The sequence below is a fragment of the Arachis stenosperma genome, chromosome 9 (genome assembly GCF_014773155.1).
Source record: "Arachis stenosperma cultivar V10309 chromosome 9, arast.V10309.gnm1.PFL2, whole genome shotgun sequence".
Taxonomy (NCBI): Eukaryota; Viridiplantae; Streptophyta; class Magnoliopsida; order Fabales; family Fabaceae; genus Arachis; species Arachis stenosperma.
The window spans coordinates 162,212,730-162,284,473 of record NC_080385.1 but is presented as its reverse complement, the minus strand read 5'-3'; the positions used below and the strand labels follow the sequence as shown (position 1 = coordinate 162,284,473).

The window sequence follows — 71,744 nt, the reverse complement described above, 5'->3', positions numbered from 1 at the left end:
ACTATTTCTATTTGTTTTTCATGAAGCAAACCCCACCACACCCCCCTCCCTTATCAAAATCATGAGTTTTGCAGTGTTATGTATTTGTAGGGTCCATTATTAACCCCCCATTTCACCTTCCAATACATTCTTTTCTGCGGCTGCTTTCCTTACAATCTATTTGGTTATCCACTCCCCCCTTACTCAGCTTCATTCAAACATACTACCTAAGATTACTCCAATTTTTGTTAATTGGATTTGGATCTGGTCATTCATATATTGATTATTTATGTTTTTTTTATATAGTTTATGTTTTTTGAACACGTGTAATAAATGAACAATTTTTTAAGTTTTTTATATTGTTTAAATTGTTTTTTTGAACAACTTTTGTTAATATTTTGATTGTATTTTAAGCACAAAAATGACTATTGGAATATATGAAAAAACATATTAAATAAATATAAATGTTATAAAATTTAACTATTTTTAGAAGAAAAGTACAGGTAAATAATAAAAATATTAAACAATTTGAACAATAGATATATCGGATATTTAATTCACTAGGTGTGCGGATGGTTATCCTAATACTAAGATTTAGGTGGGTAATTTGGAGATGTAGTGTATTTTTACTTTATTGGACTAATTTTAGAGCCTACTGTTCATATTGCTCATAAAAAACATTATCTACCTAGCAAAGTCCTCTTAAAAAAAATAATTCACAACATGTGCTAGTTGTTCAACATGGAAAAAACAAAAAATCTAAGAGATTTCAAATTAATTAAGATTTTTTCTTTAGAAAATAAATGTGCGTTTCTCACTAGCTAGTATTGTGAAGCAAAAATAATAATAATAATAATAATAATAATAATAATAATAATAATAATAAAATAAAAGATGGTAAGGAGAAAGGTTTGCCTTGTTCAATTGTAAAATAAAGGACATGACAAAAAGTATTAGCTGTTTTATTTGTGTTTGTCTTTTACTGACTGAGCTTGAAGTTTGTTTTGTAAACTAGCATGTTGTTCCTATTTGTTGTAAGGGGGTCACACACAATAATACAACAACATATATAAGTGGTTCATATTATTTCAATCATACAAAAGTTGACAAGAAACTATAACGTAGGCACACTTGATGTTCAGAAGAAGCTATAATAATTAATATATATATGACATTATATTCATTTTGCTAATAGATTGCTAACCCCATATTATCTATAATCATACCAAGCATCATTGCCATGATATTTTGACCCCAACTCCCCAAGTAAGCAACATTATATATTTAACATTAACATTGGATAATAAAGTCAATTTTGAGTTAAAGGTAAAGGTTAATTTGGTGTTGCAATGTTCCTATTGATACCCACTATGGTGGAATATCACTGGACATTGGTGCCGTCCGTTACCCATTGACACAACTTGGTTACCGGCCATGATTGTGACACCATTTTTAGTGAACATTCAAATGTAATCTTCTCTCTGCTTAAGAATTTTGACTCAAATTTCTTTTCTTTGCCATCTCAAGTTGACTAATTAGTTAATAATGAATTTAATTTGTATGTACTGTTAAAATAGTTTTATACAAAAATAATTAATTACGTATTGTTGTATCAGTAAAAATAATAAATTTTTAAATTAATCGTTAAAATGCATAAATCTAATTAGGAGTCACTTAGAAAAAGACGTTAAAAACGTTTTTTAAAAGATATCTTTTATTAATTAAAATTTAACACATATAATTGATTAAATCATGTTATTTTTGTTAAAATTAGGCTAGACAAATTAATTTAATCGAAAAAATAGTGAATTAAATCTTGAATCGGTTTAACATAATATTAATTTAGACCGATTCAAGATTTGATTCACTATTTTTTCGGTTAAATTGATTTGTCTAACCTAATTTTGACAAAAATACTACGACTTAATCAATTATATATGTTAAATTTTAATTAATAAAAAATATCTTTAAAAAAAATGTTTTAGACGTTTTTATCTGAATAACTCCGGATCTAATTTGATGATCATATAAAACTCTTAATCAATTATTACTATTCACTTAAAATGGCGGGTTTCCACTATATTTCCACTGTTTTGATTTGATGCGGATTAATTGACATTCATGCTTATATATATTAAGGTAAAATTTTAAATCTTCTTATTGCATGTCTAAGATACTTTAATAATTTAATTTGGTATATGGCTTAAGTGGAACAATTAGTGAGTGCTCTTAATTAATTAGCATGCCATTCAAAGTGGTGGTGTGAATAGCAGCTATTTTTTTTTTTTTTGGTTAATAGTATGTATAATTTAATTTTAATGTATTGAGAGAATCCATATGCCTAAGAAAAAAATAGAGGAAAAGAAAAGACAAGAAAAGAAATAAATAAAAATGGAGAAAAATGTGAGACCCTTTTTTTGGTTGTTACATAGAGAGTATATATATTTTTGAATAAAATGAGGGAACAGGATATATATATCACAATGATTAATCCTTTCTTTCTTCCTTATGTTGCATGCTAAAATAATAATGGGCCTTTCCCCTTTCAGCCAATGAATTTTGCATCTTGTTCACACACACAAGTTTTGGTGATTGCACTGAAATCTAGATTCCTGAAAATTTTTATTTGGTTCCTTTTTCCCTTTCTCCTAACTGTTAATTATAGCAATACTCATTCACAGAAAATATCTAGCAGTGGTCCTAGTGGTAGGACTACACCTTTAGGTTATATATTTTGTTAATATTAATTTTTTTTTTTGCAAAAATAGCCCTACATATACTATATACAATCATGACAAAGAAGAGTGAATAATTTCATAAGCATATCATCAAATGGTAAGGCATTATATTATACTTTTAATTGTTTATGAGAGAATTTTCATTTTTCACTATATATATAGAGAGAGAGAGAATGAAATAATGTCTTAAATTAGGATTATTGTTAAGTGTATGTCTCAAAATAAATTAAAAAAAAATAAGAACCAAATTAAAAGTAAGATAGAAAAAATTGTGTTTCTATTCTAATTTTATTGTGTCTATGTTTTATATTCATCTGATTTTTCAAAAAATTTTTTACCTCTCAATATCTCTAAAATTATGTTATGATATAAGATACCAAACAAGACTTTAATCTCTATGTATGAATAATATCATGAAAAAGTTTTATACAAATATCAAATTATTTTATATTAGGAAAAATAACCATACATATATATACTTAAAATTCCGCTATGGAGTAAATAGAATATTTGTACAATAGGCTATTTATTTGTCCTAATATGAGTTAAAAAATGAATCAAAGGTAAAATACTACTAATTTCTCAAACATAATACACCCATACATCAGGAATAATAAATATCTGATATCCTACTGAATCGAACATCTCTATACCCTATTGTACATATTGTACAAATACTCTATTGGCTCCCGATACTTTCTCGTATACTTATTTAAATAGTCATATAAAAGAATACATTTATTTACAGATTAGTTATTATCTATTTGTATATAAATATATATTATTTTATTTATTTATAATGTATATTTTAAACAAATGACTTTTTTTTTTTGCATATATAATATAGTTGAAAACTTTATGTTATAAATAAATAAAAATTAATATATATAGATAGATATTTTTACAGGCATGTAGTGGCTGAGAAAAACATAATAGAAGTGCACATGCAGTGGCTTTCATAATAGTATATGTTGAGGAAGGTTTCTCTAAGAAGCTAAGATTCAATTCATGTGGAAGTTGAAATGTTTACACTTTACAGAGAGAGTAATGCTTGTCCCACCCCAAATTTTTACACACTCTGATGAGTGCTTCAACCAATTTATTTTTGTGTATGTATATCACAAATTATTAAAGTAACTTTCAATTTCTTCTATCAATAGGGTCACTCTCAGACAGTTTGAGTTCAACAGCAGTATCTAACATAAGATCCTAAGATCTTATGTTTATGTTATGTTACTTCCACACGCGCCCATAATAATAATTACACCTTCTTTTGTTTTTGTTTTATTATGTTCTTCCTAATTAATTATTATAATTGTTTTGTGCTAAGTACTTATAATTATAATTGACTCGAGCTAAACTTTATTTGTTGTTAATTAATTAATTAATTAATTAAGCATTTTGTTAATAAAAAAAATCAAATATTATTGATAGTGAGAGGTTTAGGCCAATCAGGAATGGAAAATATATTCTTAGCCAATAATTACAGCATTAAAATATAAATTGAAAAGGTGAAAGTCGGTAGATCATATCAGATTGTGATGATTTTCTCAGATTGGGATCATGATTTTCTTTGATCTATAAGAATTTGAAATGGGACCCATCATTTTTTATTTGATTTCCTTTCTATTTTATCAATTTTTTTCATGATGGAATTAAATTTGAAAATTAATTAATATTAAAAGAAGCTAGTGTATGTAAATGTTTCATTGTCATGGTTAACTAGAGTAGAAGATTGATAAGGTCATAAAAGGTTTTATTTTTTCTTTTGCGTTGAAAATTCAACCGACTACCGAAGAAGATGTTGATATGTTAATGTGAAAGATTTAAAAAAAAAAAAAAGACAATCTCATTTTGAAGATACTGAACTTCTATTTTGATTGGTAATTAAGTCATTCTCATATAATTAATTAAGATGGTGTGTATGTTTAATTACGTCATGTTTAATTAGCAAATGAACACTTCCTTGTCAAGTGAATGGAGAACAGTGAATGAATAATGGTTCCTAAGACTATGGAAATATTAATGAGTAACACACAAAAACACACTTTATGCCTAAAGTATTATTGGTGCATATTATTGTATAACTAACTAGTTATTTAGGACACCAACAAATCCATATGGGTGTTTTCAAAATATATAATACATTAATTTGTAATTATTTTTTTAACCTACAAGATATAACAATTTATATTTTTTTATTTGTTTGAATTTTTAGGAGAAGTAATTTTTTATTGTAGCATTAAACTTTCTATAACCTAAAATCTTAAAGTTTAATCATTGTTGACAAAAAAATTTAGTATAAGACAAATAAAAAAAAAATTATATAAAAAATTTCACTCAAAATTAAAAAAAGACTTTTACGTACAAAATATGTTAAAAATATATCTATTTATATTTTTTTATCAATTTAAATTTTTTTAAAAAAATAATTTTATACACTACATATTTAAAATATTGACAGAAATTCTAGATATGAATAATTTTTAATATGCAATAAATTAAATGAGCCTTAACTATTCACTACATTTTATTATCTTATAAGCTTTCTCATTATTTTTCATCATTTTTTATCTCGTACAAAATTATAGAAGTTACAAGAGAACACTATAAAGATTGGTAACGACACACACTTCAAGGACAGATAAATGAGTTTATGGAATGGGTAAAAGACCTCTCATCATATCAACAATTAAAGTAGTAGAAGTTAAATGATATTTAAAAACAAAAATGATAAGCCATGAAAAAACCTTAAGAAAAATTTGTGGGAACAAAACCCCTCAACTAAACCTTTTCTTTTGTCACTGTTTGTTTCTTCTTCATCCTTTGATAATTGGTTGGAAAGTGGGGTCCAAAATAGAAACTTTTTAACCCCTAAGTGGGTCCTTAAAGTGCACAAGCGTGGGACCTAACACAATCATAATCAAAACTTCATGTATTCTTTTAATTAATTCATATTGTGTCCCTCTCATTCATTATTCTTATTATTTTTATAATTTGTTTAATTTTGATAATTTCGTAATATAGAAAATTTTATACAGTTATTTAGTTAAATTTGTAGATTTAGATAAGTTTTTAGATAATAAATTAAAAATAGTTATTTTTATTAATACGATAAAATGCGGTCAAATAATTATATAAATTCTTTTACAGTATTAATATATAAAAATTAGATTTTTATATAAATTTTGTCAAAAATTTAAACTAATAACTAGGTAAAGATACATGAATCTATTATATGTAATATATATTTTCACACACGAGTTTTTTTATGAATTTTTTATACATGAATTTTTTGCATAAGTAGTTTTTTTCTTTAACTTCATGCTGAAATTATTTTTTGGAGATAATAAGAATCGAACTTTTTATAAAGTATAAAAATTTTAATATTATTGTTTTCAGGTTATCTAAAAGTGGGTTATTTTTTAGTTTGGTTGTGAGCAGACACTTTTTGAGGCAAGGTCAAAAAGTAATACCTCTAACGGTTTAAGCAGATTTTTAGTAGATTGATTCTTAATATACTTAGAGTGTTAATGTATTTATATTAGAATAGATAACCAATTTTTAGAGTAATTTCACATTTGAGGGTGGATAACGTTCTTTTTTGTTGGAAAAGTTATTGAGATTTTTCTTCTAAAAAATAGAAGATATCTTAGGAGTCAGTTATTTATTTAGATAAGTTGGACCAAACTCATGTTGCTGTGTCTGACCTCATAGAGATCGGATAAGGGTAAATTAGAACGATGTCTATAAGTTGGACTTTATTTATTTTGAGTCTGGTTAAATTGTGGGCCAATACATCAACAATTATATATTCTAAAATTATTTATTTTAAAATTTAAATTAATAGACAAAAATACATAACTAATTATATATATAGTTGTAGAATGAAGCTAGCTATATCCGTACTACAACTACAACTGTTGTGTTTGATTCCAATGCTTTAAAGCTTTAGTTTGTGTCTTTGGGGTTGTTTGTAAGCTAATAAAACCGAATTCACAAAACTTTAGGGTTCATACCACAAGCAACCTGTTCCTCACCACATATGATAGAAATGAAAATAAACAAATACATACATGAGATGGATTTGGAAGCAATGAGAATGCTTTCCATATATTTTATATTAACAACATACAGGTTCTGGATTCCTTAGTGCTTTCTGTTATGTGCTTATATAATATATACTTTAGAAAATTAATTTATTAGCTTCAAACAGAAACTAAAACCTAAGCTTGCTTCATTCTACTATCTAAGAAGACATTAATTAAATAAGGTTTATAAGTGATGAACATAAAGAAAATTTTCATTTTTATTCACAAAATATAACATTTTTTTGGTTTAATTTGATCAGATTATTTTTAATTTGCAGGGTATTGCTTGATATTAACCAAATAAACTTGGTTCATTATCGCATGTGAATAATAATAATAATAATAATAATAATAATAATAATAATAATAATAATAATAATAAATACTAAATTTATGAATTTAATTTTAATTTACTCATAGACAAATATTTTTATATAGTCATTCAATTAACTTATATAGTTAGATAACATTTTAAGTAGTAAATTTAAAAATTAGTTATTTTCTTCCTTATGTGGCAATTCACAATGAGTTGTTTGTGTATTTTTTTTAACACTAACAACGAATGAAAATTAAATTATAGGTTTGTAATATAAATATTAGTACTTATTCTATACTAATACTTTTATTAAATTAAATCTCTATACTATTAAACTTTTTTATTGAATATACCAAAGTTGAATTTAGTATTGTAAGTCATCATTTCCATCTTGGTATACATAGTGCACTTCCTCCTCTTCCCTATACTGAAAGCTAGCTAGCAAATTAATCAAATAACAGTGAACGAAAGAATATGTTATTATTAGATATATAATTATTTATATATTTTACTTAATAACTGGACCCCAAAAGTAAAAGCAAAAATCTTACTTAATAACTTAAAATTTAAACGGCATTAGAAATTTTATATCTAAAAGAATTTAAAATTTGGTCTTCATTATTTATATTTTTCTAAATAAAATTAGAATTTTAGTATGATAGAAATAAATTTATTTACAAAATATATCAAATATATAAACATTTATATATATCTTAATAATTGCCATGATATAACTTTTTCTATAAATTTTAATTGATAAGAGATACATAAATGATTATATATCTAGCATATTTTTTAATATATTTTTTTAAATTTGTATGAATTTTTTGCCTAAATTTTTTTTCTCTTTTTATGTGTTTTGTGCTAAAATTCTTTCTTTTAAAATCACTAATGATCGAACTACTGTAGATTTTTAAGTGAAAAATTTTGATACTACTTTTTTAAAAATTTAATTGATAAAAAATATAAAAATAATTATATCTTTAATGTTTGTACAGCCACTCAAAATTTTTTAAGAAAATAATTTTTTACGACATAGTTCATCACATTAATTGTCATTTCCCAGGATATTTCTTGTAGTGGAACTAGTTAATTAGTTATAATAAGCATGCGTAAATTTTAACCTTTCTTTTCACACATTTGCTCCAGATTTCAATTTTCTCTTTCCTTAATTATTTGGTAAACCTATATTTAAATTTTTTAAATAACAACCGAGCCGCTGGTGTATCATGGTTCTAGCTAGGATAAAGTAAAATCACCAAATTAATTAATTTACATTAGCTTAGACACAATAATTTGGTCTATTAATATCATTATCTGGGTCTAGGTCAAAATTAAAAAGTACTATAGATCTATGATAATTACGACGTGAAACATCGATCGTATCTAACTCGAATTGAAGATTGAACATTACTATATATTTCGTTGGCTCCTGTAATCAAAATGTTATTTCTATTAATAGTAGGAAGTAAGAACATACACATATATATACCATCGGCATTATATATAATAATAATAATAATAATAATAATAATAATATATTTAAAAATAACCTTTTAAGATATTTTTCAAGTATATATATATATATATTGATCACCGAAAATGTTTGATAATAAAAAAAAATTAACAAAAAAATAGTCATAACTTATCTTATTATTTAGTATTTATTAATTGTTACGATAATTAATAAATACTAAATAAAATAAATTTTGGTTATTTTTTTGTTTCTCTAACATTGTCCTTAATTACCAAGACACACTTAATATTTTTATATTGATGTGAGTTTAATCTGGTCCCCTCATCAAGAAAACAAACCCTAAATATTGTGCTTAATGTAACTAATGATTGGTATTTCATTGTGGTTAATTATGATAATAATTAACCTGTCACTGTATAGAATAATTTGTAACCCTTCATTCTCTTAAGAAAATGGTAAGCATGATCACCTTAATATAAAAATATATGAGTTAATTAATTAAAACAAGAAATTGTCAGGCTTTTTTCTGTATCCTTTTGTTCATAGAAATTAATTAAATTTGATGAAGACACTGTCTCCCTAATTAACACCTGGATAGGAACATAAACCCTAACTTGTCCACGCCTGAGTTTCAATTTTAAATGACACTTTTTTTTCCTTTTAAATGGATAGATGAAATGAAAGCCTTTTCTTTTTCAAATCAAAAGTTTAAGTGGATTTGGTATTAATTCACTAAAAGCAACACATGTGCATGTTCTATGACATAATAAATCCTTAAAAAAAGTCACTATTATATTTTCAGAATAACAAATAAAAATTAAAATATATATTGTTATATATTATACATTCTAATCTTTATCAATTGTACTAATTTTTGTTGGCAACAACTGATCAAATAAAGCTAAGCTTTATAGTGATGAAATTAAATAAAAATTTTAAATATTATACATTAAAATTAATTTTTAAAATTAATTGTTAAATATTTGTGTATAAATATATATAATTTAATTTATTTTAATATAAATTTTATACTGATAATTAATTTTAGTGACGAGCCGATTCTAATTGGCTGTTTTTTATATGAAAATTTTTATTATGTTATTCTCAGTTATAGAAAAGTGATGTATTTTAATTTAGTATGGAAATAATCATAAATTAGAGGGTCAATTTGTACATTTAAAAATAATTTTAATACTAAAACACAAATCAAAAGGTATATTTTGTATTTTAAAAATTTTAAAAAATTAAAATTCACCAATCGAAGAGTCAAAAGTAAGTTTTTAAAAATAAAAAAGTTAAATTTTACGGATGAAAAAATAAGATTTCCATTATGATCTTCATATAAAAAAACGCACCAAATTTTACACTATTAAAAAAACTACTATAAACCCAACCCAATATCAAAATTAAAAAACTCATTCTAATTTTCATGGTTGATAAAAATATGTATATGTAAGCAAGTGTTGGAACAAAGTGACGTCAGTGTCAGCATTAAGGCATTACTTAATTTGTAGGCGATAAGTTGCTGGTTAAATACTGCTCTATCTTCTCTTCTGCCAAAAAGAGTGCCTATAATATTAATAATGCTGTATTTTTGCATTTAATAATAGCTTATATATGTAAACCGCACTCTCATGTATATAATAATAATAATAATACTGTATGTGGTTGGAGTACATATATAATAGTAAGCTTTCTACACAAGCTTTCGGCTTTTGATCAATGATCACTACTCCCTCACACTATAATTAATTAAATAAATTGGAGTTTTTGTACTAGATTTACACCTTACTTAATTTTATTTAATTAAATTAACGGGTCCACACTCTGAATAAGACAATAAACCCTTGAAAAGTACACATAGTTGGTAACCAAACTTATACATATATAAGCTTGATGTGCACATTAAAACTAGTTAACTTAATCCTTTTATCTATTAGCTATCTTTTTTTTTTTTTTTTATAAAACCTAACCCCCCTCATATATACAATACAATCCTAAAATGACCTTTTCGATTTGTTCATTATTTTTAACACAAAAAGAGTGCATTGTTCTCAAAGAAACCTATATTTATTTAGTATTACTTTACAAGGGGATAATATACAAAAATGTATTCTTTCACAATAATTAAGACATACATTAGCTGGAACAACTCTAAAAAAAAACTGAATTGAAGGCCATATATATGTAACTAGAAAGCTACTGCCAAATAATTATTGTTTCATATATATAAAGTGTGATTATTTACCGGACAGAAAGAAATCAAAATCAAAGAGCAATTTCAGATGTGCAACAAAATTAAGAAATGATATTTCAATCTAACAAGTGATGACTTAGTAATTAAAACTAATATAAAATTAGTGATTCCGGTTTAAATATGTGAAGATGTTAGATATAAAATAATATATATATATATATATATATATATATATATAAAATTGGTATTGAGCTAGTGAGTCTAAGTCACCTTAAAAATTGCTTCAAAGATTATAATGAAAAAATATTAGTTAGTTTCTTCATCTATTTAAACAAATTATTAAGGATTCAAATTTCGTTTTGTATAAATAATAATTTATTAATTAATAAAAAAAATTTAAATAAAATTTAAATTTATGACAAATAATTAATCATTAATTTATTGAGTTAGGAGATAATATAAAAAATAAAATAAAATAAACAGAAGAGAAGTGCTTTATTTTTATGTATATATAGATTCTCTAAATAAAAAATCTTATTCTTAAAAAATATGTAACTTATCTTACATCTTCTGAAATATAAGTATATGATTATCTGAAATATTAAACTTGATTGCAAAAATAATCGTAGGCAAAATAATCTAATGAGATTGAATCAAAGAGATTTTAATACTATATTATAATTAATATTGGACACTATTTAATTTATACTAATCCTTGTAACTAATTTTTGAAGTGAGATAGACTACTCACTTAATACCGATTAGTATATTTGATATGCAATTATGATATTAAAATTAAAGTGTATAACTAACTGATGAGAATGTAACAAAGACAAATGTAGATTAATGTATAGGGTACATAGGGGTGCAAGCGCACTAGTTAAGCTGCTAATAAGAGATTAAGAATAAAAGAGTAATTAATTAATAAATAAATATAGAAAACAAGTGGATAAGCATTACGACAGAGGGTGGTGGAGGTGTTGTGGGTGTTGCATAAGAGAAGAGGGAATGCAAATGATTAACGCACCCCCCTTGATGTAGACACCTCTTCAACAAGCTCTTCTCTCTTCTGCCACGTGTCATCCAATCAATGGTGCCAATTGTGGAGGGACGGCGCACCAACACACACACCATTTATCATCTGAAAACCTCAGTCTTTGTGTTTGTGTTTATGGGCAGTAGCAGTACCATGATGTGACATGCATATATATGTTCTTCTTTTGCTCTCAAATTTTCATTAGCCTTTACCTATTTATATATATAATGTAAATTAAAATATATATCGCTGCTTTTACTTCTTTATTTAGTATCACTACTGAAAAAAATTAGTTTTAGCGGTAATTTATTTTATTTTTAATAATAATAAAAATTATCATTAATATATTTATTAGCAATTAGACATTAATTATTTTATATAACTATTAATAAAAAAATTATAATAATCTCAAAAAATATATTATAACGGTGTTGGGGTGGAAAAGGGTTAATAACGGTGGAAGAAGGAAGAGAAGAAGGGGGTGGCGTGAAAACTTGTTGTCACGCCGTCCAAACAAGACTAACTTTTTGGCCCCCTCTTCCCTTAGCTTGCTTGCATCTGCCACCCTAACCACGCGCAATCAATACCCTTCCTTCTATAAATATAAATATAAATATAATATTCTCTTCTATCTGCTTCTTTTCTCTACATATATACCTTACAACAAACATTCCTTCCTACGCATAAATACACCCTCTTCTCTCTTTAAATAAACATTCACATCCCTCTCTCTCCCTCTATCTATTCTCCCATCCTCACTCTCTCTCTCTCTACCTTCAATTAACAAGATCCAAGATATGACACTAACACAAATTCCTGTGAGTACATACTATTATTTCATGCATCTCCTTTCTAATAAACACTACCATCATTATTATTATTATACAAATCCCATGATCTTTAATTAAACTCCACATTCTCATGTGTTGCCTAGCTAGCTTAGTTAGTACCTTCTCATACATTATTCTTTTTAGATTTTTTCTTTATATTCTATATATAGAAATAAAGGGTCCCAATCCAATGTCTAATATGTTTTGGATTTTGGCAAAAGTGTAATCAGATCAAGTTTATTTCAAAATTTCTTGTCATCATCATCAAAGAAAAAATTATTTCCCCAAATTTTTAATATATTTTTTTTTCTCAAAAGTTATTTAGTGTTAGGGTTAGATGTAGAATTGTGTCTAGCTAGCTAGGTTTATAAAGAATGTTATATATTATATCAAAATTGTGAGATGAATGGTGATGATGATAATGGTGGTGGTGAGAAGGTCTTTCTCCACCAGCAAAATGAATTAGGAGTAGTAGTATATGTGTTGAGAGTGCACTACACTCAAAGAAATGAAAGTCAAGCTTTTCGGCCACAACTTATTGCATATATTTGTGTCTCTTTTTCAATCAATATCATGCTATTGCTACTTATATATATAGGACTAATCATAATATATATATCTCATATTTTTGTTTCCATTTTAATGGTGGGGTTCCACACATGGTCTGCCAATTTTTCTCATCGCACATGCTTCACTAATATTATTCTTTGGGTCCAAAACCAATGTTACATCATCATCATTACTTATGTATATATGTCAGCCCTAGATACCTACATTATTTATATATCTCTCAAATCCAATAATTTTGGATAATATTTTTCGATCTCTATTCATTAATTAACAAAAGTAAAATAGAGATATTAGTGAAATGAGTTATTATTGGTTGTTTTTGATCAGGAGAGAGCAACAATGGATATGGAATCATGTGTGCCTCCAGGATTTAGATTTCACCCAACAGAAGAAGAACTTGTGGGGTATTACCTCAAGAGGAAAATTAACTCCCTCAAAATTGATCTAGATGTTATAGTTGAGATCGATCTCTACAAAATGGAACCATGGGACATACAAGGTACATATCACAATATAGAGATACAATGTAATTAAAATTAAAGTACTTATATTATTATAACTTCCTCAACTAATTTTTTCTTATTGGTTTTAAATTTTTAACCGAATTTATACACTCTTATATAATTTTTATTATTAAATGTGGCGTAAGATTCACATATAATAATGAGATTTACAGTATTTATTATTTAATAAAAAATTAGTCACTAAATTAATCATTATATATTTGTGTAAAATATATGTATATTTTATATTTTTAACATATATAAGTGTAAGTGTGGTACATAAGTTGAAATTCCCACATAATATGTAGATGAATTTGAATAATGTGCAGATAGATGCAAGCTAGGATATGAGGAACAAAATGAGTGGTACTTTTTCAGCCACAAAGACAAGAAGTATCCAACAGGAACAAGAACAAACAGAGCAACTGCTGCTGGATTCTGGAAAGCAACTGGGAGAGACAAGGCTGTTATGTCCAAGAACAGGATCATTGGTATGAGGAAGACTTTGGTCTTCTACAAAGGACGTGCCCCTAATGGCCGCAAAACTGATTGGATCATGCACGAATATCGCCATCAAACCTCTGAACATGGCCCTCCTCAGGCAAGTTCTTTCTCTACATTGTTTTAATTTTTAATTTGATAGAAATTTAGGTGTACTCGTCTTTATATAAAGTTGATAATTAAAAACAGTTAAATAAATGTAAAAATTTAGGTGCAGTCGATTTTACTTGAAGTTGATATTTGAGAGTCGACTCTCAGATATCAACTTCACATAAAGTCGACTTCACCTGAATTTTCACCTTAAATAAATTAATTATTAATAAAAAATAACAATTAATAATGCTACAGGACCACACAATTTATTATTTTCGACTAACAATTAACCAAAAAAAACATTCAAATACATCAACAGAATATAAAGTATTATTTAGTATAAATAATACTTACTTATTTTCGATTTTTTTTTCTTAAAATAATTTAGTATCTAGCTACATCTTAATGGCTAATTAATGCTAGCAATTAAATAAATAACAAAAGTATATCATTTAAAAAAATATTAGATAACTATCAAAATTTATTATTTATTATTATTATTTTTAATTATAGTAATTCAATTCTTTTAATATAATAATTCAATAATATAATTTGATATATATTTTTAGACATTAATCATTAATTGATGATCAAAATACTAAATTCTAATAATTCTTTAACATTATTTGTAATTTAATTAACATGAAAAAGATCTTATGCTTTTCAAAAGTCATAAGTGAAAAGAGAAGGCAAACATATATTTTTATAGTAAATAGGATGTCAAAAACCATTCTTATTATTCCACTTTTCTTCCTCTTTCACACTCCATCTTTATTTTCAAACATATATACAGTAGTCATCACTCTTTTTTCCAATTACACAATAATGCTTTCAACTTATCTTTTTCCCTTTCTCATACACTTAAACTTTTTATTCTTTTCAGAAATAATAATGTGGACCTAGCTATAGTGATTGTTAAATTATATCATCTTTATTTATTTATTAATTGTTTTGCTAAGTTCTATAAAAGAGCTTCTAGATTTCATCAATTTTTAACCAATATAACATTAAAGGCGTTCTTAGTTCTTACTAATGATGATCATTATTAGGGTGCAATTGAAAATCATTGAGTAATGTTCTTGCATGCATTGCGTTTATATTGAGCATTAATTAATTAGCTAAACACAAGAGTTATTCGTAAAATGTTTTGAACATTTTAAATTATTAAATTAAAGATGATATCCCTAAGAAATTTCATAACAAACATTGTTTTTTGAAGCATGAGGCAACCATATTTTGGCGTTATGATTGAGAATCGTTAATACGTAGTAATGTCAACCATGTAATGAAAACATATCGCACTTACTCATAAAAGTTACTTTGCTTTTCATAAAGCCCAAGAGCCAAATGCAAATCATAACACGCTTCTCCTACTTTCTCTATCTTATCTTACACAACTTCATAGTTCATACATAATATCCTTCTAAGCTTATAATTAATATATCTAATTTATTATCTCTACTTACTTTTATTTTATTTTACTTTTAGTCTTGCTTGCTCATACAAATTGATTATTTTAGTTGGTAAAAAAAAAATCATAAATAAAGAGTCATGTAAATAGTTATATCTCTAACACATTTCGTTTTTTTATTATTTGCTTTGTACTAAAAATTGTTTCTTTTAAGATCATCAACAATTAAATGGATTAATAGTCAAATTAGTCTCTGAAAGATGAGACGTTCTTTAAATTCATCTCTGGAAGATTTTTTCAATCAAATTGGTCCTTTAAAAATTGCGAATTAATCATATTTGTTCTCCAGTAACTCTATTAATAATTTTCTTCAAATATTAATGTTGTAAAATGTTAATTGATAACATATATAGTACCTGATATATCTAATTAGATATTGACAAAATATGTTTATAAAAAATTTATTAATTTAGTCATTTTTCCCAATTACAAAAATCTTATTTCTAATATGACCTAATGACTAAATTGATAGATTTTCGTAAACATATTTAGTCAACGTCTAATTCAACATGTTATGTGTCATGTATGCTATTAGTTAACATTTCACATCATCAATTGTTGACGAAAATTATGAAATTGATGACGAAAATTATGAATGGAGTAACTGAAGGATAGATATGATTAATTCGTAATTTTTGAATGACCAATTTGATTGAAAAAATATTTCAAGAACGAATTTAAAAAATGTCTTATCTTTCAAAAACTAATTTGACTATTAACCCAAAATTAAACTCCAGACTTTTAGTGTAACTGCATCATAAAATTATTTATCTTAAAAATTTACATTAATTTCTTGATAATCAAGCGTTGACTAATATAATTGAATATTACAGGAAGAAGGATGGGTTGTATGTAGAGCATTTCGGAAACCAAGTCCAAGTCATCAAAGGCAATTAGGGTTTGATCCATGGTGTAGTAATCATCATCATCAAGCACATTATTTCAGAGATCAAAGTAGCTATGGTGGAAGGCCCTTATCAATCACAGATCTTCTAACTTCAGAAACTCATCTTCTGAATCACCCTACTGAAGGTACAAATTTTAGTCATTCCTTCGGTTCAGATCATCATCATCATCATCAAGAACAAGAGTTTGTAATATCAAATAATCATCAACAACTCATTGAGCTTCCACAGCTAGATAGCCCAACAACAACAAGTTTTGCAGTCAAAGAATCATCATCCATTAATAATAACAATGAAGAGTATTGCAGTGATGACAGGAACAACAACAACAACAACAACAATATTGATTGGAAAAGCTTGGATAACTTGTTTGCTGATACTTCTAATTACTTCTCATCAAATCCAAACATGTCCCAATTCATGACCATCAATCATCATCTAGGTTGTTTCCCTGGTTCATAATTAATCATTAATTAACTTGTATGTGTGTCTATATATATATATATATATCCAAAAAATAATTGAAGTCTTTAACTAGAGAATGATGCATATGGTGGATATATATATATATATTATGTAATATTCATTATTACTATATCATATAAATAGGTTGTTTCCATATTTATCTTGTGACGCACGTGTTAATTTAGAAGTTGGAGATTGATGAAATGGAAGGTTAAAGATGGGTTAGGAGATAGTAGTGTATGTTATTATTATTTTTTTTCTATGGTGGTGGTGATAATGGAGATTCCTATGAAGAGTGAAGAATCTCCTCTACTTTAATTTGTTTAGAGGTTCAAAAGAGATGCTCGTGCATGAATTCTCTCTTTTTAACTTTGTTTTTTATTTTTTGGATGCTAAGTTTAACTTCTGTTACTATTCTTCATCACTATATATTTAAAAATGTACATCTCATCCTCTTTCTTATTGTGCCCTTTAATATCTTTATTGTTTTTTAATGCTAATGGTGGTTATATATTTTTTCTGACAATATTATATATTTTAATATTGATGACTGACATTATAAAATATGTTACTAATTTTTTTTTATATAATGTTATTTAATTAAATGCACATATAAAATTGTTATATATATATATATATATATATATATGAAATTGATAATTGAGAGTCGTTAGATAAAATTGAGTACTGCTAGGGAACCAATGGTCTAAGCGTATAATGTATACAATAAGCTAAATCTTTAGTCTATGAATAAAATGAACATCACCCATACCAGAAATAATAAAGCTTAATTTTGGAGTTTATCAAAGATCAAACTCTTAATCTTTCGGATCTAGAACTCTGATACCATGTTATGAACCCACTCATCCCAAAAGCGTAATCTGACAGGACAATGTAATACTAATGGTCATATTTCTAATACTTCCTAAACTTTTATTGTACACATTGTACGTTTAGGTCATTGGTTTCCTATACTTTTTCGATAAAATTATATAAGTTTGATTAAATTATTATTTAACGATTATTAACTATCAACTTTATATTAAATTAACTACAACTGAGTTTCTGCATTATATAATAATAACACATGTATTGTATTTTCCCTTACACGTCACAGTGGCTTAGTTATCATTGAGTCAGCTTCTTCTGAAATTAAAGCTTGAGATTATTGAGGACCACCTACATGCACTTTGGACCACCCGGGTCGATTAGTAAATAGTAACGCATTTTGAGAGTGAGAAACTATAAATCATTGATTCAATGGTATTGACTTCTTCATAGTCAACACAACCAAAGATCAATCTGTAATAATTCATGCTTAAAACTTAAATAGAGCTGCCTAATCAAATGAAGATTTAATAATTTTGGAGATATTCAAACCATAAAGAGCCCATATACACAATTGGGCAATTGGCTTCGTAACTTGGTCTAAAACCCAACAATTCTAAATTCTTGGTATTAAAACATTTTTCCTTGCTTAGGCTTTGGCCCATTTTCCTGTTCTCAGTTCCTGAGTAAACCAAAAACAAAAACATTTTTTCTTACTTTTAAAGTCATGATCTTTCAAGACCAAAAAAAAGAGGGCCATGATCTTTCAAAAATTAGACCCCAAATAGAACTTCCAAAATTTATTCGTCACTATTTATCAACTGATTTTAACAATATAATCCAAAAATAATAACTGTGAGAAAAACCAGTCCCGTTAATTCCGCTAGATATTATCCAGGAAAAAAATGATGTTATGAAAATGAAGTGGCTCCAAAATGGAGTGAGTACATATAAATACATAAAGAAATAAATGTTTTGGTGTAATAGTAAGAAAACGAAAAAAAGAAATTAAAATTCCAAAACATAGTTTTCTTCTTTTCGGTGACGCTGAGCTTCCTTCTTCCTTCTTCCTCACATCACAACACACCACCACACGCTTTCGCATTCGAATTCGAATTAAATTGAAATTGCAGCTCAAAGATCCTGTCTTTAGGGTTCCCAATTTCATTTTCAAGTAATCGCCCAAATTCCATTCCATAAACCCCCGAATGCCAGTGCCGTGATCGGATCCACCTTCTGCCGACGACGATGCCGGCGCCGCGGAGCGTCACGGCGGTCGATACCGGTAGGTTGCTCCTCAGGGACCTCGAGAACAATGGCGAGGACGACTCCCCCGCCGCCAAGAAGCCCAAATCGGAGAAGTTCCCTCTCAACACCTGCGAATTCGCCGCCGCCGTCGCCGTATTCTTCCTCTTTGCCACCGGCCTTTTCTACATCTACCTCACCATGCCCGCCTCCGAGTTCGGCCGCATCAAGCTCCCACGCACCCTCTCCGATCTTCGCCTCCTCAAGTAAATAAAGATCCCTCTTTTCATTGATTTATTTGAATCAAATTAGCATTAGATGAACATTAGTGATTTAGACCCCGGGGGGGGGGGGGGGGGGGGAGAAAGCCTCTTTTTTTGTGGAAAAAAAAAAAGAAAATTTTGGAATTTGTTGTGTTGTTTTGACTTTTGAGTGTAAGGGTGTGTTTGAATCTTTTTGTGTAGTTTATTGTGTTGTTTCTTTGTGTACAGAGAGAATCTTTCAGCATATGCGAGTAACCACCCTGCCCCGTTCATTCTTGGTTACTGCTCAACCTACATCTTCATGCAGACCTTCATGATTCCCGGGACCATCTTCATGTCTCTTTTGGCTGGGGCGCTCTTCGGCGTTGTTCGGGGAATCCTTCTTGTTGTTTTCAATGCCACTGCCGGTGCTTCCTCTTGCTTCTTCTTGTCTAAATTAATCGGACGCCCTTTGGTTTCTTGGTTGTGGCCTGAGAAGTTAAGGTTTTTCCAAGCTGAGGTTTGTGTTTCTTTTGTGTTCATGTGGGAATAAGATAGGTTGAACTTTGTGATGTTAACTTTGTTGTAACTTGGTTTTCTTTTGCTTTAATCAGATAGCAAAGCGTAGGGATAGGTTGCTGAATTACATGCTTTTTCTGAGGATAACACCAACTTTGCCAAATCTTTTCATCAATTTGGCATCTCCCATTGTTGATGTACCATTTCATATATTCTTTTTGGCAACATTGATCGGTCTTATTCCGGCGTCGTATATTACTGTCAGAGTAAGTTTTTGTGCCCATCTTGCTGTAATTTTAAGATATGTTCTTCCCTTTCCTGTTTCTGCTCAGCTTGATATTGTGGTAATCCTAGTTTGTTTACATATTTATGCCTTAATTATTGAGTGATTTTAGCTCATTCTGGTTAGTTGTCTTCTAGTTGCCTGCTGGCTTCTAAACTTTAAGCTTCTTGAACTCAACCTCCGATGTATATGATCAATGTGTCCTCTTACTCAAAGTGGGCAACCAGGAATATATGGGCAAAGGGTCTTTGTGGAAGTTTCTTGCAACATTTGTTGGATAATCGCATCAACTTAAGGGGACCAATCTTGATCCTCAAATGAATTAAGTTGCTCATGCTATTCCATAAGCTCTGCTAATGACAATTTAACAGCTTTCTTTTTTATAGCTTAGGAACTTTGGAAGTTTATCTGTTCAAAATAGTTAAAATTGGAATGTTTTGTCATGATCATGAAGAGTAGTTCCTACTCCCAAGTTTGTTTAGGTTTCTTCATTACATTTTGCTGTACACTACTATTAGAGAACTATGTCCAAACCTTTTTTTCCTCATGATCAGAGTGTGTTTCGGGTCATCTACCTGGATTGGATAATTGAAGTAATAAGAATGGTTCCATTTGGATACCGAGTATTTGCTTGTTTTCAATTTCATACTCAAAAAACTAATCTATATCTACCAGAAAAAAAATTAAAAATAAAAGAAAAAAAACAGTTTCTCACTCATTTGGTTTCTTTGATCATGAGTTAGACTGATAGTCATTTTATATTAGTATGCTGTTTTCATTTTTCTGCTATATGTCGTTCTGATTTTAATTACATTATATTTTTCACTTCGTTTGATTCCAAACTCCCAGATTAGAGGCTAAGTTAAATTCTGACCTGGTTTGTCTATACCGATGTGGTAGTTGTTCTGCATTTATGTAATTGTACTACTAATGTTTCCATTGTTATTTAAATAGGCTGGTCTTGCTCTTGGGGATCTAAAGTCATTGAAGGATCTATATGATTTCAAGACATTCTCAGTTCTATTCCTCATTGGTTTTGTTGCCATATGTCCTACACTTTTGAAGAGGAAGCGAGTGTATGAATGAAAGCTATGCTGGCTCACCACACATATCATCAATGGCAAGTTACTTAATCATTGAATTAGATTTTGACTATTGATCAAAGTGGATTATGATTAACCAATATATCGTTGAGAAAGGATGTATTATTATTAATTAAAAACAGGATATGCCCCATTTTATTTTATATGGTGGAGCCACTTTGTTCTTTATTATTTTTGTTTTTTCTTTCATTATTATTTTCCATTTTGATGGCTAGAAGAGGGTAAATGTAGAATTAGTTCAGTGGGGATCAGATCATCCAGCAAGGGCCAAGGGTTCTAATGGAGCATTTAAGTTACTCATAATGTAGCCATTTTGGCATCAGGGGAAGGATTTGATAAATGTTCTTGTGAAGCTGTCAGCATATGTGCCTTACACCATATAGGAACTGACTCTGTATCATTGTTTATCAATATATGTTATAATAGAGAAATTCATTTAATTCTCTCTGTTCAATTTTGATCCTCTCCAACTCTATGCTTCCACAAACAGTTGTGGAGAAATTAGTAGGCATGATTGTCACATTGTATGTATCATGTCATGTATTGGAAGTACAGTATCAAATTTGCAAATTGTATCTCTATTGGTTTAATCAGAGACAAAACTGCAAATTTGATTTGTTTCCATCATGTGTTGTAAAATATAAACATGATCAAGAAGGATGGGTAACAAAAGCTGAAAGTGCAATAATTCCATGCTGAATCTTCTCTAGTTAAAACTGGAATGTGACAATTGGAAACATGAAAAATGGCAATGTGTTTAGGAACTAGAGTTTACAATATGGCATACATTAGCCAGATATGAATTTAAACAGCTCCTCTAAGTACAAGCAAAATCAACTATAACAAAATGATAGCTTTATGAGTAAAAGATTCAAGAAGATACAAATATTGGCACAGTACAAGAGATGCTCATGAATCCTTATCCTCCTTGTCCTTGATATCGTCCATAGTAACTTTTGGGTAGTTCTCATAGCCCATAATGCTATTTATCCTTATGCGTGTATTTGGCTGTAATAACAGGTTGAAAACCAAATCAAACATCACACTTTATAGTTTATAAACAAGAAGCATTTGATAAATATTGTTTGCAGAAGCAGATGCTCAAGTGCTGAATGTTTTGTTACCTGTCTGTGTCCGATGGTTCTGCGGTACTTCTTCTTCTTTTTATATTTGAAGACAATTACTTTGTCATCTAAACCCTGCATTACGAATAACATGGTTAAGGCGGAAGTGTCTTTTCTTCGTCGAATAGAAAAGATGTAGCAAGATGTAGCATATACCTGCTCTTCCACTGTTGCATATACCACAGCATTTGTCACAACTGGTCTTCCAATGTAGCAAGATGTATCAGTGCCAACCAGCAAAACCCTATGTAAAGCAATCTGCATATGCCTCCAAGAGCTAAAATTAAACAACTGAAAGCTAAAGAAGTTTCTTAAGTTATGGATAGATATGCACAAATTATTATCACTTTAGCAGCATCAGCACTAATCCCTCAAACATAATCTCATTTTTCCACAGGTCTAAAGTCTGATTCATTAAAAGATAGTTACAGATCCTAACCCATAGTTCGGAGACCATGAATTGGTCTCAAGTCTATATTGTTGATAAACAACAAACATCTATTGATCAATTATTCCAAACAAAATCACTCTACAAAATAACAGTGGACCATACTTCTAAATACATAGCAAGAGTAGAGCAATTCAATAATAAACTAACTATATTAAAGGTATGTATGTACCTTGTCATTAACCTTAGCACCTTTCAGCCTCTGAACAGTTATCCAACGACCAGGGTGAACAATATATTGGCGTCCACCAACCTAAACAACTCGCCATTAATTGAAACAAGTTCAGCTCAAACACCACAAGATACTTGCATGAACCACAAAAGAAAACAACCATATAATCGATAGTAAAAGCTGAAAATTCATCTCAAGTATTCATTCTACACGAAGATTTATATTCTCAGTTGCACAAAATAAAAACAATAACTGAAACAATTTGGGTACCCACAATTCTGAAAACTCAAGTGCAAATACCAATTAATACCGTCAAGGGTCACATTTTAAAAACGAACTGAATTCACTTTAAGCAATTGGGCACTCCGGAAAATACTCAAAATCGAAAATTTAATAAAAAAAGGTAGCATTTTGATGAAGTGAACAAACCATGACGACAGCGAAGAGACCAGGCTCCCAAGACGGAGGCTGAAGCGGTGGGGACTGAACAAGCTGCGTTGCTGGTTGAGGGTCGGAGAGAGCTTGGGCAGTGTCAGAGGATTTGGGAGGAAGGAGGGGTAAGCGAGGAGAGAGAGTGGGTTGGAAGGAGAGAGAAAGAGAGTGAGTACGAGAGAATGGGAAGAAAGTGGATTGAGAGAATGGGGTTTTGGGGCTATGGTTGGAAATTGCGCAATGGGTTGTGAAGGAAGTGCATATTGTAGAAAGAGATGCAGCTGCAGAAGCCATTGTTGAGAGAGAGAGAGAGAGGCTTCTGGCCTATCCTCTATATTCCTATCCGTTTTCTATTTACCAGAACTACTATCTATGTTTTTCAATTAAAAAAAATTATATTTTTTACTTTTTTTTTTCTTTTTTAAGACGGATGTGAGACTGTGAGTTATGAGATGGGGAACACTTTTTGTTTTTTATATTGGAGTAGAAATGATTTTTTTTAAAATGTAAATCGATGGCATGTTGTTTTTAAACGTAAAACTGTTTAATTAAAAAAGTAAAAATTGAACTTTTGTAAAAAATATAGAAATCAAACTAAGAAATTTTTATTAAAAAATTACAAAATTTGAGATATAAATATATTTTTTATATTTTTAAAAAATATAAAAAATTATAATATTAAAATATATCATTACTTTTAGTTTCATTAAAAAAAAAGTCGTGGAAAGATGGCAACAATGTTTAAAATTTGATCAAAGTTGACTTTAAATTTGATTGGATTATGGAAATTGGGTGAGTATTTCAAATGAAAATGTTATGCAAAAATAATTATTAAATCATTAGGTGAATTAATATATTTGATATCTATTTCATATAATACACAAATTAAATTGAAATGAATAAAATTTAATGTAATATTATATGGTTAATAAATATTATTTTAAATTAATAATTAGTTAACAATAATTTATATTTATATTTATAAAATTTTATAAAAAATATATAATTTATATTTATATTTATTAAAATTTATACACATAAATTAATACAACTTATATTCACATTTATTAAAATTTATATGTATAAACGAATAAAAATTATATTAAAAATAATTTAATATTTGTACTGGCCAAATATTAACCAAAATTATTATAAACTGTTAATTCTCAAGATTTTTTATTTTATTTAATAGGCAAAATTTACCAATTATATTATGTCTATATAAAAAATTAATTATTAAATTAGTCATTCATATAAAATATACATAAAAATAAATTAAATAATATATATTTATATATAAATATATAATGACTGATTTTTGTATGTATATAATAATTTTAAAAAATTTAAATAAACTCTAATAGTAAAAAATACAGTGTATATTGTTTCTCTTTCCATTTTTTTACTCATTTATTAAATTAAATTTAACTTAAAGCAAATATAATCGGGTTAAAAATACAAGTGGAAAAAAAAAGGCTATATTGTTTAAATTTATAAGTAAGATTACATGAAAAAACAATAATTACTAAATTCTTTTAAAAATTTGCTAATAAATCCTTAAAAATACTAATTAAGGTTATTATTATAAACTTTTCAAATTTTTATACAATAAATATGATGAAAAGTTTTTTTTTTTGTCTTTTTAATACAAATTTTCTACATCTAACATTTTAAACAAATATTTTGAAAACACCTATTAGTTAATCTTTTTAGCGATGCCATTCACCTAATTGTTTCCTTTTTCTTTGTTAAAAACATTGTAAGTTAAAAATTCATGAAATATATGCAATTTCACCGGATGTTAACAAAGGGAAGCAAATAGAATAAACCATAGGGTGAAGAAAATAAACAAAGTTCAAATACACATAGAACAGATTTATAATGATGATGATGTAGCTCTATAAAATTGACTAAGGTTTTTCTTTCTTTCTTTTTTTTTTTCCTTTTCTCTTCTACCATATTCATGTTTCCTAACTGTACAAAAAGATTATTAGTAGTTGAGTTAGCATTCTCAAGAAGTCTATTCTTTCACTGCAAATGCATCTGCAATATTGAAGTTCAAATTGCCTTTCAGGGTTCTGCTCCTCCCCATATCTGGATCACCCTTCTTCATCATAGCTACAAACTCCCCATAATCAATTCTCCCATCCTAAACATCACAACAACAACACAATTTGAATCACAACACATTATACTCCACACATTGTAAGATAAAGTATCTAAATTAGGACTTTAATCTATGAAGCACAGATACTGATACTGATACGATACGATATTTGGTACAAATAGTTAGAGGTGTCTAAAATTATGAATGAAGCATCCGACACGATACTCTAGAAGAGAACAAGAATGGATTTCGCTTTCACAAATCTTAAAACTAGATACCATGAACTTCATAGATTGTAATTGGAAACTTACATTGTCTTGATCAATCTCTTGGATCATTTCGTCGAGATGTACCTCGCCTAGGCCGAAGTCTTTACAAGCCTGTTGAAGCTCATCAATGGTAATGTAACCACTACCATCTTTATCGAAGTAGGCGAAAGCTGCGACCAAATTCTCCTCTCTTTCCATCTTATTCAAGTGCAGTGTAGCAGCAAGAAATTCGCCGTAATCTATTGTTCCGCTGTTGTCTATGTCAGCCTGCCAAGATTTACAAGGGACAGCAAAATGGTCACCCAACTCAACACAAAGCCAAAGCAAAAAACTATGAACCGATGCGACATACTATTAAACCTTAATATCACTTCTATGATAATGAAAAATCTCCATACCGCTTCCATGAGGGATTTAATTTCAGATTCCATGAGATTGGAGCCAACACCTTTCAAACCATCCTTGAGTTCCTCAAATGTTATTGTCCCACTGTTGTCCGTGTCGATCATTTTAAATAGCTCCTTCAACCCACCTATTTCTTCCTCGGAAAGTCTTTCAGCTATGACCTGGAAGGAATTTTTCAAAGTTAAACTAAACATGATCGATCACCTTATCTAAATGAACATCTACTGGATAGAGCATATAAAATTTTATATCATTATGAATTACATATGATCCAAATAAATTATCACTGATTTCATCATCACTTACTGGAACAAAACAGAAATATTACTACACATAAAGATCACATAGATATTGGAAGTTTTGTATGTGAAATTTGAAGATAAATAATAACTAATATAAATTACCATTCAGCTCTGAAGCCATGAATCATTATAAACTAGTATCATTCAGTAGATTAGTAGAATAAAGTTTAGACAAAATCAATATCGATATTGAAATCAAATGGAAAAGTGAAAAGGTGAATGTCCAACATACACGCAGTGCCATCTTCTTAAGTTTATTCATTGCTGAGAAATGCTTCAGCCGTGTCAAAACAGCGGAATCCAAAGGTTTGTCAGGTGCATTTTCCTCATCAGCAATCCAAGGATGGCCTGATTACACAAATTCATATGTGATTAGATCATTCACCAGCAGAAACATGAAAATACAGTCACAACTAATACCAAAAGAACTCACATAAGACTTCATGAGCCGTAATTCTTTTCTTGGCGTCCCTATCCAGCATCCTTTTTACCAAATCTTGAGCACCTTCTGAGATACTTGGCCACGGTTCAGATACAAAATCCAGTTCCCCATGTAAAATCTGTTTGAAAATTCCAGACTCAGTTTCTGCAGATAATAGAAGAAGTGCATTCAGCTCAGGAATAAAGAATATAACAATTAGATGGCTAAACATTACAATATACAGCAAAGAAACACTAAACAGTTGCAATTCAATAGAACTAGAAATCACAATACGCATTAAGATAATTACCGGCCCAGAAGGGTGGAACTCCACTCAATAAGATGTAAAGGATAACACCAGCACTCCATACATCCACTTCGGGTCCATATTGCTTGCACAACACCTCAGGGGCAACATAATAGGGACTTCCAACTACATCGTGGAAAGACTGTCCTGCAGGGAGAAACAAAACAAATAAAATCTAATGACAGGTCATACGAGGAAAAATCCATGTTCCAAATGAGAAAAAAACACATAGATGCTTTGTGATCAAGAACATTGATGATATTTAAAAATTCATGCTCCTTGTGGACAATACAATCAGTCCCACCCTATGAATACATCAGTTAGCTAGGTTTATGGAATTAAGACCACACTAAATCCAGAAAAAAATAAAAAAAAAATAGCAAATGAAAGACTATAGCATTCCATGATTTTGACACAAAGGAACGATCATCAATATTGTGAAATCAACTACAATAACAGGTAACAACTATACATATTGAATCTTTCAATCTCACAATGATCATAGAAAGCACGGGAATGTCACACACATCACAATTCTCTCATGAATGAACCTGGCTAGCAGAACACAGAGTAATAAACCAAAACAATTCCACAATTAATTTCCAATAACAACCAACAAAGAATGAATCTTTCAGTCTCACAATAACTAAAAATCATGAATGAACGAACCTGGCTTGTAGAACACAGAATAATAAAGCAATGATAACATGCAACAAAATCAAAAACAATTTCCCACAATTCATTTCCAAACAACAACCAATAAAGATTGAATCTTCCAATCACACAATCATTAAAACAAACATTTGGTGGGTGTAAGAAAGAACTCACAAACCAACCTGGCTTGTAGAAGACAGAGAGGCCAAAATCAGTGGCCTTCATCTTAGCATCTTCATTAGGCGTATCAAAGAGAAAATTCTCAGGCTTGAGGTCCCTATGCATGACACCAAGAGAGTGACAAGCCTCAACAACACCAACAATGGTCTTTATCAACTTCACAGCCTCTCTCTCACTGTAATGCCCCTTCTGTATGATCCTATCAAAGAGCTCACCCCCTGCACAAAGCTCCATGACAATGTGCACAAACACAGAATCTTCATAGGTCCCTTGAATCTGCACCACATTTGGATGCTCTGACAAATGGTGCATGATCTGAATCTCCCTCCACACATCTTCATAGTCTTCTTGGCAAAGAAGCTTCCTCTTTGGGATTGATTTGCAGGCATAGAGCTTCCCTGTGGATTTCTGTGTGCAGAGATATGTTGTACCAAATTGCCCCTGACCAAGCTTCTTCCCAAGGAGGTAGTGGTCCCTTAATCTTGGGGTTTGATGTGGCAGCACAGTGTTACTGCCTTTTGAACATGGTTTTGCTGCAGGATTATTATGCTTCTGCATCTCAGAAGAAAAAATGAAAGAAAAAACTCTAATGGGGTGTGATCAAAACAGATAAAGATTGTAACTTTACCCTCTTTTCTCTCTCTTTTTTTGGTTCTCTTTTTCTCTTCTCTTTCTTTCCTTCTATCTCTCTTTCTCTGTGAACTGTGTTTCACACAAATGCAAGATTTTCTTGTTTGTGGTGTGTTGTTGGTGCTATGCTATATTAGCCTTCAAATGGCCACCATTTATTTTTCTTTTTAATTTCAGTGCAACAATTGTCAAGGCTATAATTATTCATGTTTTGGATTTGTTTGTCCCCCTTTTTTTTAAGGATTATTATTGAAAATTATAATGGTCTTTTCATTTTTTTTTATAGTCATTTTGATGAAATAATTTTCTTTTTGTTCGTATATAAATGAGAACATGGGTTAAATAATACTGAAACTGTATTTTTTCAAAAAAAATAAAAAATTAAAATTACATTAGGATATTATTTTACTAGAGTAATAAAATAATATGTTAAGAATTTCTTAAATACCAAATGAAATAAAAAATGTACGTACCTTTTTAAATTAAAAAAATTAATACTTTTTTATAATAATTGACTTTTTATTTTTGAAACTATTGATAATTTAATATATCTAAATAAAATTTGTAATACAAATACACTAAATTATTAATAAATTAAAAAATTAAAAGAGATTATGAAGAATTTGGAATATAATTTTTAAAAAAATATATTTAATATATTCAAAAAGAAGTTATCTATTCTATCTATATATTCTATTATATAAAAATCGGATGTCTGCACTTAATGATAAAGCTGACGTGGCATGCTTCGGAAAATGTTTCCCAATTTAATTATTTTAACTCATTTAATATAATTTATTATCATGACTTAATTATATCAGCTAATTGATTTGATTAGATATTTAAATATTAATATAATTTATTATAATATATATTACTTAATTAATTTTACTACATTAATTATAATTTGTTATATTAGTTAATTAATTTATTCATTTATAAAGTCTGAAATAAAATAAATAATTTATTATTTATTCTAATTGAATTCATTAAATTTAATTATACATTATATATGAATTAATAATAATTTGTAAATCACTTTATATTATATATATTAACAAAATATTATATATGTCTTAATGTATTAATTAAATATTATATATGCACAGAAAAAAATACAAAGATGATTTATATAATATTGATAATATTATATTAGCACGGTGATTTTTTTTTTTGATATCATATAGTATTATAATGATAATATTATTATATAGTATTATATAAACTTTCTAATATTAGTATAAAAAATTAGAAAATTATTCCTTATGGCAATTGTTCTTAGTAGAATAGTGTGTTCCTTATATAGTATTGATAATTATTGCTTAATTTAAAGTAATTGTATGTTGGTATTTTAAATTTATTTTTCAATAATGACCTAAATAGATAAATCTAATTGAATTGAATGATTATATAAAATATTTTATATTATTAATATACTAAAATTAAATTCATTTTTCGGTACAGAATTTTATAGGTAAATTTTATACAAGATTAAGTTATTTTTTATTTTTTTATTTGTTTTATCTGTGTTACTTTATTTAATTCTCAGTAGCGTCATATTTACAATTACTGCCAGTATAATATTTTATAAAATATGAAAATCAATTTTTTTTATAATTTAAATATCAATGTTTGAGTTAATTTTAATTTAACTTTTTTAAATTAATGTTATCTTTCATTTAGATCTTAATTAATTTAAAATACAAAAAATACTAATATATTTAAATAATAATAACTTTAATTTATTTACTATCTTTTATATTTTGTTTGACAAAGATAATATATGGATTAGGATGGAGTTAAAAAATACTCTATGTGATGCATATTTGGCACTGATAAATTCGTATGAAATAAAAGAGAAAAAAACAGAAAGCTAAAGAATACTGAGTTGAATGGTGTAAACAGATTCATTGAAACCAAGTGTCTGTGGGTTCTTATGTCTCATCTCATTTTTCAAAGTTCAAACACATTTTAAATGTATGAATTTCAATTATATTTGTTTTTTCCCTCTTCAATAAATACGGCAATCTCTTCTTATTTTTGCTATAGGCTTGTCTTTTATTTAAAAAAAAACACACAAAAAAATGTAAAAAGAAAAATCAAAGAAATTAAAACTGTTATTATATTTAAAAAAATTAAATGCTCTTTTAATTAAGTATCTATGTAATTCTTATCTAGATATATAAGTATTTTAATATATTGAGTGGTAAATATAAAAAAAATATATAATAGATAAGTTAAAATAACGAATAATGAGATATCTATCTATTCTATTTATTCTATTATATAAAAATCGAATTTTTCTACTTAATGATAAAGTTGACGTGGCATGTTTCTTAGAATGTTTTTTGATTTATTTCTTTTAACTCATTAAATACAATTCATTACGGTGGATTAATTATATCAACTAATTGAGATATTTAAGTATCACACAATTTAATATTATGTATATCAATTAATTGAATATAATTGTTAGAGTATAATTAGGATCAATTAGATCAATTAGCATTATTTAACATATCTAAATATTTATTATAGGATATTACGTCTTTATTATTTTGATTCTCTTAGCACCTATAAATACCCTTCTATATTGTATCATTTTACACAACTTGAATACACACAAACTTTTTCTCTACTGCTCTCTCTTACCCTTTCTAATAATAATAAGTACAGTTTAATTTAGTTAGAAGTTTATTATTTTATAGTCTTCTATTAAAAAATCACTAATAATATAAGTTGTATTTAATTAAAAAATTAAGTTTTAATTTAATTATTAATTAATTAACTAATATAATATAATTAATTATCACTAATTTTTGAGTGTATTTATTTATTTTTCATACTAAATCAAATTTAATAATATAATTATTATTATGTGTTAAGTTTAACAAAATATTTTTTAACATAAAATACAAAAAAACTATTTATATTTTATTTTGAGACAAATATAATATAATAAGTGGTATATATGTATATAAGTATTACTTTTTTTAAAAAAAATTTGTGGGGACAAATGCCCCTTCTATATTAAACGTGGGTCCGTCCCTGACTGTGAAGGAAGATGAGAGTTGTGAATAGGTAAGTGGCGATAGACTTAGCAACAACATGACAGGAGCTATGTGCTTTTTTTATGAAGAAGTCGAGAAGAAAAAGATTTTAGGTGGCGATGATTGAGTTTATCTTGCATGGCTATAGAGTATAGACTGAAGTTATGAATCATGTGTGATGTGAGGCAAATCTTAATTCCTAAAAAGTGTTTATATGTATATATTCGGGGGTGGGTACACTCTAAACCCGACCATACCCTGTCTTGAGCAAAATCTGTCCCGACTCGGGTCAAGTTATTACCCTTTTCATCCAGGTATGGACGGGTCGAGTACCTGCGTATTCGAAAACTCCAGCCAAGTTTAACCACCTATTGATATTCTATTTATTAAGGGTTTATCACTAGCCAATAGATTGCTATATACACAAGGCGAGATTCTAACTCCTAATAGTTGTTTAAGCGGACGAGTGAGATGATCACTTAACAAACTCAAATTGATTAAGACAAATACTAATTATTTTTAATATTTTAATATTAAAAATTTTAAAAGTTTGATTTTAATTATAACTTTATAAAATATTTATAATAATAATTACTATATATATTATTTAATTTTTTAATAAAATTTTTAATATAATTTTATGTATTATCCCGTACAAGGTACGGGAGCATACACTAGTTATCTCTAAAATTTAAATTTAAAATCTCTTTAATTTGAGTGTTGTGCTCTAATTCTATGCAAATTATTAGAATAGTAGATATGGTTGAACAATGTATTAATTTTAAAATTTTTGTGGGCAATATTTCTAGTTATTGTAGTGCTATATATGCTAATCCACATGTTTATAGGCAAATGGGTCTGTGGAATAATTTAATCAGGATTTCAAATATAATTTGGGATCCCTGAATTGTATTAAGAGACTTTAATGAGATTCTAATACAGAGTGAGGTTAGAGGAGGTGCTTTCGATCAGGCTAGGGCAGAAATTTTTGCAGAAACTCTGGCAAATTGTCGTTTGTTTGATATGGGGCTATTGAAAGAAGTTTTGCTTGGTATAGAAAAGTTAGAGGGGGTTTGCAGGTTGCGAAAAAAACTGGATAGAGCTGTTGTTAATCAGGAGTGACGATTGTTATTTCTTGAGGCTTATAATGAGTTTTGGCGTGTCTTCATTCTGATCGCTGTCCTTTACTCGTCAAATGTACACCGACTATAAAAGCCAATAGGGGTTTGAGACATTTAGGCAGTGTTTGGTTTGAGAGACATAGACACTGAGACATAGACACAGTGGTACACAGTGACACATGTCTGCTGTTTGGTTTGGTGAGACACAGATTTTCGAAGGACACGAGAGGACACGGAGACATTAAATTTGTGTACCTCCAATTTGATGAGACACTAAGACACAACTTGTGAGACACTAATTTTTTACTCTTTTTACCCTTATTGAAATTTTAAAATTTGTCCTCTTATCTCCCCAAACCTTTCTTTATTCTCTTCCTCTTTTAGATTCTATAACTAAATTTATCTTTCTATTTTCTTCAAAAAAAAAATTGTACATTTAATTTTTATTTATTTAAATTTTAATTAAACTTTGATAAATTCTGAGCTTTAGTTTTTTATTTTTTTTAAAATATATATATATATATTTAATATTTGAATGATAATTTAAGATGATATTAGAAGAAATAAAAAATATTAAAAGAAATAAAATTCAATAGTGATGACGTGTAGTATTTGGGATAATGGATGTACAGTAATAATAGTAAAACTTGTGGTAGAATGAAGGGTAATTCAGTCTTTTTAAAATATGTGTGTCTTGTTCTTTATTTTTACCAAACACAATACATAGACACAAATATTTTATGTCCATGTCTTTAATGTCTATGTCTTTGTGTCTATGTCTCATCATATATATCAACCAAACGGAGCCTTAGATTCCAAGCTGTTTGGACGACTCATCCGTTTTTTAGCAATGTTGTTCGTGCAGCTTGGAATAAAGGGACCTCTGATGTTGTTAGAAGTTTGATCGAGGTGCACAAGGATGCTCTTCTTTTCAATAAGGAAATCTTAGAAAATGGGTTTGTTAAAAAGAAAGAGTTGGAGAGGCAATTGAATGATGTTCATATTTTTTTTGAGAGTATGGAGGATCCGAAGTTGAGGGTGAAAGAACAAAGTATTCATGATCAGCTAAATACTATTCTTCTCCAAGAAGATTTTATGTAGTATTAAAAATCGAGAGAGCAGTGGATTCAATGTGGTGACAGAAACACTAAATTTTTTTACTAGCAAACGATCATCAGGCGAAAGCAAAACAAGATTCATGGACTATTTCTGGAAGATGGAACTTGGGTTACATAGCAGCAGAAGCTAGAGAAAAAAACAAACTCCTTCTTCCAAAAGCTTTTTTCGATAAGAGAGAATATTGATCTAAATGTTATAATAGATTCTTCAGTCCTTTCCTTAATAATGAAGCCTGTCAAAGGTTAGTTGAATCGGTGGCGTTAGAAGAGGTGAAAAAAACTTTAAGACCATGAATTCTTTTAAAGCTTCAAAACCAGATGATTTTCAAACCCTGTTTTATAAGGAGTTTTGGAATTCTCTGAGTTACGATGTGTGAAATTTAGTCAAGAGAGCCTTTAAGGGAGAGATTCTAAATGTTGCAATTTTTAAGACATATATTATTCTTATTTCTAAAGTTAAATTTTCTATTTTGTGGAACGGTGATAAACTCCAGAGCTTTAACTCCCAGAGGAGTTTGAGACAAGGGGATCTCATATCTCTTTATCTCTTTGTTCTTTATATGGAGTGTTTTGCTTATTTTATTGTCCATCGGGTTTCTCAAGACTCGTGGATCCCGTGTCAATTTTCATATATGGCCCGAAAATATTTCATTTGATGTTTGCTGATGATCTACTGTTGTTCTGTAAAGCTACAAAAGCTCAAGTAGAGGAGGTTATGAAGTGCATGGACTTATTATCCAAAGCATCGGGCATGCGAATGAATCTTAGTAAGTCTAGGGCTCAATGTTCAAAGAATATTTATATGAGAAGGAAGGAGATGTTCTCGAGAGTCTCTAGTATTCGTTTTTGTCAAGACTTGAGAAGGTAACTAGGGGTTAATATTGGGCATGAAAGGTCTTCCATGAGGACGGCTCAAGAAGACATTGAGAAAATTCAGAACAAGCTTGCTAGTTGGAAGGGATGTCTACTGAATAAGGTAGGAATACTTTGTTTGGTTAAGTCAGTAATGACTTCTATTCTGGTCTACAATATGCAGGTTACTCTCCTTTCGAAGTATGCATGTGAAAAGATTGATTCACTGATGCGACAGTTCTTATGGAAAGGCCATAATAATGGGAGAGAGTTGCCATTGGTTAAGTGAGAAGTAGCTATTACTCCCAAAAAGGCGGATGATTTGGGTGTAAGAGATACATACTGTGCTAATTTGGCACTTCTTGACAAGTTGGTTTGGGATTGCTTCAAATAGAAACAAATTGTGGGTACATATTGTGATGCAAAAATACCTCTAAAATTCGAATTATTTTGGTGGTAGTCATGGATAGAATGCGTCAGCCACTTGGAAGAACATTCTTAAAATATATGAGACTCTTAAAGACGAGTATAGGTGGAATGTAGGGAATGTGAAGCAATCCTGTTATATGATAAATGGACCCTATCTGAAAGACTTTGTGATCTTGATCCCTATGTTCGCATATCTGAGTTGGAATTCGTAGTGACTGATTTGTGGCGTGATAGATCTTAGGTGGTAGATATGCTTGCTACGACAATTTCTATTGCAGTTAAGCAATTTATTTGTGACCTTTTCTACCCAAATTCTGCAGACCTAGATCCTGGGTGGAGTTGGTGGTCTGCAAGGACAAAAGGGTATAGTTTAAGAGAAGGTTACATCTGGTTGTTGAAGCATAAAGTGAATAAGAATGGAAATAGTGATTGGATCTGACTTTGACATTTAAATTTTCTGGAGAAGATCAAGTTCACTATGTGGCTTAAGCTTCATAACGCTCTCTCGACGGATGCTTTTTGATTCAAGCAGCATTTAGTTAGTTTGAATTTGTGCCAGAGATGCAATGCGGCTCAGGAGACAATTGAACATTGTCTACGAGATTGTGTTAAATCTGAGAGTTTTTGGCATATGTTAGACCCTCGCTTTATTGACTCGTTTGAAGGCACCTCCATTAAGGCTTGGTTTAGAAAGGTCGTGCATGGTAATGAGGTTCTTTTTGGGGTCAGAGTGTGGTGGTTGTGAGACATAAGTGTAATGATGTTCTCAATGTGGGGAATCTTTGGACGGATCACAATGTGGTTGCCCTTATTAGAAGCATTGTCGTGAACCTAAAACTTTATATGCACCGGTGTTCTTCATTCAACACCTTCAAGAATTACTAGTGCTGAAAACTTCCTGTATGTAATAGCTTTAAAGTTAATTGTGATGCAAGTTTATTCTCTGATTTGAGTTTAGTTGATTTTAGCTGCATTATTAGAGACTATAATGGGAGTTGGATCTTGAACTGTTCTAGTAATTTTTCTCCGTGGTCTATCACTAGCTGTGAGTTTTTTGCAGTTTGGAGGGTGCTTGTCTTAGTCTGAGACTACGGTTTGAGAAACATTGTGTGTGAAACGGATTGTTTGGATGTTCTACACCTTTTGTATGACTCTAGTAGCAAGTACACCGTACACGTCTAAAGTTATTGATTTAGTTCACAAAATTTAGGAGCTTTTATCATGATCTTGGTATGTTCAAGTCGATTGGATAACTAGAAAAGCAAATAAAACGGCGGATTAGATGGCTAGATATAGAACAAAAAATAATTCTAATCATGTGATTTGGTCAGAATTTAATGATGTTCTCTAACAAATCATCAATTCTGATTTAAGATAGGTGTTTACTTTGGCCTTCTCTTTTGTTTAAACACAAAAAAAAAATCAAAATCCCTTAATTAGAATGATAATAAATACTTATTATTTAAACTAATTTTACATTTGTTGATAATATCAAATAAAAAGTTGAATTAAAACGATATAGTAATAGAAAGATAGAATAAGTCAAGTCCATAAGACATAAGTAGTGCAACCTTGGAATAAGTCAACACTCAACAAGACACTCGTGGAATAGTGATTATGTGGATTTCTGGTCTAAATGAAATTATTGACATGTACGAATGTACCGTTTAAAATAAAATGAAAAACACCCACAAATAAAAACAAAAAATTTATATAAATATGTAATTATTAAATTATTTAGTATATATTTATATACACTATTTTATATAATTTTAATATATATTTTTTATATTTTAATATTACTCTATATAAATAATTTATTTAGTAACAAACTTTTATTGTAAATATCATGATTGATTTTATAAATGAGTTGAAGATTTTTATTAAAAATATTATATATATATTAAAATTAATTAATATAATTAATTATTATTTATTTATATATATATTATTTAATTTATTTTAATATATATTTTAGATTAATAATTAATTTTAGAATACACTTAACTTACTTCTTTGATGGCATAATTAGTTAATTACCCACATACTCACATTTTGAGAAGAACAATGAAACATTTGCATCACATTGAAAGACACGAGGCACACATGCTCATCCAATTGCTAAAGCTAATATATCCTCAAATATAAAATACTTTGGATAAAGTTGCATTATTGTATTCTAACTTGATCATCATTATCAGGATCTTGCACAGATATCATTATTCTCTTTTTTTTTTTTTCATCCTTTTCTTTTTCTTTTTAATGCACTGTATGTAGACAGCTATGTATTTCTATTTCTGCAATAGACGACATGACTAATGAATTACAAGTTGGTCCACCATTGTTGTACGGATTGAGATAGAGTCCTTTGAGCAAAGCAAGAATAATGACAATTATATTGAGATACTGTTTGATTGAGTTAAGAAACCTGATAATGGTTTTAATTTCTTTTTAAATAATATTTTGGGATCTGTTTCTATAGTATTTTCCAAACGAGATATTATTACAATACAACATCATCATAGAATAATAAAAGTGATATTTTGAAACTTGAAACTTATATGTTTATGAATTATAATTTCTCTACTTACAACTCAGTTAAAAAAATAAAAGTGATATTTCTATATAAAATAGTTATAAATACCAATTAATATTGTTTTGTATTGATGATTTGATGGTACTTTTAGAAAAGTTTGGAGTACAAGATAAGATGATGAAAATTACATAACACATACACAAGTTAATAAAGGTACGATGAGATTTGATTTTAATGCATGATTCAAGTTTAGTGGTTGTTATGTCTACATCTCAATTTCTTTTTGTACGCTAAAAATTAAAGGTATCATTGCTAGAGAAAGAACGTATCTATATAGCATCAACAAGTAAATTTTGATGGTAACAGAGTGAGGATTATTATGTTACGTTTTTGTTTCTTCTCAGTTCTCAGTTATGATGAGCTGTCATCTATGCTATGCATGCATATCAATTATAACATAACATCATTTTATAGACAAATCTACCCCCATTACATTAATTTTGGTTCACAAATAAATAGTATTTAGTCTAATTTTAGACGGATGTCATTACATTAGGTGTATCATAAATATCTGCAAAATTATTGAAAAGGGGACCAATCAAGGATCAAGCTAACCTATCTATAAAGACAAGGTATTTACATCGTTATAAAACATGTTCCTATGGTATCTTTTAACTCGGCTAGATCAAGAACTAATTTGTCACAAATCAAAATTTTATTTAAGAATTTATCGTGTTTTATTATCATTTTTGACTTATGTAAAATTTTATATTCATCGTATAACGCTTTGAGTATTAATTTTAATACCATCTCTAACAGTTCAATGCACCTACTTCTGCTAATGCAAGTAAATACAAAAATTTAAAGATGCTTATTATCACTTCAAAATTATGTGTTTCTAATTGAAATTAAATTGGTTGAAGAATAATTAAATTCAATGGTCTTATTCTTTGAGTAGATAAACTTTTAAGATATAGCTTGTCACTTTTAATATTGTAACATATCTTATTTTTGGATGGTAGTGAGTATAACTCAGTCATCAGAAAAACATAAAAAGTGGATATCTACAAAAAAAACATTTCAATGCTCAAGTAAATATTTTATATTTTATCAATATGAATTAAGATCGAAAGCATATCTATCCTATGCAAATATGACACTTTTATGTAAGTAACTCAAGATTGTAGTCGTTGATCAATTACAATTTTAGTAATAATTATAGTTAAGACTTGTAACAGAAAAATGAAGTTATTATTCTATATTGGTGGTTCCAGCACCAAGAAGCACATGGTTGGTGTCCTGCACCATATGATGTCAACCATGAAGAGCAGACTACAGCTAGATTTGAACATGTCTTTGCCAAATGGATGAGAATAACCACCTTGGCAAGGTTTTAAAGGATAATCATGACTACAGCTTCAACGGTTCCTTCCAATTGAACTAACAAAATGGCTTGAACTCTATGCCTCAATATTGGATAATAATGAAGAGCAGAAGAATTAGATTAAAAGAAAACAGAAAAGAAAAAAAAAATTCATTTTCCTTCACCTTTTAGGATGTTGCCCTCTTCTTTACATGCAATAAATACTTAGTTGAATAGGTAAACATCATGGTCCATCTTTTGTAAGAATTATTTGAGTTTTTAATGAGTTTAATTCTGATGTACGGATAGTATAAATTATTTTATAATATCATTCAATCACGTTTATTCATTTAGATGACAATTATTTTTGCTAACGTAATAATAAATAATTAGATGCATACGTAAAATTGCACCGAAATTAAATTCTTTTTATATTTTAGAATGAAGTTATATATTTCTAAAGTTTTAAATATTTATAAAATTGACTTCACATTAATAGTAAAAATCAAACTCACATCTGTATAAGATGCAATATAGTTTCTTACAAACAACATTAACCATATTTTAGTTTCTAAAAACTTGTTTAACTTCATTTTCTCTCATTAGTTACCATATGGATTGGAACCTATTAAGATTACTATTATGTAAAAATGAATAATCCCCCAAATGAGGGATTGATTAAGAGAAGTAAAATTATATATTAAAAAAAGGACAAAGAATTGTAACAAAACCAGTAATACTGGTTCATCACCTTTAGAGACATTAAAATGATCATGAAAACTGATCTAAAAAACTCAAAGAATGACATGAAAAATAAACATAGAATTTCTATAACTATGAACCATAATTATTTAATTAGTCTTTACAATCTGAAGAACAAAAATCAATTCATCACTCATCATCACCACCAGAACCTGTTAAAACCTTAACCATGACCTGCATGACTCTCACTCTATTTTGCAAAGACAATATATAATTTGCTGTCTCTCTAAAGAGTCCATCCAAACCCATGTTATTGTCACTGTTTGGTATAAGATTCTTCAATGTTCTCACCCTGCTCTGAATCCCATTATTGGATTTGGCTCCTCTTCCTCTTGATCTTCTAGAACCACCAATCCTCTTCATCAATACCCTTCTTGTTCTTGGCCTCCTACCCTTGACACTCACCTTGCTCCACAAATATGATGGATCATTGAGTACTTCAAGATCATTCAAAGAGAGGGAAACAAGAGAAGAAAAAGGATGTGAAGAAACTCCCATTATAGGTTAGTTTTCAAAAAAATAGACACCAAGAATGAGAGAGAGGATTTAGATTTATAAGGCTGTGTATGTTTGTGTAGCAGCATTAAGATTGAGGCCTAATTATAAAGGATTGGATTAGGGGAAGGGAAGGGGGTTTGTGGGGACCACATGGCACAATTTCCAAGGAGGCTTCCAAGGGAATGGGAGAGTGACAGGTGTACCTAAGTGTTGTTGCTTTGGGCATGTTCTCCAGCCCAAATGCCACATGCTTCCACATGATTCTTAATTTCCCTCCCCCATTTACTCTCTCACTCTCACACAGGCATTTTCACAAACACCTTTCCATCTAATAATAAGGCCACTCTGGATTATTCCTCTCTAACTTTCCATATTCAATGGATTTGAACACTTTTCAAATGGGGTTTCGGTTCATTATCCTAATTCCAGCTCAATATACGTGGCACTAACATATACACTAGTTTGTGAGGGTTCATGGTACTTGGTCCCTGCTTCTTCAAAGGAAACCATGTTATGTGACACTTAAAAATACATTGCAAAATTATATCAAGCACGTTTGTTTATTTGTCAATGCTTGTGTAAACAGAAAGGGAACATTTTGGATCATAATGTTGGGATAAGGTATATAATCTCTGACATTCATGAACCCTATGCTTTCTTCTTCTTTTAAATGTGCTGATTAACAAAAGAACCTTCTTCATATATATACGTGTCAATGTGGTGCTGCTAATCACAGGGAACATTAATATAAAATAAAACAAAAATATTATATGTATATAAAAAATCACTTATCGTGTATTTATGTATATTTGTATATATTATTTCGCTTTTAATATAGTAGAATTAAAAATACAATACATGAATCTATTATTATGATGACACCAAAAACAAATACATTGCACTTATTACAATCATTATGATTTGAAATCTAGCAAACATTCCTCTGCTCCCCCTACGGTATTTGAATCTACCCTACATCACATTTTAACTGTTCATAAGATAAGACTAATCATTCTTTGATGTAAAGAGTACAAATGTTATGCAATCCTCTCGTAGAAAGCTACATGCTAACTTTAACTTGGAATTACTATCCAGTATCCAATAACTGTGTGCTTGATTTCAATTCAAACTTTAAAGGTCTTCATGCTATGTTAATAAAGCAGGAACAATGTGGTGTCAGGTGTGAATCATCTGCGGTAAAACTCCACATGATTTAATTATGTGTGTATTTCATAATTAATTATATTTCATCACATGCCATAAAAAGATCTCATATTAGGAAATCATGTGAAATATTCACATGGTAGAATCAATTCATATGATCAACAGTCTAGACGAAAGTTTTAAGTGTTAATTAGTTTTGTACATCTTCACTCTAAGGATGTGTTTAGTAAATAAACAGAGGAGACCTTTTTTTTATCTTATGAATGAAATCCAAGCATAAAACTACACATGAAAATCATTCCTAAACATAATTGCACCTTTCTTTTCACCAGAAACAAACAACATAAGAACTTGAGTTGGTTTCAATCAAAGTTCATTATGATTGATGAATAGCTAATCACTCTAGGCAGTGAAACCACCCTTTTAAGAGGTGTTTGATGAATCACTAGTTTTACACACCAAATACCAAATCAAGAAACTATGAAACAGTTGTATATAAAGTGTTCTTTTTTCAAACCTTTTTTTTTAAACTGGGACCTTCTTTTCTTATGTAGAGTAGACTTCAAATATAATTAATCCCTCAATGCTTTGCCAGATCATTAGTGAGCTCACAAGGGGCATGTTGGTGCCATTTGGATATTGAAACATGACACACAATCATAGGCATTCATCAGAGTAATTGACAACTATATATTTATTATACATACATACATTCATTCATATTTTAAAATCTGGATTTCATAACATAGCTGAGTCATAATAGTTTATACTAGATTGTGAGGTATGATTGTTTACATCCAGAAATTCCTTATTTATTTATTCATCCATGTTGGGTCCACCATGGAGCTGAAGTCTCCTGCTAGGAACAATTTGAAGAACACCCGGTTGCTCTGTATATTTAAAATATATATATTAATAATTAAACCGAACTAGAACAATCAAACATATTAGGAAAAATCAAGTAGAAGGAATTATACAGATACATGTGATGATTGATGCAACATTAAATACTCATGAAAACCCTTTCAGATTAGATATGCAAATATTCAATCTACAATATCCTTAATGTATAGTCTATATTTCTTTCCAAATTACAAGAGTAATCTCAATACTCAACTTCAAGCATTGGTATCTCTTCACATTTCATATGAACTTTGATTTATATTATTAAAAAATGTTCAACTCTAACTATATACAGCTTGATCCTGGTGGTACCCTAATCAAAAGGAGTCAATTTTCCTAGACCCCTATCCGATGTTGTTTACTGTATTAACAGAGTTGAATCATTGTGATGACCATGATGAGGATGATGATGAAAGTGATAGGCTCTCAAGGAACTAATATTTGAAAAAGAATCCTATATCTGAGGACTAACACCTGAAAAAGAGCCTTATAAAATCTCTGACTCTCTCGTTTATAATAGCTCGCTGCTGTGCGTTGTAGCTCATTATATCTTTCATTGCGATAATAGCTCGCTTCCGTGTTTCGTAGTTCATTGTATAGGTACTTTCATTGAGAGCCAATCAACCGAAAAGAGTTCCCTCTGAAGAATTCTGACCAGCAGAAAGCCGAGTGAAGTGCCACACATAATGAGACAGAAATAATGTCTCATCCTAGTTTTAAAATGTACATAATTTTTATATAATTATATGAGAAATACTAGGAGCCATGGCCATCACTTAGCCATCAACTCAATTCTTTTAGTCTAGTTTTTTAAGTCTAGTAATCTAACAACATTCTTCGTCTTTGTCTAATAGCCCTCTAGCATTGCTCTAATTATATATGGGAGAAAATCTTTTTAGTATCTTCGTCTTTGTCTTCCTCCTCCTCAAACTAGATTTCTATTCTTCTAGTTTATGTATTTCTATTCCTAGACATATCATAAACACCACCTAAGGGTGTGTTTGGTTATGAAGTTAAAAAAAGTGAAAAAATTCCACCCTAAACCCTAAAGCTGAAGCCATCTCACAGTCTCAGTTCCAAAAAATCCATTCTAACAAACTTCATACATTAATTTTTTAAAAACTAAAATCAAATTAGACACATGCAAAGATATATATATCAAACAGAAACAATTAAGAATATAAAAGACTAATTAAAAAAGAGGCATACTTGAAAGTTGAGCAACTTGAGAAGGAGTAAGCTTAGCAGAAAAGCCACTAGCAGCTGACTTGTAACTATACAACAAAGCGTCCTTTGCAGCCTCCTCACTGCACCAAATCAAAATTTCCCAATTTACACAACCAATTTTGATTCTTCAATTTGACACAAACAGGGTTCGTCAAAATCACGAATTGAGGTTGGTACCTGCCGAGGACGGCGGAGAGGGTTCGGATGTGGAAGGCCTCAGGTTCCTCACCGTGGGGCTGCTCCGTGTACACTATGTGAACCGCCGCAGAATCCGCCACTGCGGTGGCAATCAATATCGCTAAAACCAAGAGGTTGCCGACGCCAGTTGCCGTCCCCATTATACATTTGTTCGCGTATGCTTTTCCAATTATATACCAAAATTAAATTATTACTCTAAAATATATATTATAATATAAAATTTATATTAAAATAAATCAAATAATATATATTTAATTATTTATATATAAATATTAATAATTAATTTTAATGGTTAATTTTAATCTTGTTATATTTTTTTATTCCCTATTCTTATTCTAAGGAATAGGGTCTTGCCAAGACATATTATTTTAAAAAAGAACATAAGTCATATTTCACAAAATTTTAAAAAAAAATTATGTGTATAATATAAATGTGGTATTTATTTAAATAAAATAATAAAAAATATTATTTATATATTAAAATTAATTTTTCTGTATTTGTGTAGAAATGTATATATGTGTAATTTAATTTATTTTTATTTTTTTGATGATTAATTTAACTTATTTTTAATATGTATTTTACATTAATAACTGATTTTGATAATTAATTTTAATCTATATCTAAAAACAATTAAAAATAATAATAGAATTGTGGTATTTAAGTAAAGGAATAATAATTATAGTTACATTAAAATCATAATTGATATTAAAGGAGTAATTTTTAGGTGTTCTTGTTGTTAAGAAGTCTGTCCGAAGTATAGTTCATTGAAGAAGAAGAAAATGTCTTAATTTTTTTACGGATGAGTTATATGCTGGATTCCAAAAAATTTTAGACGGGGTGGGGTATTTGCAAAAGGTATTCCTATATTCAAGTCAATAATAATTTGAAGAAGATAAAGTGAGAGTGACTTAAATGAATATTACATTTTTAGATGTCTTTTACCTTAAACTAATGTTATCTTATATAGACTAAATATAGACTAAGCGTTTTGAATATGCTCGATTAGCAAATCATAAGATACAATTGTTGCGAGAACCACAATGTGGTTACCTATTTCATTAAGTTGATGACGTGTGATGGAGTCATCATGTTGTTGTACTAATTGTTATCAATTTATTATGTTTTTGAATTATGGACCGAGTTATAACTTGAACCGAGGTAGGTTTTATTAGTCGAGCTATAAGTAATTGAGCAAAACTTGTTTTTCGAGTAATAGGTGGTAGTTATCGAATAATATGGAATAAACCAGATTATAACGGCTGAATTATAGGTATAACAATCAAGTTTATGTGTTGGTTATTTATGAGTCATGAAAATTTTAACGTTTTTCTGACCTTATATCCGAATTTTAACTTGTAGCTGCCAAATTATAGTGACCAAATTAAAAGAGCTATTATTTTTATGTTATTAGTATAGTATTTTTACTATACGAGTGGATTTTGATATATTGTCCATATTTGATATGAACTTACGAAGGATTTAGATGTATAAGAGTAATTTATTTTTGTGGTTGATCAATTTATTATGTAATAACAAAATTTAGAGCTCAAATATTAAGTTTAAGTATATTTGGCTGATAATTATAATTGTTTTTATCGAGGTTGACTGTTGTATAGCTCGTTCGTCGATTAGTAGATGCAAGTCTTTTGTCGGGATGAAATATATTTTGGCACTGAGGGAATAAGGGGTGGACACCTACAAAAAGTACTTCGACGCTCAAGTTAGTGAGTGAATAATAAGCTTTGTAAATTGTAATATATCAAAATAATTTTCTTACCATTTCTCGTATATTTGTAATGAAAAGTAACGGTTAAATTTCTGAATAATTTTACTTTAAACGGAGAGTAATGGCACATTTGAGCGTTTTGATATTTTTTTTGATGTCTGTTATTGATAAACGATTTATAACGTATATAGCCGAGTCATAACGCGTAACCGAGTTATAACGGCCATATCATAGCCCCAAACTTGGTCTAGTGATATTTTGATGAAATAGGTTGAGATTTTATTAGTGAGTTATGACTCGGCATTTTTATTAGAGATATGGAGCCCCCGGTTCATCTTGCTTTCTCAAAATTAATATGAAAATAAATATAAATGTTGAATGAATTGAATAGAGACTGATAGTTTTTTTTGAAAAATAAAAGAAAAAATAAATAAGAAAAGGCGTCTTGTCATTAAAGGAGACAGTAAGTATCGTTCCAGTTTCTAAGGTGATTTAGTGCCGTTGGTTTTGAGAGAAACAACGATTATGATTGAGAAGGTGAAACTGAACCGATTTTTATTAAAGTTTGGTACATGTATTTGGAATCCTAAAGGGTTTCATTAAAAGAACTTCAGTTTGGTTAAAACGATTTTATAAGAGTGAGACTTAAGTAAAAGAGGTTAGTTTTCTTTTGTTTTCAGTTTTGATTTTCATCCCCTCGTCTTCTTCTTTTTGTTTTTCTGGGAATGATGAGTGAGAAAAAAAGGGAAGAAAGTGTAGAAAGATGATGATGACGGCTCGTATAAATGGGTTGATGAGGATGTAAAAATTCGTGGGTCTCTTTTCATAGATAAAGATAGTGTGAGTGAGATAGACATATCCAAAATTGCTAGGGCAAGGTCAGGGATTCAGGTTGAATTTCTGCCATGTACGAGGTATGAGCGTGTGTTTCATAGACAAAAAGATTTTGAATACTTTTTTACGTATAGTTGTGTGTTGGAAGAATTTCGTATAAAACTGTCCTTCACCTCTTTCGAATGTGTGTTTTAAAATAGTTGAATTGTGCACTCTTTCAACTGCACTCAAATAGTTGGGCATTTTTTAGATGTTTTGAAATTTTAATGGAATTTCTAGAAGCGAAACCTTCACTGGAATTATTTTTTTAATATTTCAAACTAAAAGGGGTATGGAAAGGGGTTTGGATAAATCTGATAGTCTTGGGAATAAGACACCATTCCCCCTTGAGAAAATACCTTTGACAGAGAAATAAAATAGACACAATCACAACACAAGAATTTAACGTGAAAACTCCAATTACCGGAGAAAAAACCACGGCCGTTGTCAAATGACAACCAGAGAATATCATTATGTGAAAATTGTTACAACACATAGACTTCTTTCTCTCTAACACCGGCACCCCAGTACACCCACACTCTCTCAAAGCAAATATCTAACTACACCTCACAACACTCTCTAACCAGAGAGTAAAGAGGAAAAGAAAAATCAGATACAAGCTTAAAGTGTTTCCGACTGGTGCAAAAACGAATGGAGAACTTAGCCTCATATTTATAGCCTAAGTCACCCACTCCATTTGCTATCCTAAGCAATGTGGGACTAATTCAACCAAATCCTAACAATCTCCACTTTGATTGAAATAGTCACACATCTTCAGCTTCCATTGTGAACACCGACAATCATAGTTCAGAGAACTATCATACTCCACCATGAAAGTATACTCACTTGGAATTAGACCACTCCAAGCATTTCACCTTGGTACAGATCGAAACCTTACTGAAAATTCATGGTGCAACTTTCAAATTGGCTTTTCCTGGAAGTTCTTCAGCCATCGACCTAACTCCGCCACACACCTTGCATCTCAACACCAACCAATGCCCGTGTGCAATTGTGGACCCGATTGCCACAACTTATCCTTATCCATGGCAGTGCGGCAATACCATGAGGATACTTCTTGTCTTCTAGAGAACATCATCTTTCATACCAGAGATCTTCTCCTTCAACGCCTTGTGCAAACCTGATTGTATCAACACATCCTTGACTTGTATTTGCCACAAGCCAAAATTGATTCTTCCATCAAATTTCTCTATTTCAAGCTTCACAGCACTTGAATATCCTGACATTGTTGCAACCGTATACTAGAATAGTATAACTCAACTGTAGACCGTGCACTAGGAGGGTCCCCAGGAAAGAGAGGTGGGTCACAATGGACACACTTAAGTACCAAGTCTTTCCTTAGCCAGAACCTTTCCAAACTGCACTCTCACAGAGTCACACGGCCTTCCAGCAACAACAACAGCAACCAAAGATCAACCTCAAATCACAGGATAAAATTCTTTTCTGATGTGAAAGGTCAGACTAGGCTGCAACCACAAAGCATACTAAGAATAAATTTCACCGAACCGAAGCTCTGATACCACTTCTTGGGAATAAGACACCATTCCCCCTTGAGAAAACACCTTTGACAGAGAAATAAAATAGACATAATCACAACACAAGAATTTAACGTGGAAACTCCAATTACCGGAGAAAAAATCACGGCCGTTGTCAAATGACAACCAGAGAATATCACTATGTGAAAATTGTTACAACACATAGACTTCTTTCTCTCTAACACTGGCACCCCAGTACACCCACACTCTCTCAAAGCAAATATCTAACTACACCTCACAACACTCTCTAACCAAAGAGTAAAGAGGAAAAGAAAAATCAGATACAAGCTTAAAGTGTTTCCGACTGGTGCAAAAACGAATGGAGAACTTAGCCTCATATTTATAGCCTAAGTCACCCACTCCATTTGCTATCCTAAGCAATGTGGGACTAATTCAACCAAATCCTAACAGATAGTACTTTTGGTTTTTCTGTTTCAAAATGTATAAGTCATCCTTCAAAAAAATGTTTCTAAAAATAAAATCGGTAGACAAGAATTTTTCTTTTTATTTGGATGAACATCTCGGTGAGAAATTTTTTCTCTACTGGTGTTCCCAACCTCAGCATATTCTGGGTCCAAAAGTGATTAGGACAAGAGATGAGTGTATAATTGAGTATTTGGTTGAGCATATTGATAGAGAAAAATTGGTTTTTGTCTTTGACTTGCTTCCATAGGAAGATGCATGATAAAGTGTCCATGGTGAACTATCTTGGTAAGTTTTGAGAAGGACAGTTTGAATATTCCTAACTCTATCTGTTTTGTTTTTTATATAGGTGGTAAAAGGAGGGTTCATCATCGAACCCTGGTAAAAGGGATGAAGACGGGGAGGTCAATCAACCAACTCAAAGGAGAAAGAAGATCATCTTTAAAAAGAGAAAGTCCAAACTTGTTGATGTTGACTTGTCTGACGACTTAGTCGAAAAAGAAAAAGAGATTCTGTTGAAAGAGCTGACCACCTTTGTGGAATTATGTTCGTTGTTCCTCAGTAGCTCAGTGGTAGAGCGGTCGGCTGTTAACTGACTGGTCGTAGGTTTGAATCCTACTTGGGGAGGTTTGGTTCATTCCGAATTCTTGAATTCGAAATGAAAGGGTTGGGTTCGCTTTAACCGTTAAAAGTAGGTAACCCGTTCCCCCTGTCTTTTGTTTGTCTCTATTGCATTCTATCTCATCGTATCCCGTTCGGTTCTGCGATATTTGAGAATCGCCGTCAATACCTCGGTGTAGGTTCAGGATACTCCCTTGTTCCACAGTCCGGGGCTATTTAAACTAACCAATTCAGAATTCTCCGATGTACTAGTATTAGCAATAGCAAGTGCATCTTTGATGCAGTCATCAATTCTCCCGAGAGGCTACAATAAACCTATTCAAGAAAAAGATTATCAAGAATCCTAAGTGTAGGTTGTGCATGAAGGAGGTAGAAACTACGGAGCATGCAATTCTGCTCTGTCCGTGAACGAGAGCGGCATAGTTTAGGGCTTAGTGCCAATGCATCCCAACTCCTGAATTGGTAAGCACATTTGGTATGTGGCTGATGGACAACATAAAGAAGATAAAATTAATGGGTGGAGAAAATAGAGAGGACATGATAAGCAGAATCCGTTGGCTAGCATGGAAGATTTGGAAAGTCAGGAATCAAGGTATTTTTCAGAACGCAACCGTGAATCCAAAAAATGTGATAACTAAGGCTACTATTACAGAAAGGGAATTCGGAGACTCAACAGAACAACAAGCACCAAAAGCAAAAAGGAGAATAAGACAAAAAAAAAAGCACCTGATAAGATGAAAACCTCCTCCAAACAATTGGTTGAAAATGAATGTTGACGCGGCATTCAGAAACGAAGAAGGGGCTGCTGCAATGGTAACCAGAGACAACATATGAGAGCTATTGTTAGAAAATGCTGTAAAATTCAAAGCAGTTTCAAGTCAAGCAGCAGAAGCATATGCCATTAGACAAGCATTAATCACAGCAAAAAAATTTAGGGGTGGAAAATGTTTTGGTGGAATCAGACTCTCTACCTCTCGTACAGGCGATTAAGTCCAGAAGCTCTATTGGTAAAGTGGATGCAATACTGCAAGATATTTGGCATTTACTGGATAGTGTTCATGGTAGCGTTCTGACATGGTTGGCGAGAGAAGGAAATGTTATGGCTCATGAGGTGACGAGACTAAAGATGGCAGTTGATCTTCACCAGAATTGGTGCACACACCCTCCAAGAAGCATTGTGGCAATCATAAAAAAGGAAGCTAGGTCGGTGCTGAAAGTGTAACGATCAGAAACAAAACAGTAAGTCATTGCAGTTTGAAGTGGTATCCCATCTAACCAGATCACTTGTGATCTGAGACAGAGTCCGTGTTTCAACCCGAATTGTATAATTTTTTGGTTTTGGTCGCAACAGGTCTTTGTCGTACGACCTTTGTTGATCGGTTGAGGGCGAAATCGGAGAAAGATCTCGGTTCTGCTAAAGGTGCGGAAGTCTTGTCATTAGGAGCATCTTCTTCGCGAAAGAGTTGGTCTGCGTTTGAAGATCCGCCATTGATGAAAAGTGCAAGCTTGGTGTGTCACAGGGTAGCAGATGTTGAGTTGTAGGGAGATGGATCGGGTTGGTCATGGTGTGCTAGGGGTAGCAAGCGTAAAAGTCTAGCTCGCCAAAAGCCCGCTTTTTGCGCGGGCTAGTCCGTCCCGCCCCACCTAGTAAGGTGGTCCTAAAATCCTACTCCGCTCTATCTAACTACGGACTGGTGAGTTAAGCCTGCCAAATCTCCTTTTTTTTATTATTAACTATTAAATAATATATATAATTTCACAATTATTTTAATAAATTTATAATTTTTAAAAATATAAAAAATTATAATTTTTATATTAACAAATATTAAAAATATACTAAACAGACTATTAGAACATATTTAATATTAAATAAGGTCAAAATAAAATTTAACAAAAAAAAACCCACTAACAAAACAGCAACATAGCAGGCTAATGCTGTGCCTCATTGTCGAGGCTCAGGCTAAAACTCATGGAAAATCCAAAGTATCATGCACCATGATTGCTTGGATTTTTTATTTTAATACATAAAATAATTATAATAATTACTGAAATATATAATTTAAAAATATTTATTGAAATAAATAATTTAGTATTATCTCGTTTATACTTGTATATTTCGTTTGCACAATCATTTTGTTTACAGTATAAACGAGATAAGACTGTGTTATTTATTTCGATAAATATTTTTTAAATTATTTATTTCAATAATTATTATAATTATTTTATGGTAGAAATTCAGGTGTAGTCAACTTCATATGAAATTAATAATTCGTTAGATGATTTTAGTAATTTGACTAAATTTTTATCTAATACCGTAAGTTATCAATTTCAGGTAAAGTCAAACTGTTGATTTTATTTTATTTATTAAAATAAAAAATCGAGATTGCTCTCGGCCTTGCTTCAAACATGTTTCATGTTCAACTTGCTCCATGTCATACATAGCATTCATGCATCACTATTCTCATGGTGTCTCTTGTTCACACATCATATGTCATGCCATATCATCTTTTCATCTTTCCGAAAAGATAATCTGACGCAATCAATTTGAATTTTGAAATTGAAAGTTTTAAATATAAAATGAAATCTCAATATTTTCATACCATGCGCTCTGTTCTTTATCGTCATCGCTATTCAATGCCTCCTCTTTGGAAACCTAACCCGACCCGAGTTTCGCATCCGAAAGAAGAATGGAACCCTGTGTAATCTCCTCCATTGTCGCCTCTCTTTAAATCTCGGTGCGCTCTCTCCCCATACCTCCTATCCCACTCTGTTCAGGTAAACCTCCCCTTTGGCTCCTCCTCCTCCTTCAATGCATTGTTCATGATTTAGGGATCGGTCAAGCTTTCTAGGGTTAGGGTTCCATTCGAGACCATGAAAAAGACATAATTTATTAATCCATTAAGGCTATCAAGTTCTGTTCTTCTCTGCGGCCTGGGGGCAACACCAACACCAAAACCAATGAGCTTTGCAAATCGCCATGGACTATCGATCCATTCTTGCAAGGCCTGCCAAGAAAATAAACTGGTTGGATCTTCCGCATGACCTCACTTTGATGATCATTGGGAAACTTACCACATTTCAGATCTTAACCAGTGTTCAGTTCGTGTGCCGCATATGGCACCGCATCTGCATGGATCCGCTCATGTGGCGCACCATCAACATGTGCGATATTGGTGTGTACGATTCAGTGGACTATAAATTGGGGGAAATGTGCCGCCATGCAATTGATCGTAGTTGTGGCCTGTTGGTAGACATAACTATCAAGTACTTTGGTACCGATGATCTCCTCAAGTATATAATTAACTCGTAAGTTCAAAGTTTTTCATTTCTATTTGTATCAAATTACTTTTTAGCATTTATTGGCATATGATTTTTAATGTGATGTTTGTATTGGTAATTGTACACTGTGTACAATGGATTATTTATTTTGCACAATATGAGTTAAAAAATGAACTATAAAATACTACTAATTTCTCAAATACAATACACCTATACTATCTAGAACAACCGTATGGATATTAGGATAATAAACATCTGATATCCTACTAAATCGAACATTTCTAAATTTCCATTATACACATTGTACATATACTTCAGTAGCTCCCTATACTTCCTCATGTATAAATACATGTGTGGTTTAATTTATTTTCATTGTGTATTTATATTTCAACATGTATTTTATAAGGAAAAGTCTAGGGGGCCAGCAGTTTTATTGAATTTTGGCCAGCATGTAACCAGCAGAGGAAGGTGAGCCGTTGGATGAAATTTCACACCAATCTCACACCATCAAATCATCATTGATGGCTAGTTGATGGCTAACAATCACAAAAATTACTGGCCCCCTAGCATTGCTCATTTTATAAAGGTGGCTGACTTTGGTGGCTGATTTTGGTGTACATGTAGCATTATTCATGAATATATATGTAGTTTAATACATTTTTAATATGTATTTTGTATTTTAAATTTGTATTCTTAGTATGTTTATTGTTACTTCTCTAGAGAGTACGAATATGCGTTACTGTTGTGTGTTGTTTCTCTTCCCAGCATATTATTATGATTATGGTGTTTTGTTATTGAATTGTCTGAATAAGTGATTTGGACAAATTAATTGTGGATTTAAAATGTAACAGTTTGTATGGTGATTTCTAACAGGGGATGTTATAAATTGCGACATTTGCGACTTGTTAAATGCTATCGAATTTCAGACAAAGGATTATGTGAGATGGCTGAAAAGCTTTCATTGTTGGAGGAACTTGATATTACCCCTTGTTTCGATGTATCTAGTATTGCTTTAGAAGCAATTGGTCGAGGTTGTCCTCTTCTGAAATCATTCAAATTTAACAATGGTTCTATTTGTGAGGGTAACGGACAAGCATTTGCTATTGCACAAAATATGTCCAACTTACACCATCTCCAACTTGTTGGAAACTGCCTCGACAACAGTGGCTTGAGCGCCATTTTTGATGGTTGTTCTCATCTTGAATCTCTGGATTTACGCTACTGTTACTATGTTGAGTTGGAGGGGATATTGAGGACAAGATGTGATGAACAATTAAAAGATTTCAGAGATCCAGATGCACCCCTTGACTTTCAATTTTGGGAACGATGCTATAACACCACAGACGATGATGCATTAGATGAGTATCTACACAAGAAGAGGGTTAAAAAACAAGAAGCTGAGAGAGCCGAGAAAGAAAAAAGATATACAGAGGCAGAAAATTTGGATGAAGCAAATTGGGAGGAAATATATGCTATATGGGAATGTATTAAAAATCCAAGGTTACTGTATAAAGGATTAATTCCAAGATCAAGTAGGGGAAAGAAGAATAATGCTAAAATCAAATGGAAGAAGAAACATGGAAGAAAGGAATGCAAAATTAATAACCGAAAAAGCATATTTTATGAAATGAAAGATGCACATGAATTATTGCAGTCTAATGTTTTCTTTCTTTAAATTATATTTTTTTTATATAGATATGTTTATTTTATTGGTTTAATTTCGTCTCTCGTCAAAAATAAAGAATTGTTTGAAGTTTTTGAATAATATAAGTTTGTTGAGACATTTATTATTATTATTATTATTATTATTATTATTATTATTATTATTATTATACAGTCTTCATAATTTTCCTCGACCTCTTCTATCCCCAAAATCCCCACTTACATGTTTCTCTTTCTATGTAATATGTTGCAACTTTGGATTAAGGTTCGCAACCACAATAAATAACTTAAATCATGCAATATAGTTGATTCAAAACCTTCGCCCACCATTTTTCTTGATACCTTGAAATCCTTCGTCAGGTGACAAATATGGAACAATCTGGTTGCCACTTACAAAAAAATGACAATTACGCTTATGTCATTTGGTTTTTCTTATACTACCAACATTGTCAAGGTGGTAAAAAACTTCTGATTAGCATCTTTGGATTAATCATTAGCACTATTAAGATATACATAACAACATTTTAATCAGTGTTTTAATTGTTAGGTGTCACTTCTATATTTGTCCATCATCTTAAAGCCACTCATAGCCACCCCTCACTTAACTACCATATGTAGTTGTGACCTTGTTATATAAACCATTTTTTCACACCTTATATATATATAAAAGATAACTTTTAATTTTATTTTAAATTCTTAAAATAAAAATATACAAAAAGAACAACGTAAATATAACATTTTTCAAAATTGTGTGACAATGGAAGTATTTCTTTTTTTTTTTTGAAGATAAAAATATTTTATTGAATTGAAAATAAATCAATTACAATAAAATGATGTTGTCTGAAACATTGAGAGATTATCCCAAAAGAACTAATTAGAGCTTCTTTACCCACATAGAAGAAAAAACTTAGGAAGAAGAAGAAAAAAGAAAAAGCTTAAGAAGAGATATGAGGATGAAAATTGAGAGACCATATTCGTTAGCAAGTTTAGACGCCTAAGACAAAAATTTTTCAGGAGACTTTCTTTGGCTCTCAAAAATGAGTGTGTTTCGGTAACACTATATCTGCTAAAACAAAGATGCAAGTTTTTTGTTGTACTGTTTCAGGGTTAAAGACTTAAAGTGGTGTTAATGTTGTAAGTGTGAGGAGTGTTGAAGTTAGTCCCACATTAAAGAAAATAAGGAAGAGTGAGGAGTTTATATAAGATGAGAGACTCATTAACTTGACACCTTAAGGTTTTGAGTTGGATGTGGTGTCTTCCCATCTTATGTTATCTCATTTGATTCCTCCCCCCAATATTTACTTAAGCGGACAACTAAGCTATCACTTAACCAATCCAAATTAATATTTCAAATAACAAAAAAAATAATTTATAACAATTTTTTATTTTTATTTTTAACATGATTAAATATTATTTTTTATATATTTTTTAAACAATGATACATAATACGTAGACATATAATTATAATATTTTAATATTTTATTAATATTAAAATATAAATTAATTTTTAAATTTTTTAATTATTAAAAAATATTTAAAATACTTTTTATTTCAATAAATAATAATATATACTATTTTTAAATTTATTTTAATAATAATGTTAGATATGCTAATGCCTCAGGGTGTTTAGGAGTATCTAAATATGTTTTTATTAAAACATAGTTGACACGGAAGACAATCACGCATTACGGATAAATATCGATGAGTATCGTGTCTGATATGCGAATCCACTAATTTAGCGAATTGTACATATTTCATAGGTTACAATATTTTTATTATACAGGTACATTTCTACGAAGGTTTATATTTTTTGTTATATTATTTTTAATTTTGTAATTGAATTATTTTTGTGTAAAAGATATTAGAGTTAACATTGTATTTTTTTCAAATGATATATTTAAAAATCTAATTAGGTTCTTAATTGCAGATATTCTTAATTTAAAAGAAAGTCTGTTAATTCTAATATTTTATTTTAAAAATCTATTTTTTTTTCAAAGTTAGGTGTGAGATTTAAATTTGCCATCTCAAGGTGGATATGGAGAAACGATGTCATTTGAACTATAACTCATTGGTAAAGTAAAAAATCTACTTCCAAAATTAAAATAAACTGAAAAAAATTAAACATATTATTTTTGTTTATTCAGATTTCAAACTATTTTTTTATGTATTCAGTCTAAATATTATTATTTATCAAACACATTTGGAGTGGCTGAAGGCATCAGTTAGAACTTGAGGCGCACGTAAAACGGTTCGGGAGAAAGAAAAACGAATTAATTAGCAAATACAAATCGCGCGATATATAAGAGGGGGCAACATCAACACCAACACCAAAATCTATTCCTAAAAAATCACAACTAACTCAAACCCTAATTCCTCATTTGCCTACCTGTGAACTTTCCAAATCACAATGGACCACCGATCCATTAATGCAGGGCTTGTGAAGAAATTAAACTGGTTGGATCTTCCGGGCGATCTCACTTTGATGATCATTGGGAAACTTACCACATTTCAGATCTTAACCAGCGTTCAGTTTGTGTGCCGCAAATGGTGGCGCATCTGCATGGATCCGCTCATGTGGCGCACCATCAACATGTGCAATATTGGGATTCACAATTCGGTGGACTATAAATTGGAGAAGATGTGCTGCCATGCAATTGATCGTAGTTGTGGCCAGTTGGTAGACATAAGTATCGAGTACTTTGGTACCGATGATCTCCTCAAATATATAATTGACTCGTAAGTTCAAAGTTTTTTATTTTTATTTGTATAAATTTACTTTTTAACATTTATTGGCATATGATTTTTAATGTGATGTTTGTATTGATAATTATAATAAGATCATCGATAATTTATAATTAAGTTGAAGAATTCAACTTGAATTACAATTGTTAAAAATTGTTAAAAGTTTCATGAATTACAAACTTTATTATTAAAGATTGTTCACGAGTCTTAATCTCATGAGGGTCACCTTTTTATCTTGTTGCAGTGTCAGTCTTATTATCCCCACTTTTATATTTCTTGACTAGTAAGATACTAATTAGAATTCATGCATATATAAAAGATAAAAATTGTTATTTGTAAATTAAAATTAACAATTAAAATCAGTGTAATTTATTTTTAGTGTGTAGTTTGTATTTTAATATATATTTTATTCTAGTAATTAATTTGGTTATATACATAATATGGTTGTTAAAAAATAGCATCTTTAGTGTTACTTCTCTAAGTGAAGTTCAAATGTTAATAGAGAGTACCAACATGAATTATTGTTGTGTTTTGTTTCTCTTGCTGGTTGTTATGATTACGGTGTATTGTTGTTGAGTTGTCTGAATAAGTAACTTAGACAAATTATTTATGGATTTAAAAACTAACCGTTTGTACGGTGATTTTAAACAGGGGATGTCATAAATTGCAACGCCTGCAACTTGTTCAATGTTTTCATGGAATTTCAGACAAAGGATTATGTGAGATGGCTGAAAAGCTTCCATTGTTGGAGGAACTTGATATTACCCTTTGTCTCGAAGTATCTAGTATTGCTTTAGAAGCAATTGGCCGACGTTGTCCTCTTCTAAAATCATTCAAGTATAACAAAAATGCTGGCGGTAATAAAGAAGCATTTGCTATTGCACAAAATATGTCAAACTTACGCCACCTCCAACTTTTTAAAAACTACCTCGACAATAGTGGCTTGAGCGCCATTCTTGATGGTTGTCCTCATCTTGAATCTTTGGATTTACGCCTATGTTGTCATGTCAAGTTGGAGGGGAAATTGAGGACAAGATGTGATAAACAATTAAAAGATTTGAGGGATCCAGATGCACCTTGTGATGACTTTCAATTTTGGGGACTTTGCTTTGAAACCGCATACGATGATGAAGTATTTGACTATGAAAATGAGAAGCGGTATCAAAAACAAGAAGCTCAAAAACGAGAAGCAAGAAGAATTAATTCAGGATCAAGTACGGGAAAGAAGAATAATGCTAAATCCAAAAGCAAGAAGAAACGTTGAAGAAAAAAAAATGCAGAATTAATGATGAAAAAGCATATATTATGAAGTGGAAGATGCACATGAATTATTGCAGTCTAGTGTTTCTTTTTTAAAATTATAATTTTCTATATAGGTCGTGTTTATTTTATTTGTTTGATTTCATCTCTCATCAGAAATAAAGAATTGTTTGAAGTTCTTGAATAATATAAGTGTTTGGAGAGTTACGTGAAACGTTGATTTGAGTCCGAATGTGAGATTTGAATTTCTTTGTATGACAATGTCTGATGTGAGGTCTGGATATTTTTGCATGCATTCAGCGTACTTTTGCATGCATTCAGCGTTTGACTTGCTAGAATCTCGGTCGGTTTTAGTAGAGTAGAACGTGTATATACTTTATGGGTGTCTAGAACGTGTATATACGGGGACCGCCTCTAATGGGGCCATAATGGTGGGGAATTTTTTCCATGGGGATGGGGAGCAAAATTCCCCCGAGACAGGCGCGGGGACCCGAGCGGGGATCCCCGCCCCATCCCCGATAATTCCCCGAATGTTTGAAATTTCTTAAATAACCTTACTTTATTTCTAACATAGGAGTTTTTTAGTAATTTCACTAATTAAAAAATCATAACCCTATTATTCAGTCTTCCCTACTCACTGTGTTGTTTGCTGCGCCATCTACTTTTTATTCCCAGTCCCAACTCTCTTCCATCTCCACTTTGTTCAAACTCCAAAACTACCACAGCACCATACGCTGTTCTCTCCCACAGTCTCAACTCTCTCCAGTTCCCACTTGATGTTAAAGATTTTATGGACTATAATTTACTATGTTGTATTTGTGGACTTATAATCTTGAATAAGATATGTTTATGTGTTTGTAATAGTATTTTCTAGTTTTTTTTTTTTTGATATTTTTTACTATAATTTTCATATGAATGTTAAACATAAGGGGATGGGGAATGGGACCCCGCGGAGAATACAGGAAACGCGAGGAATGGGGATGGGGATAATTATCCCCCCACGGCGGGGATCGGGGCGGGATGGAGATTAATTCTGGGGGCGGGGATGGGGAGTAGGGAGGCATCCCCCGCCCCCGCCCCGCCCCATTGACATTCCTATGTCAGTATATTTATAGTACTCTAGATAACTATTGTTAGAGTAGTTCCATCTTTACTAAAGGATAACCATTCTCTTTATTTTGGGAATTTGTTAGGACTTATCTTTTAAGAGAAGATAGAGATAGTTAGAAAAATTTGAAAAGGCAATTACTTTCTTAAATAAGTACAAACTGCCCATTTTCTTTGGAAATTATCCCATTTCATTGTGTCCAACCTCTTTAAAGAGGTCGGATATGAACAATAAGTTTGCTGGGATAATATTATACGGTCTTCAAAAGGACAATTTCAGAGTTCCAAATCTAGAAAAATATAGGAATAAATACATGAATATAAAATTAAAATGGATCGAAATGAAAAATACAGTGAGTGATTGGCTTGGTGAAGTCTCGAGAAAGAACTAGGGTTCCACCTCTGAATGAATGAACCTGTTTTGGACTGTCTTTCTCAATCTTCGTTAACCTCCTCTCTCCCCAAAAATCACCACATACACATTTCTCCTTCACCTGTAACATATTGCAACTTTGGTTAAGGTTTCCAACTGTAATAGACAACTTAAACTTCATGCAATGTAGTTGATTCACTTCATATTCGCAATGTTTGCCACCCTTCAAAACCTTATGATTACTCCACCATATCTTGAACATTTGGATTAGTCATAAACACGATTAAGATATAACTTAACATTTTGATTAGTGTTTTAAGATCTAACTGTCAGGCATCACTCCCATATTTGTCAGTCAACTTGAAGTTATCAATAGCCACCTATAATCACCATTCACTTGGTTATCATAGTTTGCGACCAAGTTATATATATAGATATATACATCTTTTATAAAAAAGAAAAAATAACTCTCCACTGTTCTAATTTTTTAAATTTTAAAACTAAAAATAAATTGATTTGAGTTGACTTAAATTATAGTTAATTTTTTTAGACTTTTTCATATATATAAGATAATTTTTTGTATTTTTTTAAATTTTACTTTAAATACTTAAAATAAAAATGTACAAAAAAAAAACAACATAAATATAACATTTTTTAAAATTGTATGACAATAGAAGCAGGTACGGACATAAAAGCGCGAGTGGAGCCCTCCGCCCCACTTTTTTTAATAGTGTTAAGTTATTAGGTATAATTTAATTTTTTTAAAAAATTATTTTGTATTTAGTTTAGTATAAATAAAAGTCCAGTCTAATTTAAATATTAATGATTTCTAATATCTAAAAGATACGTAACAATATTAAAAAAATTTGAAAAAGATATTATTACTAATATTTTTTAATTAAATAAAAATTTTTAAATATCATAAAGTGAATTCTTTTTCTTCTTGTAACCGTCTTTTTTTATTCATTTGGTATTAATTCTCTCTGTTTCAACTGCTACAATTAAGAGATCTTTTTCAACTATGAATATTGTGAAAAATAACTTAGAAACAAAATAAAAGATGAATTTCTTGCTAATTGTCTTTTAATTATATTGAAAAGTAAATTACTAAAAAATTTGACACAAATTCTATTATCGGTAAATTTTATGATACGAAGAATTGACCACTTCGTTAGTATTGGTATTTGTAAATATATTCTATTTTTTCTTGTAACATTTTAATAAATAGAATTCATGTGCCACAAATTTCTGTTTCAAAACTCGTGAACAAACCCTTAAAGTATAAAAAAATTGGTTAAAAAGAAAAACACGCCAGCAAATTCGTTTCTTTCATGAAATTTCAAATAAATTAAATGATGTTACTATATTTATTTGGAGTCTACATAGAAAGCATCGCAGATCAGATCAAGCAAATATATGAAAAAGAAAAAGTGGATTAACATTAGCATAATATGTGAATTGATTAGAGGCAAAGGAGGAAAGAATCATATCTGATTTGATTGTTGGAAAGAAATTTTTGGAATCAAATTATGGTACAATCATTATAATTGATAAAAGACAACAATGAAATTAGAATTGCATATTTGACATTTATAGAAAGAGCAAGGACAACAAATAAAATAAGGACTGCAAGTGTTTTTCACTAAACAATTTATTTTTCATCTCAAAAAATTAAATTGAAATCAGTAGAAAGCTCAAATGAGTTTGCCCGTTATTCAACAAATTTGAGGTTGACTTTGTAATTTAATTATAAATTTAGAAATTAAAGATAATTGGATAACTTAATTTTAAAATCTGTCTTGTTTATGGGTTACCACAAAAAAACGCCTCCAAATTATTTAAACGCGGATAAAAATACACTCGAATTTTATTATCGACCAAAATGCCTTCAAATAATTTAAAAACACAATAACAATACCCAATAATAAATATATATTTTTAAAAAATACCTTAGAGATTGAATTTTGATACAATTTTTTGCAAGCATGATTATAAAAAAATATATTATTATACATAAAAATTGGTGATTTTTTGTTAAATATATAATTTTTTATAATTGTTTTTGTTAACAACCAATAATACTTTTAAAAAATCACAAAATAATATATACTTAACAAAAAATTACCAAATTTTTAAAAATAATAATATTTCATTTTTCTAATTATGCTTGTAAAAAATTGCATCAAAATTCAATCTCTAATGTATTTTTTGATAGATACATATTTAATGTTAGTTTTTTTATAAGATTATCTAACATTAAATATATATTTCTCAAAAAATATATTAGAGATTGAATTTTGATACAATTTTTTACAAGCATGATTAAAAAAAAGAGATATTAGTATCCTTAAAATTTGCTAATTTTTGGTTGAGTATATATTTTTTTTGTAATTTTTTTGTTAACAACTAATAATACTTTTAAAAAATCACAAAAAATATATACTTAGAAAAAAATTATCAAATTTTAAGAATAATAATATCTCATTTTTTTAATTATTCTTGTAAAAACACATCAAAATTCAATCTCTAATTTTTCAAAATATATATTTATTGTTGGGTATTGTTGTTATATTTTTAAATTATTTAAAAGTATTTTTGTCGATAGTAAAATTCGGGTGCATTTATGTCAGCATTTGAATAATTCGGGAGCATTTTTAGTGGTTAACCCTAAGTTAAAAATATACAATATTTATTATATATTTTTATAATTTATTCCTTAATTACTTATAATAGCATATTAGATTTAAGTTAAAGATAAAATAATAAATTTAATTAAAAAGATTAAAATCTCCAATTTTGAGAACCTAGAAATAAGGAGTTTCGAAGGAATTTGAAAAACTAAAAAAAATTTAAGATATTTACTTTTTAAATAATGACTTGCAAAAGAAATATTAATGACGCCAATGAGTAATAGCTTAAATGGCATAATGTCCCCATACTTAATTAAGAGGTTGTGAATTCGAGTTTCATATCTTTAGTAAAAAAAAAGAAGAAATATTAATGACTTTCAACCGAGGAAATTAAAATAGGAGAGGACGGTTTCAAAATAAGGAATAGGAAAAGAAATATTAATGACTTGCATCCCACGAAATTAAAATAGGGATTCTAATCACTCACATGTTATTTAAAAGGTTTTTGTTTTCACTCCAACACTAACAACCCACAAATTCAATTCCTTACTCATCAAATGGCCAGAGGAACTACCAAGCCATTATTGCGCCGGCACAAACGCAAAACCGCCGTGAGAAACTGGCTGGATCTTCCGAACGACCTAACTTTGATGATCTTTTCGAGGCTCACCACATTTGACATCTTGACCAGCGTCCAGCAGGTGTGCCGTCAATGGTGGAGCATCTGCATGGATCCGCTCATGTGGCGCACCATCAATATGTGCGATATTGGGATGTTCAATTTATTGGAGTATAAATTGTGGCAGATGTGCCACCATGCAATTAATCGAAGTTGTGGTCAATTGGTAGACATAAGTATTGAGTATTTTGGAACTGATAATCTCCTCAAATATATAATTGACTCGTAAGTTTAAAGTTTTTATTGTATAATTTTATATGGACTTGCTCTGTTATTTTATTTATATATATATTTTTTTGAGTTTAACAAGAATTAAATTTTTTAATAATAAAAATTTTGCTACAATATTATATTTTTCTCAAAAAATTAAATTGATAAAAGATTAAATAATTATATCTGTAACATTGTTGTTAGGCATGGATGGCGGTGCTTAAGATGAGAGTCGAAAACCTTTAATTTAATGGCTTATGATGCTTTTTTATTTGATTTGTATTTATTTTTGTTGAAATAGGATTTTGTATTTCTTCCTCAGAAATTTTTAGGAGCTAGCAGTTTTAGATAATTTTAACTAATTTTTAATTGGTATAAATATCAAATTATTTTTAATAAATAAATTTTATTAATTTATGTGTAAATTCTGATTAATATAATTTATATGTATAAATTTTGATAAATATAAGTATAAATTATATATTTTTATATACAAATTTTTTTAAATATAGATGCAAATTATTATTAATTAAGTACTAACTTAAAACAATAATGTTTATTAGTCATTTAGAATCGTTGTTTCTTGAATATAGCGCTTTTCTTTTTTGGTTTGAATTATGTTTCATATTTATTTTTGTGTTTATTAGCTCTTTTCTTTAAACAAAATTTATTTAATTATTATTAAATTATGTGATATATATGATGGAATGGTGATTTTGATTTTGTACAGGCAGTGTAAGTTGCGAAGATTATTACTTGTTCAATGTTTCTATATCATTTTCGACGAAGGATTATGTGAGATCGCTCAAAAGCTTCCGTTGTTAGAGGAACTAGAAATTACTGATTGTAAACATGTAACTAGTATTGTCTTAGAAGCTATTGAAAGAGGTTGTCCTCTTCTGAAATCATTAAAGTTTAACCACAATGATTGCAGTAGGGGTAACGAAGCTGCATTTGCGATTGCACAAAATATGCCTAACTTGCGCCATCTCCAACTTGTTAACAGTTGTTTGGATAACGATGGTGTAAGCGCCATTCTTGCCGGCTGTCGTTTTCTTGAATCTCTGGACTTACGTTGGTGTGACAATGTTAATTTGGAGGGGAGATTAAGGAAAATGTGTGATGAGCAGTTAAAATATTTTATAGAACCAAATACACCTGAGGGTTTTTTTGGCTACAAATTTGGTAAACTATGTAATAATGCAGATTGGTACGATGACTTAGAATATTCCTATAGACCTCGCGAGGAAATGTTCGGTCATCATATTGCTGAAAATGAATCACAAGATAACGATGAGTCTTCAGAAGAAGAAGAAGAAAAAGTGGCAACAGATTGAGATGAAATATACGATATATGAAAATGTACAAAGAATTAAAGATCGCGCAAAAGATTTAAAAGATATCTTAGAGATAAAGAGAAGGAGAAGAAGAAGAATAAGAAGAATGATAAATCGAAACCAAAAAAAAGAAGAAACACGGAAGAAAAGAAGCGACATTAGTAATCACAAAAGCATATGTTTTATGTTTTAACATAGAAGATGCAAAATAGTTTCATGAGTAATGTGGTTCATGGATGAAGTCTGCAGGCTAAGGGTTTTTTTTTTTCTTCTTCTGCTGCTGTCTAAGTTACAACATAAAGTTCTTTATAAGAAGAATATTTTTATCATTTTTCTACGTACTTTTAAATTATTTATTTCAAATTATTGTCAATGAGAAATTTTACGTGATAAAAATTTGTTATTTATGCCTAAATTTAAACTAATTAACATTAGTCAATTCTTTTTTCTATACTAAAATTGTCGGTCTTTAATAATTTGTATCTTTAATTATTTAAAAAATAACAATTTGTATCTTTAATTATTCAAAAAATTTTATATATAAAATAAAAAATAAACATTAATTTTAATATTTTATATTGTCAATCAATGTATTAAAATTAAACTTTAGAAAGTAAAGGGTAAATTGGTACCTCTCATATATTATTGTACATATAATGTGTTTATTTGAAATATTTTTCATGCATGAAATTAAATAATTATATAATTACTCAATCCAAATTATAGTAAATTTGGATAAAAATATATTATTTTTTTGAATTAAGAGTCTAATAATAAGGTAGAATATCTGAGAAATAATATACACGTACGAGTTGAAGTATAAAATACCTCAAATGAGAATTATCCTGTGTGGCTTCATTCTTTTAATTTTCGCATAAATCTCTTAAAATTTTGTTAATAATTTTTCGCATATGTTTTCATTCATTTTGAAGATATAAATCTGAACAAATATTTTGTGATTAACTTTTTGTATTCTTTATGTATTCTTAATTTCTTATTATAATTAATCATCATCAATATTAAACTAATAAAAAAATAATTTAAGTAACAAAGTCAAAAGCAAGTAAATCAAAAACAATATATTTTTAGTAAAAGAGAATGATTATTATTATTATTATCATTATACCTCCTTTTTGTCTTTTTTCTTAAGTGTTAAAAATTTTAAATTTAATGTGAAATAATTGAATGAGAGCTTTTAAATTTATTATTTGTGGATAATTTTTATTCTTAACTTATATTAAGCCAAAAAAATAGTTCATTTGTACACATTGTACAAATATCATATCGACTTTCTAGGGATTTTTTTTTATTACATATCATTGCGTTTTGATCCCTACGCTCTGGATTTTTGCCCTCTAAGTTGAACTAAATCCATTTCAAATATTTTATTTGAGATTTTCTTCAATTATGAACTATATTGTCTAACAACCTAGGTTTATTTTAAATTTAGTGGTGAGACTATATTAAAAAAAAATCAATTTAAACATTTAAGCTAGTATCCCACAAGATACTATTAATTGTTATTAGTTTTATTTTGGCGTCTGTTATCTAGATTTAGAACACGGTAATTTATGCACTCGTCTATCTGTTATATCTATATTTAGGCTTGAGTCAAACGCAAAGAGATTCAGTATTAAAAAAGAAAAAAGAAAAAAGAAATTAATTAGCAAAATACTAATCGCGTAGATATATAATTGGGGCTTGCGGACAATATCAATACCAACACCAAAATCTATTCCTAAAAATCACAACTAACTCAAACCCTAATTCCTCATTTGCCTACCTATGAACTTTGTAAATCGCAATGGACGTCAGATCCAATATTGCAAGGCTGCGAAGAAATTAAACTTGTTGCATCTTCCGGACGACCTCACTATAATGATCATTGGGAAACTTACCGCAATCGAGATCTTAACCAGTGCTCAGTTCGTGTGCCGTAGATGGCGGAGAATCTGCATGGATCCGCTCATGTGGCGCACCATCAATATGTGCGACATTCGGATTCGCAATGAAGTGGAATATAAATTGGTGGAGAAGATGTGCCGCCATGCAATTGATCGTAGCTGTGGCCAGTTAGAAGACATAAGTATCAAGTATTTTGGTACCGATGATCTCCTCAAATACATAATTGACTCGTAAGTTCAAGGTTTTTCATTTTTCATTGTATAAAATTTCTTTTAACATTTATTGGATGCTAAGTAGACAAAAGAAACAGCCAGAACTTGCCTTATTTAGCATTCATTAATTGTTGCAACAATTAATGAATGCTAAATAAGACAAATTATGGTTGTTTTTGGCTGATTTTCTTTGGCTACTAAATATTTCTGTTTTACTGTGACGTTTGTATTGGTAATTATGCTAAGCTCATTAATAATTTATAATCGAGTTGAAGAATTGAAGTTGAATTATAATTGTTAAAAATTGTTAGAAGCTTTATGAATTCAACATTTATTATTAATTAGACAAGTGTATGTACGTATGATTAAACATAACCGAGTAACTGCATGGATGAAGAACAAGATATATATTGAAATTAAAGGATTTTCACACATGATTGAAGAAGTGTCATAATTATTATAAACAAGTTTTACACCACATTTATATGTTGCTTAACCATTAAGTTTGTATGGTGATTTCTAACAGGGGATGTCATAAATTGCGACGTTTGCGACTTGTTCAATGCTTGAATCAAATTTCAGACAAAGGATTATGTAAGATGGCTGAAAAGCTTCCATTGTTGGAGGAACTTGAAATTACCCTTTGTCTTAATGTATCTAGTATTGCTTTAGAGGCAATTGGCCGAGGTTGTACTCTTCTGAAATCATTAAAGTTTAACTACAATCGTAACAATACTGGGGAAGAATTTGTTATTGCGCAAAATATGTCCAACTTGCGCCATCTCCAACTTGTTCCAAGCAACTTCAATAATAGTGGCTCGAGAGCCATTCTTAATGGTTGTCCTCATCTTGAATTTCTGGATTTACATGAATGTGACATAGTCGAGGTGGAGGGGTTATTGAAGACAAGAAGTGATGCACAATTAGTGACACCAATACCAAAACCTACTTCAAAATTTACACCCAACTCAAACTCTATTATTTCTACTCTATTATTCTTATCATTATTATTATTCTTATTATTATTAGGTGAAAACTCAGGTGAAGTCGACTTCATATGAAGTTGATACCTTAGAGCCGTTAGATGAAAATTTAGTCAAATCAGTCAGATCATCTAACGACTTTCAGATATAACTTTACGTGAAGTCGACTGCACCTGAATTTCCAACTTGATTGTTTTTTATACAAGTTTTAAGTTTCTGTAAAATATAGGTTTAATCAAGTCTATATTCTTATTTGACTTCTGATTGTGGACTTAATAAGATTTAGTTTGAAGTTGATTCAAAAACTGTTTTAGACCTCTATTACAATAGTATTAGTGATTTTTATTTTTCAGCACCTCTAAGTTGAGACATAGCCACTCTACTCTTTATGTTGTTTATGTGTCTATTCCTGTTGTAGTTTTCTTGCACAAAAAAAATTAAATAATCATGTCCAAGAGTTACAAACAATAAGAAAAATGATATATTCATAAATAAGTTCATGTGCCACAAATTTTCTGTTTCAGAACCCGTGAACAAATTGGTTAAAAGTAAAACACGCCAGCAAAATTCGTTCGTTTAATGAAATTTCAAACAAATTAAATGATGTTACTGTATTTATTTGGAGTCTACATAGAAAGCATAGCAGATCAGATCAAGCAAATATATGGAAAAGAAAAAGTGGATTAGGGTGCATGGGGTGCGTGGCTCTTTGCCCTTGGTAGGGTCTGGACCATATCAGGTATACTGAAGCAACACTTCGAGAGTTGGATGCGAGTAGCACAGCGAGTAGCACAGTGAAAGACTGACAGGAAGAGGTGGTTAGTGGGTTTCATAGCTGTACTCTGGATACTCTAGCTAGAAAGGAATGATAGAAATGGATTGGTGGTGTTCCTTTTGGTTGTTGATGGCAATGCCAGAGATGACTAGGGGTTGTTAGTATCGTCTTTATTTTTAATTCTCTGTATGGTTATGGATGTCTGTATGCTCTATCTGTCGAACGCTTCTTAATTAAAAGAAATATATATGTGAATTGCTATTAGAGACAAAGGAGGAAAGAATCATATCTGATTTGATTGTTAGAAAGAAATTTTTGGAATCAAATTATGGTACAATTATATAATAAAGGACAACAATGGAATTAGAATCGCATATTTGACATTTATAGAAAGAACAAGAACAACAAATAAAATAAGGATTGCAAGTGTTTTTCACTAAACAAATTTTTTTTATCTCAAAAAATTAAATTTGAAATCAGTAGAAAACTTAGATGTGAGTTTGCCCATTAAAGATAATTGAAGAACTTAATAATTTTAAAATCTGTCTTATTGGTTTAAAATAGGTTAAAAAATATAAAATATTTATTATATATAATTTTTATAATTTCATTCTTTAATTACTTATAATAACATATTAGATATAAGATAAAGATAAAATAATAAATTTAATTAAAAATTAAATAAAATCTCCAATTTTGAGAACCTAAAAAATAAGTAGTTTCGAAGAGATTTGAAAAACTAAAAAAAGTTTTAACATATTTACTTTTTAAATAGTAAAATTTATGAACTGCTTTTACACTTTTAAAAATGTTTTTTCCTTTAAAATATTTCAAATAATAAATTACAAAATAAACCAACTATAGTTAAGATAATAACCAATTAAAGTGTGACACATTATGAAGGATAACTTATATGTTATTTTAGAGGGAATTGAATAGAATTCACCACATAAATATGAGGGCTCATTTGAGGTTAATAATGTTAATGCGCTTGAAAAAAATAAAGAGTGTAATACTCTTTAAACTTTAAAATCTAAATTTTAAATGCTAAATTTTAATTTTTGAATTATAAACTCTGAACCATCAAATTATGAATTTTAAATCATAAATTTTAAATTATAAATCCTAAATTACATACTCTAAATTTAAATCATTAATATAAAATATAATAAATAAAAAATTGATTTTATTTATTTAACAAGAAATACAACACTATAGCTTACAATTTTATATTTTACATAAAAAAATAATTAATTTCTATTAGATGAACAATTTAAAATATCACGTCACAATTCCACGTTTTAGATATTTAATTTATTTTGTAATTTTTACTTAAAATTTTTATTTTGTCTGTCTTGAGGCGCAAGCTGCAAACCGCAACTCTATTCTATAGTAATAGTAGGGTACTAGGGTTTCATTTGGTTACTGTGTCATCGTTACATATTTAACCTATTATTATTATTATTAAAGATGGGAATGATACTCAATTCTTCTGCTTCTTCTATTACAATGGTACTAGTGATTTTTATTTTTCAGCACCTCTTGTTACTACCATTCAAAAATTGATAGAAAAAGATTGGTTTTTAATTTACAGTCATGTTTGGAGAGAAAGAAACAATTGTGCTGATGAATTAGCTAAGTTGAGACATAGCCACTCTACTTTTTATGTTGTTTAATTTATGAGTCTTTTCCTGTATTAGTTCTTTTGCAAAAAAAAATTAAATAATCATGTCCAAGAGTTACATAATATAAGAAAAATGATATATTTATAAATAAGTTCATGTGCCACAAATTTCTGTTTCAAAAATCAAAACTCGTGAACAAACCCTCAAAGTAAAAAAAATTTCGTTAAAAAGAAAAACACGGCAGCAAATTCGTTCCTCTCCTGAAATTTAAAACAAATTAAATCATGATATGTTTTTTGGAGTCTACATATATAGAAAGCATAGCAGATCAGATCAAGCAAATATATGGAAAAGAAAAAGTGGATCAGCATTAGCATAATATGTGAATTGCTATTAGAGGCAAAGGAGGAAATAATCATATCTGATTTGATTGTTGGAAAGAAATTATTGGAATCAAATTATGGTACAATTATTATAATTTATAAAAAGGACAACAATGAAATTAGAATTGCATATTTGACATTTATAGAAAGAGCAAGGACAACAAATAAAATAAGGATTGCAACTTTTTTCACTAAACAATTTTTTTCATCTCAAAAAATTAAATTTGAAATCGGTAGAAAGCTCAGATGAGTTTGCCCATTATTCAACAAATTTCATGTTGATTTTGTAATTTAATTATAAATATAAAATATAGCAACTAAAGGTAATTGAAGAACTTAATCATTTTAAAATCTGTCTTATGGGTTTAAAATAGATTCAAAAATATAAAATATTTATTATATATTTTTATAATTTTATTCTTTAATTACTTATAATAACATATTAGATTTAAGTTAAAGATAAAATAATAAATTTAATTAAAAATTAAATAAAATCTCCAATTTTGAGAACCTAGAAATAAGGAGTTTCAAAGGAATTTGAAAAACTAAAAAAAGTTTTAACATATTTAGTTATTTACTTTTCAAATAATAAAATTCATGAATTGGTTTTACACTTTTGAAATGTTTTTTTTTCCTTTAAAATATTTCAAAAATTCGTGAACAAACCTTAAAGTATAAAAAATAAATTCAATTTTAATATATTAATCTGTACAAAAAAAAGTTTTATACGTATATTTAATTATGTATTATTATGTTCATAAAAATAACAATTTTCAACAATCAACACCTAAATAATTATTTAAAGAAACGGATATGATTGAATTATAATGTAAAATATCGATGCATTAAAATTAAACTTAGAATAGTTAAAAAAAATTAACACATCAACAATTTCTTTCATTTCTATATATTTGTAAATTAAATAATCCTATTATATGTATTTGAAGTACTCCATTAATACCTAATAACTGCCGATGACGGTTTAAAAAAAAATAGAAAAATAAATATTACTGACTTGCATCCCACGCAATTAAATTAGGGATTTTAATCACTCACATGTTATTTAAAAGGCTTTTGTTTTCACTCCAACACTAACAACCCTCAAATTCAATTCCTTACTCATCCAATGGCTAGAGGGACTACCAAGCCATTTTTACGCCGCCGCAAACACGAAACCGCCGTAAAAAACTGGCTGGATCTTCCAAACGACCTAACTTTGATGATCTTCTCGAGGCTTACCACGTTTGATATCTTGACTGGCGTCCAACAGGTGTGCCGTCAATGGTGGAGCATCTGCATGGATCCGCTCATGTGGCGCACCA

General features: G+C 29.6%; 9 protein-coding genes and 1 non-coding gene across 10 annotated transcripts; 6 read left to right on the top strand and 4 right to left on the bottom strand.

Annotated features, from left to right (window-relative positions):
* The first annotated feature begins 12,491 nt into the window (after positions 1–12,491).
* LOC130951826 (NAC domain-containing protein 30) lies at positions 12,492–17,511 on the top strand. Its single transcript, XM_057880562.1, has 4 exons — positions 12,492–12,652; positions 13,562–13,733; positions 14,067–14,338; positions 16,636–17,511. The coding sequence occupies exons 1-4, from the start codon at positions 12,632–12,634 to the stop codon at positions 17,167–17,169; spliced, it is 999 nt and encodes a 332-aa protein (XP_057736545.1). The 5' UTR covers positions 12,492–12,631; the 3' UTR covers positions 17,170–17,511.
* A 1,467-nt stretch (positions 17,512–18,978) lies between these two features.
* LOC130947366 (uncharacterized membrane protein At4g09580) lies at positions 18,979–21,832 on the top strand. The gene is made up of 4 exons (XM_057876050.1): positions 18,979–19,511; positions 19,737–20,007; positions 20,102–20,272; positions 21,244–21,832. The coding sequence occupies exons 1-4, from the start codon at positions 19,249–19,251 to the stop codon at positions 21,373–21,375; spliced, it is 837 nt and encodes a 278-aa protein (XP_057732033.1). The 5' UTR covers positions 18,979–19,248; the 3' UTR covers positions 21,376–21,832.
* Positions 21,833–22,056: 224 nt separating this feature from the next.
* On the bottom strand, positions 22,057–23,923 carry LOC130947367 (50S ribosomal protein L21, chloroplastic). Its single transcript, XM_057876051.1, has 5 exons — positions 23,566–23,923; positions 23,137–23,217; positions 22,673–22,774; positions 22,517–22,591; positions 22,057–22,400 (listed from the first exon to the last, which is right to left on the bottom strand). Exons 1-5 carry the CDS (start codon positions 23,860–23,862, stop codon positions 22,302–22,304), a joined length of 654 nt encoding a protein of 217 aa, XP_057732034.1. The 5' UTR covers positions 23,863–23,923; the 3' UTR covers positions 22,057–22,301.
* A 1,463-nt stretch (positions 23,924–25,386) lies between these two features.
* Positions 25,387–28,977, bottom strand: LOC130947364 (calcium-dependent protein kinase 11-like). Its single transcript, XM_057876049.1, has 7 exons — positions 28,216–28,977; positions 27,383–27,526; positions 27,085–27,237; positions 26,884–26,999; positions 26,343–26,510; positions 25,987–26,211; positions 25,387–25,717 (listed from the first exon to the last, which is right to left on the bottom strand). Exons 1-7 carry the CDS (start codon positions 28,769–28,771, stop codon positions 25,589–25,591), a joined length of 1,491 nt encoding a protein of 496 aa, XP_057732032.1. The 5' UTR covers positions 28,772–28,977; the 3' UTR covers positions 25,387–25,588.
* Positions 28,978–40,029: 11,052 nt separating this feature from the next.
* LOC130951625 (transcription factor UPBEAT1) lies at positions 40,030–40,635 on the bottom strand. Its single transcript, XM_057880322.1, has one exon. The coding sequence runs from the start codon at positions 40,570–40,572 to the stop codon at positions 40,204–40,206; it is 369 nt and encodes a 122-aa protein (XP_057736305.1). The 5' UTR covers positions 40,573–40,635; the 3' UTR covers positions 40,030–40,203.
* A 1,740-nt stretch (positions 40,636–42,375) lies between these two features.
* On the bottom strand, positions 42,376–44,233 carry LOC130950871 (subtilisin-like protease SBT3.17). The gene is made up of 3 exons (XM_057879472.1): positions 44,044–44,233; positions 43,849–43,946; positions 42,376–42,626 (listed from the first exon to the last, which is right to left on the bottom strand). Exons 1-3 carry the CDS (start codon positions 44,202–44,204, stop codon positions 42,553–42,555), a joined length of 333 nt encoding a protein of 110 aa, XP_057735455.1. The 5' UTR covers positions 44,205–44,233; the 3' UTR covers positions 42,376–42,552.
* Positions 44,234–49,194: 4,961 nt separating this feature from the next.
* On the top strand, positions 49,195–49,266 carry TRNAN-GUU (transfer RNA asparagine (anticodon GUU)). The gene has a single exon. It is a non-coding gene; the product is annotated as a tRNA-Asn (tRNA).
* A 2,583-nt stretch (positions 49,267–51,849) lies between these two features.
* LOC130951270 (F-box protein SKIP19-like) lies at positions 51,850–54,359 on the top strand. Its single transcript, XM_057879918.1, has 2 exons — positions 51,850–52,566; positions 53,413–54,359. Exons 1-2 carry the CDS (start codon positions 52,238–52,240, stop codon positions 54,212–54,214), a joined length of 1,131 nt encoding a protein of 376 aa, XP_057735901.1. The 5' UTR covers positions 51,850–52,237; the 3' UTR covers positions 54,215–54,359.
* Positions 54,360–56,561: 2,202 nt separating this feature from the next.
* LOC130947711 (putative F-box/LRR-repeat protein 23) lies at positions 56,562–58,353 on the top strand. Its single transcript, XM_057876413.1, has 2 exons — positions 56,562–56,937; positions 57,595–58,353. The coding sequence occupies exons 1-2, from the start codon at positions 56,609–56,611 to the stop codon at positions 58,205–58,207; spliced, it is 942 nt and encodes a 313-aa protein (XP_057732396.1). The 5' UTR covers positions 56,562–56,608; the 3' UTR covers positions 58,208–58,353.
* Positions 58,354–62,870: 4,517 nt separating this feature from the next.
* On the top strand, positions 62,871–64,539 carry LOC130950372 (putative F-box/LRR-repeat protein 23). Its single transcript, XM_057878872.1, has 3 exons — positions 62,871–63,014; positions 63,120–63,217; positions 63,933–64,539. Exons 1-3 carry the CDS (start codon positions 62,871–62,873, stop codon positions 64,537–64,539), a joined length of 849 nt encoding a protein of 282 aa, XP_057734855.1.
* The last annotated feature ends 7,205 nt before the right edge of the window (positions 64,540–71,744 follow it).

Coding starts and splice junctions, on each gene's coding strand:
- LOC130950871 (XM_057879472.1), bottom strand. CDS start 44,204: ATGGGGACGGCAACTGGCGTCGGCAACCTCTTGGTTTTAGCGATATTG. Junction 43,947..44,043: donor CTCTCCGCCGTCCTCGGCAG/GTACCAACCTCA, acceptor GATTTGGTGCAG/TGAGGAGGCTGCAAAGGACG. Junction 42,627..43,848: donor TCAAGTTGCTCAACTTTCAA/GTATGCCTCTTT, acceptor TTAAATATACAG/AGCAACCGGGTGTTCTTCAA.
- LOC130947367 (XM_057876051.1), bottom strand. CDS start 23,862: ATGGCTTCTGCAGCTGCATCTCTTTCTACAATATGCACTTCCTTCACA. Junction 22,592..22,672: donor ATGCAACAGTGGAAGAGCAG/GTATATGCTACA, acceptor TTCGTAATGCAG/GGTTTAGATGACAAAGTAAT. Junction 22,401..22,516: donor GAACCATCGGACACAGACAG/GTAACAAAACAT, acceptor CTGTTATTACAG/CCAAATACACGCATAAGGAT.
- LOC130951625 (XM_057880322.1), bottom strand. CDS start 40,572: ATGGGAGTTTCTTCACATCCTTTTTCTTCTCTTGTTTCCCTCTCTTTG.
- LOC130947711 (XM_057876413.1), top strand. CDS start 56,609: ATGGACCACCGATCCATTAATGCAGGGCTTGTGAAGAAATTAAACTGG. Junction 56,938..57,594: donor CTCAAATATATAATTGACTC/GTAAGTTCAAAG, acceptor GATTTTAAACAG/GGGATGTCATAAATTGCAAC.
- LOC130947364 (XM_057876049.1), bottom strand. CDS start 28,771: ATGCAGAAGCATAATAATCCTGCAGCAAAACCATGTTCAAAAGGCAGT. Junction 27,527..28,215: donor CTCTGTCTTCTACAAGCCAG/GTTGGTTTGTGA, acceptor TTCTCCCTGCAG/GACAGTCTTTCCACGATGTA. Junction 27,238..27,382: donor AGTTCCACCCTTCTGGGCCG/GTAATTATCTTA, acceptor TATTATCTGCAG/AAACTGAGTCTGGAATTTTC.
- LOC130951826 (XM_057880562.1), top strand. CDS start 12,632: ATGACACTAACACAAATTCCT. Junction 13,734..14,066: donor GGAACCATGGGACATACAAG/GTACATATCACA, acceptor AATAATGTGCAG/ATAGATGCAAGCTAGGATAT. Junction 14,339..16,635: donor CTGAACATGGCCCTCCTCAG/GCAAGTTCTTTC, acceptor TGAATATTACAG/GAAGAAGGATGGGTTGTATG.
- LOC130947366 (XM_057876050.1), top strand. CDS start 19,249: ATGCCGGCGCCGCGGAGCGTCACGGCGGTCGATACCGGTAGGTTGCTC. Junction 19,512..19,736: donor TCCGATCTTCGCCTCCTCAA/GTAAATAAAGAT, acceptor CTTTGTGTACAG/AGAGAATCTTTCAGCATATG. Junction 20,008..20,101: donor TAAGGTTTTTCCAAGCTGAG/GTTTGTGTTTCT, acceptor TGCTTTAATCAG/ATAGCAAAGCGTAGGGATAG.
- LOC130951270 (XM_057879918.1), top strand. CDS start 52,238: ATGGACTATCGATCCATTCTTGCAAGGCCTGCCAAGAAAATAAACTGG. Junction 52,567..53,412: donor CTCAAGTATATAATTAACTC/GTAAGTTCAAAG, acceptor GATTTCTAACAG/GGGATGTTATAAATTGCGAC.
- LOC130950372 (XM_057878872.1), top strand. CDS start 62,871: ATGGCCAGAGGAACTACCAAGCCATTATTGCGCCGGCACAAACGCAAA. Junction 63,015..63,119: donor TCTTGACCAGCGTCCAGCAG/GTGTGCCGTCAA, acceptor AAATTGTGGCAG/ATGTGCCACCATGCAATTAA. Junction 63,218..63,932: donor CTCAAATATATAATTGACTC/GTAAGTTTAAAG, acceptor GATTTTGTACAG/GCAGTGTAAGTTGCGAAGAT.